Source organism: Azolla caroliniana, unplaced genomic scaffold (assembly GCF_043228905.1).
Source record: "Azolla caroliniana isolate FFs.n. ecotype wild unplaced genomic scaffold, voAzoCaro1.0.p SCAF_15, whole genome shotgun sequence".
Taxonomy (NCBI): domain Eukaryota; kingdom Viridiplantae; phylum Streptophyta; class Polypodiopsida; order Salviniales; family Salviniaceae; genus Azolla; species Azolla caroliniana.
In genome coordinates, this window is record NW_028230450.1 from 16,082,601 (window position 1) to 16,154,689 (window position 72,089).

The 72,089-nt window shown below is 39.4% G+C and overlaps 3 protein-coding genes across 4 annotated transcripts; all 3 read right to left on the bottom strand.

The window, feature by feature from the left end:
• Nucleotides 1-5,917: 5,917 nt before the first annotated feature.
• On the bottom strand, nt 5,918-10,941 carry LOC147854819 (cytochrome c oxidase assembly factor HCC1-like). Its single transcript, XM_087331491.1, has 6 exons — nt 10,740-10,941; nt 8,469-8,550; nt 8,185-8,388; nt 8,006-8,095; nt 7,777-7,909; nt 5,918-6,260 (listed from the first exon to the last, which is right to left on the bottom strand). The coding sequence occupies exons 2-6, from the start codon at nt 8,545-8,547 to the stop codon at nt 6,164-6,166; spliced, it is 603 nt and encodes a 200-aa protein (XP_087187617.1). The 5' UTR covers nt 8,548-8,550; nt 10,740-10,941; the 3' UTR covers nt 5,918-6,163.
• Nucleotides 10,942-16,743: 5,802 nt separating this feature from the next.
• On the bottom strand, nt 16,744-33,060 carry LOC147854820 (uncharacterized). 2 transcript variants are annotated; one of them, XM_087331225.1, is made up of 9 exons: nt 26,834-33,060; nt 26,639-26,718; nt 25,713-25,876; nt 25,255-25,620; nt 24,308-24,487; nt 22,506-22,766; nt 18,993-20,176; nt 17,818-17,943; nt 16,744-17,003 (listed from the first exon to the last, which is right to left on the bottom strand). In XM_087331225.1, exons 1-7 carry the CDS (start codon nt 32,974-32,976, stop codon nt 19,712-19,714), a joined length of 7,659 nt encoding a protein of 2,552 aa, XP_087187351.1. In that variant the 5' UTR covers nt 32,977-33,060; the 3' UTR covers nt 16,744-17,003; nt 17,818-17,943; nt 18,993-19,711. The 2 variants fall into 2 exon arrangements, with proteins under 2 accessions (XP_087187351.1, XP_087187352.1); XM_087331226.1 differs by lacking the exons at nt 16,744-17,003; nt 17,818-17,943; nt 18,993-20,176; nt 22,506-22,766 and having other exon boundaries at nt 24,361-24,487; nt 25,521-25,620.
• Nucleotides 33,061-38,250: 5,190 nt separating this feature from the next.
• On the bottom strand, nt 38,251-54,009 carry LOC147854821 (protein ESMERALDA 1-like). The gene is made up of 10 exons (XM_087330935.1): nt 53,509-54,009; nt 49,655-49,730; nt 48,296-48,363; nt 48,128-48,216; nt 47,839-48,036; nt 45,532-45,739; nt 45,290-45,457; nt 45,042-45,209; nt 38,627-38,817; nt 38,251-38,554 (listed from the first exon to the last, which is right to left on the bottom strand). Exons 1-10 carry the CDS (start codon nt 53,938-53,940, stop codon nt 38,365-38,367), a joined length of 1,788 nt encoding a protein of 595 aa, XP_087187061.1. The 5' UTR covers nt 53,941-54,009; the 3' UTR covers nt 38,251-38,364.
• Nucleotides 54,010-72,089: the final 18,080 nt, after the last annotated feature.

A 72,089-nucleotide genomic window follows, 5' to 3' on the forward strand; every position in this document is an offset into this window, starting at 1 on the left:
TATAGAGAGTATGGTTAATTGTAAATTTAAATTTAGTGAGAGTAGGTTCAATTGTAGCAAGTAATTCGCCAAAATTCCAAAAAATAGCATGATGTGTGAAATTTAACACTATAGGGGCAGCCCTATGAGTCATGGGTTGTTCGGCCCCTCTTTACTTTAACAAGAGTTGAGGACATTTTCATGTCATGTGATTGTGGGCCGTGGCCATTCATTTTCCAAATTCTTTTAGTTTAATTTCCAAATTTTTACATAGTCAGACAAAATGCATAATTTCATGAAACTACTTTTTTTATTCGAAGTCATACAATCATTTGTGCAAATTGAAAGGAATAATGCAATCTTATGTGTTTGGTAATACACAATTGTCTATACTCTATTGTACTTTTGTCACAATTTCCATGTACTTATTGTACTCTAGTTACAGCCCTTAGGCTATCAAGATGAGGTCATGGGACACCATATATTACTTCTCCTAGATTGCATGGCACATTAGTGTGTTGAACTAACGAATTCACAGCTTGTATACAATTAAAACAACTATCTAAACTACAACTCGAGTGATACCATGTCTTTGTCACTCTCTTCAAACACAAAGAGTGCACCCTACTTGGTCACGTCATCTCCCGTTCAAGCTCACAAAGGACCAACTCATGCTTCTTATCGATCTCGCTTGAAAGGGACCAAACCATGAATTGCAAAAGAAGGCACCCCCTAGTCAACTCAAATGTAAAAAGGTTACAAATTCAAGAAAAAAGCACCAAGATGCTAAAAGAATGCAAATGGCTAGTTTTGCATAGAGGATATGTATCACCTATGGTTATTTGAGAGTTCCATCTACTTACATTTAGAGCAATGCTAAATGATAAATGAGGGTTGTTTAATATTATTGTATTTAGTTGATATAGGAATTAGGCTTTAAAACAAGAATAGCTCCATGTAGACTTTACAAAATCACACAACATTTATTTAAACATGTGTGCAAAAGATAGATGCAAAAGCAAGAAATTATAAGAAAAAATCCAATCTTTTTTGTTTGAATCAATTTTGTTTTATGTTGAAAATACATTGAAATCTCGCTTTATTGTATTCGATCAATTGTACGTTTTTGAGCCTGATGGATGACTTATTTCAACAATCATAATTTATTGTAGATTAGGAATTTGCTAAATTTTATGATTTCTTGTAAGAAATGTGCAAAGACAATGAAAATTGATTAATTTATTATCAACTATGTTTTGATTTATCTCCAATATAATGGATTTGATAGATATCTTTGATGATGAACCAATGAAGTAGATATAATTTTCTCATTTTGTTTGGATTGTGCTTAGAATCCAAGAAAGAGATGATTTTTTAGTCACTCGACGACTTAATCATCGAAAATTGGGTTCTCAAGGTATGCTCGGAAAGTGATGGACCAACTCATTTTTACTAGGAGTTGGCATGGGGGTTTACAAGTTTATATTGGCACGGTGTAATCTACAAGTTTGGGCCCAAGAAAACTCTTTAAATATATGTGTGCCCCTCTTGCATATGCTTTTTAGGAGTGCTAAGAAGATTCCATATACAACCAATAGATGAAACATTAAATGCTTAAGCAAGTATGCCAACACTATAACATACATGATGGGTGTTGGCCTAACATGTATATGGAATGTATTGGTTCCAACAAGATGATCACATAAATATATAAAACACATATTAACATACATTCACCTTGTCCACATACATCTCCTTTTCTACTTATTTGTATGTATGTATGCATGTATGCATGTATATGTATACAATGGAGATCTACCCTACTTGTACATGCGCACATATGGGCACCACCTCAGAAAATTACATCTATTGTACAGTCATTTGAACACAATGCAAATCTATATTGGGAATCTTGTGAACGGGATGCAAATCCCAATCGTGAAGTAAATCTTGTACAAGAGGTAATGTGGGGAAAGGACGATAATTGATGGAGAAACTATGTAAATGCTACAAGTATAAATTAGGTTGCCTGGGGCCAAACTATAGGGTGAAAATGATAAATTCCATACCATTTTTTCTGATTTACTATTTACTTATATATTATTATTATTTTAAATTCAATGAATGTAAATATTTGGTCATCATTTGAACATGTTTGCCCCTTGGATTCTGATTTGCCTAGGATTGTCATTCCTATTTACCCATTACAATTAGAATTTCTAATCCCATGACACTTTTTGTGTTGTCGAGATTGCAACAAGGACCTCAACATCATTCCCTCTCAAATAAAGGATTAAATATCTGATCAGATTTTTTTAATATGATCTCAATTGATAAGCCTAATTTTCTCGATGAATTGCAAGAGCAACTCACTTGTCCATTTTTTGGACGATTTGTGAAGTAAGTCACGTGTATCATGATGGTTATGTGGAAACAACTAAGCATAAGGGATTAATCGACTAATTGGGTTGTCATTGTCAAGGGTCACACTCAAATGTAGAAAGAGAAAGATTTCGTTGGCATCTTCTCACTATTCTTAAAAAAAAAACCCATCAAGAATATGCCGTGATATTGTTGTTCTATTATAATAAAAAGGTGGTCCAAAGTATATTGATGGCTACAAAATCAAATTGTTAAAGTCCTTTCCGTGTCCTAATTTTTCGTACGTCAACGTCAACATCTCTTGGGGAGAGAATGTGCTACTTGGATTAACAAATATGAAAAACTTTTCTCAAGCCTCTTTTCGAATGGTGGTCCATGTGTTTATAGAAGGTAGCTGAAGGTGACCATCTTTTAAACAAAAGTTAGACCCTTTTTCTAAAGCTTGAATGGCATTTACTATTTGATAATAAAAAGGATCATATTGTCTCATGTATGAAGAAACACCTCTGGTCGTTTTACCAATATTTTTTAAGTAACGATGTGATAATAATATATTGTGTGCCGGTAATGGGTGACTTTACAGGAGGATTTTTATGTTGCATTTGGAAGTTTTTCATGATAGTTTAAATTTGTATGTGTACGTGCAGACCTTTATGCGTACTAAAAAAATATTTGTTGTGGTATTTCGCATGCATACTAATTGCAAATTACTTTTAACCCCACTCATTCAAAATATCTATTCTTTACAATTATGAGTATAGGTTCGGCTTTAGTAACCATTCTTGAATGACATATGTGATTGCGTGTCATGAGAGTTCACGAAACATTGACACAAGTTGACATGCTCGGTGTTTCATTTCGTAGATTGCCTAAGAAGATGTTAAATAAATTTGCTTTATTTGGCATATCCCGAGTATCCAAGAAGGTTCTGTATTATCAAACCTAACTTTTTTCCACTACAAAACTACAAACTGATTATGGACTACCTCTACGATAGTCAAACTGATTATGATTTCTTTTCAAAGACCTCATGTATGCAATGCCTAAATCTTAAACCCTTACACTTTGCCGCCAAGAGAAAGTTCTTCATTTTTTAATTGTGAAAAATTAAACTCATTCTTGATTGGTTGGGTGTATATATGTTAAAGCATCTATGTCTACATATATGCAACATCTATTACTTTTCATTTTCTTTCAACTAGGTCCTCTTTTATTCCCCCCCCCCCCCTACTTGGTAGGTATCATAGGATAGTCTTGGTAGTCATGCACATCTACGTCTATATACATACAAGAGTCTTTGGCATTTTTCATAATTTCCTCTCCCCAAATTGGTACAATAAGTTGGCCTTCAAAATAGAGAGGAGAATGAAATGAACAACCTTGTATATTGGTACATTATTTTAACTCTATTGCCATTAAAATGGCAATTCTTGTGTATAAGGGTTTAGGGTTGATTGCTACATATAATAGAACTTGCAAAGATCAAATATGGATTGACATTCTCTCCTTTTTGTAAATCTTCACATGATAGGTCAATGCATGAGATAAGGTTGTCCTTCCTCCCAATCAACATTATTTATGAATACCGAGGATAAGTCTTAAACGAAGCGAACATAAATTTTTGATTATTATGGGATTTTTTCCAAGAATTCTACACATATTTGTTGTGTGCCCTAAAAAAATTACTAGAAAAAACACTTACATCTTTACTATCATGGTTTCATCTTCTTTCCTTGGAGATTCATAGTCTTGCACAGTAAATGAAACTCTAATTATAAACCTTCTCAAAGCTAGATCCAACACTATTTCTCCTCATCAAATCTTGATAGACATTACAAGTGAACCCCAAAAGAGTTACCACTTGTACATGTGATTTCAATTTATAAAATTGTGGATAACAACGATAAGCAAAAAATATTAGGAAGAAATACAAACAAGTACTACCAAACTTCAGGTTCCAACATATGGGTGAAGAGAGCAATTCTCCCATTTTTCAACAAAGCCTTAGATTGAATTCTATTTTGAAGGTTATACCTGTGGTTCCATTATTTGTCTTGAATCAATGAAGTTTTGAAAATGTAGTCATAGTGTAGTCATGATCCATTTGTTATTATTACATGAATGTCCTCAAAGATATAATCATACAAGATAAACTTCGTACACATTACTAACCTTCAAAAACATACTCTCCTCATCACAAAAAAGGCATAATCCAAGAATGTTATCAAAGCACTATAAAATGATCCATAATTTGAAACATCTTACTGAGATGACACCAAGAAGTGGCTCAAATTGGAGTTATGGTTTTACATTTATAACCTTTCCATTGATATGCAACTAGAAACACTCCCCAATTGAAGCCTCTTTATAAATGGTTGAGCACCACTTTATAGTAATGATAAATGCTAAAAAGACCAAAATTAAGTCCAAATTGGTCTATTCTAATGTAAAAAAAGTGATTCTCTATGACATAAAAGTAAATCTTGGGCATCACAAAGCTTAGTTACACCTAAGACCCTGAACGGTATTTCACACTTGGCTTCACTAGCCAAAATGATGGTCTTGGAGGTTTTGTTTACGATCACAAAAAAAACATGGTGATGGAAAGGACCATTCGAGAATTGTAATCTTACATCATTAACACCAAAAGTATCATGTGCCCGATCACATTGGATGATATATCTTATGTGATGTAACATCAAACAATGTATATGAATTAAGAAACCAATAGTGACCATACATGTCATCATTTGCAATGACAATGTTATTAACAGAGATCAATAACATCATATTTATTGATCATCATTGAGGTTCCTACACTGAAAATTTGACTTCTTAACATGGATTTCCCTGCCTCTTTCTCATCACCATATTTGCCTTACTGCCATAATCAGGCAAGAGAAAATAATATTAAGAAACTTACAACTGAATTGCTGTGATGAAACTCGCGAAGTTAATTACAAGCCTAAACTTCCAATTGCTCGATTACATTGGCTTGTGGGTGTGACTGGCTCACATTAACACACTCTTAAAGGTTTCATCATTTTCAAAAAGTGTCACTTTGCAGAACTCTATATAAACCAAGAACATTCACACCCTTCCAAGAACCACCAAAACAACTCTATAAAATGAGCACATGCTCTCTTTACTGTGTTTGACACAGATCGCAACACTTCACCACAACATTTTGCTTATGTTGCATGCTATCTTACTAGTTGAAGATGCATTAGAAACGGGGAGAATCTAGGAAATAGTTACAATGAAATATATGGAGAAAATTTGTACACTTTGTTTAAGTTATAGAATTCATGTTTAACATACATTCTCACTTCTTTCAGCAATCCTCTCAATTATATTAGAGCATCGCTCTTCAAGCCAGAACACTTTAACCATGTCAAATATGTCCATAATTAGCAACATTAACTTGGGCTAGCCCACTTGCAAGTAAACATACCTTCAGCTAAATCACAAAAAGCAATGACAGTGCACACTGGACAAAAGTTGGCATTTCTAATCATACAAGTAAACAGTTATATCTGTCATAGTGACATATCAATGAAGCGAAATAATCACGTAATTGAACAAAATCGCTCTTCTAATCGGACAAGGTATGTGAGAAAAGATTCCCAGCACAAGTACATGGGCCGACACCCTCAGATTCATATGCCAAGAGCTACTATAAACATTGGGTTTAGACTTCTTCTTTTTTGTCGATCCTTAAATCAAGTGTATGTGTGCAATGATCAGACAACAGACATTTAACAGGTCAAAAGGATTCTCTCAATGCAAAACAGTTCCCCTCTTACCTAATTTCTTTAAGTATGCCAGCATATAAATTGTTGACATCATATTCTCTTCCAAAAAATTTGACAAACTTCATACTTGGATCCATTAGATACCTGTATCAATAACAAAGGAAATATTAAGATAGGAACAATGTTCAAGGCACCTCAGAAACCATGAACAGTAATTGTCAATAGAGAGATTACAAAACTGATCCACTTTTATCATATTTTAAAAGCTAATAGATTTGACATTTGTTCTTCAAAATCAAATATCAGTGATGAGAAAAAAAATTGTGAACAGAGAAAAAAGAAAACAGTGATGTGTCAACAGATGCAAGGAAGATCAGTTTGGCACTGAATCAGGCTGCTGTATGGGAAATTTTTGTTACAGAAATTAATTATCCCAAGGTTCAACCATTAGAGATTTTGAGAGAGAGTGTCCATATGGTTGTAGCTCAGTTGGTAAGGTTGTTCCACAGACATCAGAAGGCAACAAATTCAACCCTATACATTCCGCAGAGGCATCTAGTAAATAGTGCATATAGTGAGATTTGAAGTTAGGTGCATAGGTTGGCAAAAACTTGGGTTAACACTAGGGTACAGCCCTAATACAAAAAGAAAATGGGAGAGAAAGATACATTAATGTCTTTAAAGAGGTTAAAATGGCCTAAAAGGCCAAACAATAGATTACATCTCAAAATGTCATCTTGTGTTTGCGAATAAACCAAAATAAATATAATTAAACCATAGGTTATTAAAGAATCTAGTTATCTGAGCCCTCAAGATTCCGAACCTAGATAGACTGAAACTTCTGCCTTCAAAAATCTCCAAAATGGGCTGCTCCAATATGGAGAAAGAAAGAAAGGAAGAAAGATATATTAACGTTGTTTAAGAGGCCAAAATGGCCTATAAGACAAACAAGAAATTACATCTTAAGTGTTGTCTCGTCTTTGAGAACAACAAATCAAAATAAAATAAGTATTACTCAATAAATATAAAAGTAAATAAGATAAAAAGAGACTAAAGAATCTGGTTTTCGGCACATGTGAGATTCTCAAGTTAGATATATTATAACTTTTATCTTCGAAAGATCTCTAGCATAGGTTGATCCAGAATGGAGAGAGAGAGAGAGAGAGAGAGAGAGGCCTTTCAATAAGTCTGATGATATAAAGGAAAAAAATGTATATGTTGCAACAAAATGGTAAAAGCAATATTGGCCCATCCATGATGACATAATATATTTTATGATTAATGCGGTTGTACGGATAAAGATTATGGCCAGAAGACGATAGTGCCTTCTAGCATGTCGGATTCCAACCTTTGATTCTTTCCGATCCATTCAATATTATTGTAATCCCTGAATTTCAATATTCAAAATCTGCGGGAGTTGCAAGTAGGATAGTCCAAATCTGGAGGAAAACCTACATTCTTAACTATATTAAGTAAAATCTTGTCTGTGTTATAGAAGCTATACCAGTGGCTTATTTCATTCATGGTGCCTTCAAAACGGAAAGAAAGGCATATTGAAGAAATACATTACTGCTAAGGTCAGACAATCTATGAAGATTTTGGATGCAATTTTGGATAATTTCACAATGATGTATGACTATAATACAGTGATTAAACTTACACAAGATTTGAGTGATCCACAAGGTAATCCGAGCCTTCCTCTTCGACCTTCTTATAGAATATCCTATATTCCCGAGCTACTTGCCGGATATCATCAACAGGACCCGTCAACCCTATTATCTTTGGATGGAACTCTGGATAAGATTGAGACAGTATAATTCAGTTTAAACTTCCTATTAGTCTTTAAGATGAAAGTTTCCAAAAACAGTATTATACTTTGATAACACAACCTGATAGATATGCTTGAAGCTGCAAAGTAGAATCACGCTTAGGATCTATGGTGATAAAAACTGGTTGGATACTGAAATCGGTATGTGCATCTACAAAGACAACATATTTTTGAGAACTTATTTCGAAATATTTTTTGGATAGGAGTTCAGACAAAATAAATTATAAAATCTAAAACTACCTATCATCTCAATAACCTTTGCAATCTTTTCCAACTCTTCTGGACAGTCCTCAGGACATGAAGTGTAGCCAAAGTAGATGAGTGTCCAGTTTCCTATAAATGTTTGATCTGTAACCACCTCTCCTGTATGGCTAATTAATGTGAATGGTCCTCCCAGTATTGTTTTTTTGTCAGTTGATAATTTTTTCACATCTGGCTTTCGAGCTGTGTATCAAAAAGTAAAAAAATTCCAGTACAGCAAAGAATTCTTACACAGAAGAGGACAAAAATCCAGATATTATTACCTTGGATGGGGCTCTGCCTTTCATTGCTGTGATAGATGAAATATCCCCCAATAGACACCAGCACAGCACCAAATCCCATCAACTATAATAAGACTCATATGCAGTAAATCAAGCCTGTCAACTGAGGATTGAGCTAAATTTTAAAACACTATATTGGTGAAAACAAAAGAAGACGAAGGACAATCGCATTTAGATAGGGGAAATCAACTAGAATGCTGAAAAATAATGTAATGTATTGTGCATCTCTACGTAAGCTCAGACTATTCAATTATTCTTACATTCATTGAGAAGAAGAGAAAAAGGAAAAAAGTAATACATAAATTCAAATAGAGAAAATATAAATATACTAACATAAGCGTCCTGCAAATGTAAACAAACCACAACTACAATCCTTGTTTCTAAAGTTTCAAGTAACCATCTCAAAAGGTAAATCATCAGCAAAGCCATTGTTAATAGCATGGCTAAATTTCAAAAGCTATGACATGCCTATCAACTTTGTGGGGCCAAATAGTATGTGCTTAGTCTAGGCTCTAGCATCCAGAGACATTGATGATGATTGGAACAGTGGACAATAATGCCCTTGTAAGAAAAGAGTATAACCTGGCTAAGAAACTGCGGTAAGAGTTTAATCTAGATGTCCTTAGTTTTCTCATTTCATCAATCGTTTTCTCTTTTGTCAACATACCCTCCCCCAATTCTAGCCCAACAAGATGCCATTCATTGACAGAAATATGTTAATACTTCAGAAAGTTAACTCATTTCGATTACACATAGTGTTTATATAGGTGAGGGATGATGGAAGAGAGATCATCTGTCCACCTTTCCTGTACCTTCATTGCCTATTTACTTTGTAAGGTAAGCTCACTAATGAGCCTCACACAATTATATATTCTAATATTGGTCCCTGATGTATCAATCAGATGCTAATTTTGCTAATAATGAAAATGCCCTTTCCATTTTACATTGATGACTCTTCCACTGATGCATTCTACAGACAAATATGATCATTGAATATTAATAGATCAGATTTGATACTCTTATGTACACAAGTAAGGAGTACCTTCCTCAATTGTCTACTTCATAATCAACTCTCCTCCACACTCATAGGAGCATAGTTGGCCAGTGTAGACACCCTCATTCCTGACAGCATCCATTACAACCCAAGAAAACACTTGACAGCCATGATGAATTGTTCTTACTGTAGTGGAAAAACGTAATGAATGTCGTGAAAAAGGTGGGATACTACACTCACAATGGGCGTTGTACACGCTTGTATACACAACGCTCTTTTGCCCATAAACCTCAAGCACTATGACCTACAACATGCCCATCCTCCCTCAAATGTGTGGTTTGTTGAGTGTGCAACCACAAAGTGGGTTGATACATGTGCCACATTCTGTAAAACCACGTCAGTGTACAACTAGGATGACCACCACCTAATTTTATAGCCTACAATGCTGATTGATGGCCCTTACATGACACCTACCCACGCCCAAATGTGTGACTACTAAGAACATGGCCATGAGAACAATTACGAGGGGAACTATGAGGAGAGTTGACCCCACTGCATGCACAATGAGGACAATCACACAGGACTGTAGGCCCCACTACATGTGCAACGTGTGTGACTATTATCCAGGCAACAATGACTGCTCATGCAATCAACATAAAAAACACAAAATCACAGCAGCCCTAGCCATGGCCCATGCTTCAGAATGATCTTACCTCTACCAGCATCAAGTGAAAGTTCCCAAGAGCAACCCCATGGTAGGGACAGTGCACAGGAGGTGGCTAAGAAGGACGCCAACAATAAAACATCATCATCACCCACCCTAGATTGAGCCAACAAGGCTTGCAACACTAAGTTGTGTGAATTAAAAGACAAGATTCTCACTAGAAAACACATTCCAAGACAGCAATTCCCGCTAGAAATAAATCATTTTATAGCCTATCCATCACTTTCCACTAGAAATAATAGTCAAGTACCTAATTTTGAAGGACAATTTCTTCTGAAGCTCTTTATCTAATTCTGATGAGGAATGGAAAGTAAAATACAAGAAGTGGTAGGGTATAAACTAGGTCAATTCTTATCTAAATAAAATTACAAACTAATCATAATTCTTTTGTTTCATGTTCTGTCAAAGATAAAGAATATATTCTTCATTTTTGTTTAACAGGAAATCATTCTTCTTCTCCGGCTAATAATATGAAGTAAAACTTCCTATGAAGGCGTTTGTTTTGATATCAATGAGAAGGATGAAGGATACATACAATAAGTGGTACTCCAAGACTTGAATGTTCATGATACTCTCCTCCAGTAATTTGCTCCTGTTCAAATCTAGCTTTAGACTTATGATAATCTCCATGATGGTGACCATCATATCGAGAGGAGGTGGAATAATATCGCAAATCGAAGCTTCGATGAGATCTCGGTTCGCCGATACACCGAAACTTCGAAAGAAGAAGACCAGAGAAACAGGAGATACATTACCATGGGTGTAATCTATGAAGGAAGAGCGGATACGAAGGTTGGAAGAAACATTGTGTTTCTTCTCTTGGTGTGACACTCTGGGAAGGAGACGTACCTGGGGGTTAGAGATGCATCCATGGAGACGCTTGCAGGCGTGAGTGAGAGCGTTCTGTGCCATCAGGGATCGCCACACATGGTCACATGGTCTCTCTCTCTGTCTCTCTCTGTCTCTGTGTCTCCTCTTTGTCTCTGTCTCTGTTCCTCTGTTCTTCTCTGTTCTTCTCTGTTCCTCTGTTTCTGTGTGTGTGTGTGTGTGTGTGTGAAAGCCCACAATTATGTATGTATATGTACATACATGAATGTAGGGGTTGAACCCATGACCACCTGGTCTCCATTGGGCAACTTTACCAACTGAGCTACATCCATTTGGGATCTCTCTCTCTCTCTCTCTCTCTCTCTCTCTCTCTCTCTCTCTTCTTCAAATGCATTACTATCAAATGTTGTGCTGAAAAGATCGCCTTGCCAAACAACCCATTGACTATTGAGCTTTCTCTCTTTCTATCAAAACTTTCTCTCTATGAAGGTAAATTCAGCTTTCTCTCTTTCTCTCTTTCTCTCTCTCTCTCTCTCTCTCTCAAGTGCGCGTTCTTGTTGCCGCCTTCGCTTGCTACTATTGTTGTCGTTGTCGTACTACTGTTATTCGATGTCGTTGTCGCCTGCTGTTGTCGCTGCTTCTCTAACTTTGTGTTTTTGTTGTGTTGGCGTTTTCTATTGCCCGACCTGTTGTCGTTGTGCTAGTGTGTCATCGTCGTTTGCTATTGTCCGATCACTGCTTGTTGTCGTGCTGGTGTGTGCGTTTCACTTTGAGTGTATGCCTTCTTTGGTAGGTTCTTTTGGCGTGCTCGTCGTGTGCTACATGCGAACCGACGAAATGCCAATGTGAATATAACGTCCATACAGGCTTGGCTAAGTCTTCCACCCATTACTTTTATCTTTTTTTAATATTAAAATGACGTCTAAACGAAAAGAACATAAGGAGACACAAGATGAGGCTATAAGTAAGAAAACTTTTTAGATATGTTTAATCGCTTAACAAAAATAGAGAATGATATACGAAAATAGGCGAAAGAAGCTGAAACCCAAAAGAAAAAAGATAGAGAAGAAAAAGAAACACTTAAGGCCAAAATAGAGAAACTTAAAAGTAGAAAACACCAACCTTAAGAAACAACTTAATGACCTTGAGGTACCTAGAGAAGACAGTGAAATATCATCCATAGAGGATATAAAGGAAGAGATTAAAAAGGTTAAAGAAGAAGTTTAAAATGACATGGAATTAGCTAAAACGGGTTGGGTAGATGTAGTAAAATGAAACATTAAGAAAGAAATAAACGATGAAAATATTGTTAACGCTACCCTTGAAGAAGAGAAAATGTGTTAGTCCTGACGCTTAAATGTACGTGTCATTGAACTCAAGGAAGGTGCATCCCCCGAAGAAGATGCACAAACACTTGGGAAAATGTTAGGGTACACAAAGGCCCTACCAATCACCCAAACTTGGAGGGTCGGACGTGACACAACTAGGATAGTCCTTAAGTTTAAAAATTTGGAATCTAGAATCACATTTTTTAAGAAGAGACCAATTCTTCGAGGATTAAGTGGGGACCCTATCTATCTAGATGAAGACCTCACTAAGATGTAAATTGAGCACCGCAAAAGTTGCATGCCACGAGTCATGCACGCTTGTAAAGAAGGGCATCGCGCATTTTATCGTGACTGACGAGTGATAATAAATGATCGCACTACTAATTGACGACGTGTGACCCATGTGACAGAAAATACACTTAGGATGACCTTATGGAATTGTAACGACACACTCTAGACACACCCTGGCTGCCTAGAGGAGATATTAAAGGTATCATATATACTTTTCTTGGTAGAAACACACCAAAACCCAAATAGAAGACTCCCACGAGTCGAAGGATTCCATTGGGGGTTCGTATTTAGACAAACCTCGCGTCGATGCACTACTAGAGGATCTGGACGTGTTGCAATATTATTTCGGAGAGAGCTACATAATATGATAGAAATACTAAGGACAGACCCAGATGCTCGTTTTATGTCAGTGAAAGTCCTCACTAGCAAGGACCACACAATATTTTTTGCCATTTGTTACTTTCCCCCGAAAGGATCCAAAGTCCTCACTAGCAAGGACCACGCAATATTTTTTGCCATTTGTTTGTAATATGGCTGGAGAGGTGAGATTAGTTAATGAAGGAGTGCCACATGGGCCTTCTCCATACGAACCTTTATCGGATGACATAATTTGATATTCTTCCCAAGGAGAAGTCTTCTGTGTAGGAGATTTCAATGCGAGAACCCAATCTTGACAATGCACAATATTTCAGATGGATAGAAACCTAGAAATGACAAATGTTGATCCTTTAGACATAGGCACCACACGTAGCAAGGAGCGAACACCATGAGCTTTGGTCATCAACTACTTGAACTTGGCAGTCGGCACTGGAATCATATATAATGGTTTAGCCAAGTGGCCAGGCTCAGAAGAGCTCACATGTTTCCCACATGGAGGAGGGGAACACACGATTGACTATCTAATAGGACGCCCTGAAGCTATCCACATGATTAACTCCTTCCGGGTGGCCCCATGTCCTATTGGCACATATATACAAAGAAACTTTACCAAGTCCCAAACCAACTACCCATTCCAATGCCTTCTACACCCCGACCTACCATGGGGACACTTTTCACGACCTCTAGGGTCACGAAGGTCATAAAGAAATTATAACATAGGAAGTCAATGGACCACACAGGATTGCGCACAGAACACATCATATATGCACGAGAGTGCTTAGCTCCCTTTCCAACTCTAATATTCAATCATGCCCTCGCCAAGGGTTTTCCACCACAATGGATTATGAACTCATTTTATTGCTCGTAAGGGAGGCAACAGAGTAGTCCTTGGGGGTACACAAGTTCGTATCTTGCTCTATGCAGACAACATAGTTTTGCTCTCTGAGTCTGAACATGACCTACAAAGGCACCTTAATGCCTTAGATGACTTTTGCACACGAGGATTGGTAATGAACCTAGGAAAAACTAAAGTCCTTATCTTCCACACATTGGCTCAAGTTAGAACTAAGTGTCACCTAACCATCTCCCATAGCCTAGTTGAGGTAGTTAGATCGTATGTATATCTCGGAGTCACTTTCAGTGTCTGCTCAGGTAAATTTTCTATGACACTAGCAACGAAGGATAGACTTACGAGAGGACATGCATCCCTCTCACTCTTAGAGAGACAATGCCACCAGACATACTTTCAAGAGCCACTAACTAAGGGGTGACTCTTTGACTCATTAGTGACCCCCTCCCTCATGTATGCATCAGTGGTTTGGGCTCTAGGGCTACCATCTTTCATATGGACGCAATTAGAGCGTCGTGATAAGGCATCAACTTTACCTTGTTGTATTCCTGGTCAATATGTTATCACGAAGTTGAATCGTGTTAGAAATTATGCCCACCGAGCTTATCGTTGATTTAGAACTCAAGCATTTTGAAAGTATGTGAGTTTCTTATGATCATTGTTGTTAATAATTAGGTAATTAAACATGGGTTAAGTAGTACCTAATTATGTGATTAAGTTAAGCGGAAGATTAAGTGATATGTGTGTGAGAGGAAGAGAGAGAGAGAGAGAGAGATACACTTATGAACAACACAAGATGGGGGATGAGTAACTATATTAAATTAGCATTATCATCATCAAATACAAAAATACCCACAATGAGGTATATATACATCTCATGTGCAAAGGTGCACATGTGTGAGTAGAATATAGGTACTAAGGTGAAGTCCTATATTAAATGTACTTAGGAATGGAGGATCTAGAATATCCCACTTAAGTACAAGGTCTTATTTAAGGCGTTATAGTCAACATATCTAACTAGATTCTATCTAGGTAACTATGAAGTTACATGGTTGACTAACTAACTAAACTAAGTTGAGCTTGATCTCTCAACAATTGTAAACAATAATTTGGTTAGGGAAACCTTACAAGAAGTGATGCCATTGCTCAAAAGAATCAACAATTGCCAATAACTCTTTCTCATGGATTTCATAAATGATTTCTCTAGGTTCTAGCTTTCTTGAATGCAATGCAATTGGTTGCAATTTCTCATCATGTGCTAATTGTGATAAAACACTTTCTAGTGCAAAATCGGATGCATTTTCTTCTGTGGTAAACGACTTTTCTAGGTCAACATGAACAAAACATGGAGCAAATGTAAATGTTTGCTTCAAGTTATCAAATGCCTTAGCTACACTTGATGTCCATACAAATGATCAATTCTTCTTTTGTTAGTTCTATGAGGGGTAAGACAACCTGTGAGTAACTCTTGATGAATTTGCGGTAAAAATTTACAAATCCTTAGAAAAATTGTGCATCGCGAACTGAACATGGTGTCTTCCAATCTAGAACCATTTGTACTTTCTTTGGGCCGATAGAAATACCCTTAAACGACATCTCATACAACTGCATATGAACTTTGAGTCGTACCTAATAGTGGAGTGCCCTCATCACGCCAAGTATATTCACCCCAAGGTTATAGGCTCAACGTAGTTAATTGTCTCCTATGAGGTTATCTGGCTAGCCTTGCTATTTATAGTCAGACCCAAGACCCAACAAGTTCAGACATGGCCTTTAAGGGTTGTCCCAACCCATGTGATTAAAAGTAATCCTCCCTTTACCTCAATCAACCCTCACATTCATATCCTCGTATGTACAAAACTACGGTAAAAACTACCATGGGATAAGTTATGGTTATGTCTGTAACGTACAAGTACAATCAAATAATGTGGCCCATCATCAGATAAAGACAAGTGAAATGTGGGACTTACCAAAACAAGAATTGATTCTTAAAGAAGGATTCAGATTCCTCATTTTCCTACATTGACTACAAACAACATGACTGAGAAACAATTTAAAAATCCTCTTAGCAATAAGATCTTACTCAAATTTGAGAGCCTTTAGACGGAGTTCCATCCTGATCATGAAGCCCCCATAATATCCTACTTCACCTAATATTATTATTTACAACATAATAACCTATATACAACTACTTGTGGCTTTCACCAATTGGCATTTGGACCATCTTTCTCATCATCTTTACAAAACAATTATAAATCTATATGAATGAAGATAACAAATTATACGATGGAAAAATAGTCAGTCTTACCATTGGCAATATCCATTTTGGTTTTGGCAAATCAAGTTATTCACTTGTCTTTGTCTTAGCAATGACCTCTCGTAGTGTTCGAAGAGGGCAATAATAATATCACTATTCTTCCCCTTGGGGTAATTAGATTGTTTTGTTCAAATTATGGACGGAACAACATCTCAAGAAATTCCTAATGGTTCAGCCTTGAGTCATGAACCTTTCATTAGATCATTTCACCTATGGGTCTACGTTGTTTAGTGAGGAAAGTGCCTTCATTTTGGAACTCATGCCGAACAATCCAAATGGGCAATAACCCATGAGGTTGGATTCAAAAGACTTGAACGAAGGAGAAAAGGTTTGTCAAGGACATGCTCGTTGAGATTCTTGGTATTTGTAGAGGATGAGGTAATTTAGGTTTTCCACACAACTTTGGTGTGGCCAATGTTAAGGTAGTAAGATGAGGTATACAATGTGCATTTGATGTTCCCTATCTACACTGGAAATGGCATGAAGCTGGTGTTGCTCTTGTAGGTGATTCAGTAATACACTTATATTGATTCAAGCATCTTGCTCTAGTCTTTTTGGCATTGTTTCTTGAAGTCTAGTTATTAATCGACACCGCAAAGCCATTAGCTAGATAATTTATTCTATCAAAAAGACCAGAAAACAAATTTGTGGGGTAACACAGTTAAAAGATTTTTGCATTAATGTGTTGTATTCTTCTTTTAAACAATGATGAGAACACTCGTTCACATAGAATTCCTTTTGCTTCTAGATGCGATCCTCTTTGTAGTAATGGATTACATAGGACTTTGTGTTATTAGTGACCAATCCCTAGAAACAAAGAACAAACAAGTGTCATTCTTGATTGGTAATAAACGATGTCAAATATGAAAACGTAGTCCGTATATTTAGAACAAGAGACATCTCTTAAAGGAATTAGGCAAAAACAAAAGAAAAAACATGACTGTGTGCATCAATTTTATTACTACCACTCCATAGACCGACATATTTGCATTTGTGGGGTTTCCCATTCAAATGCAAACGAATACGTATACGAATGCATAGTCAAGTATTCGTTTAAAAAAAAAAGAGAGAGTACATGAACTCCCTCCTTTTTAGTTTCCTCAATATAAAAAAGGGACTATTAATAAATTTTTATAATAAATGTAAAAGTATTCGTTTCATTTTTAATAAACAAATAAAATAAAATAGAGGTTCAGTAATTCCTTACTTTTTATTCTCCCAAAAATTATGGATATTTTTATCTGACATTAAGAATGCGACTTCACACTAATCATATTTCCATAATAAATATATAAATATTCATTTTTTTCAAATAAATAAATAAAATAAAATAAAGGTTCAAAACTCTCCCCTTTTTTATTTAATACTATAAAGGAGAGTTAATACTAATCATATTTTTATAATCTATTAATGAATGACTGTTCTTTTTTTACTGATTTTTAAATTAATATTTTTTGTATATTTATTTTGTAAAACGAATGATTTTATAATATTCTTGGGACAATTTCGTATCCTCGAATATTGCGAATAACACGCATGGAGAATATCGTGAATATCAAGCATGTGTCAATCTATATAACTCTAGTTTACGATGACGTTACAAAACCCACACTTTGCTTACCTTCTTTAGGCTTATACGATCCGTTGAAGAATAATTTCCTTTCAGCATTGTGTACTTCCTTGATTTGAACCCGCATAAAGCTCTACATCTTTGTAGACTTTAATGCTCATCATATATATTCATGATCTGCAAAAATATACACCAAAATGGCCATTATGGTATCCTCTTGGAAAGAAAAACATCAAATTTTTACATAGACTGCATCAATGTTCATGTGGAAAATGTGGCAAGAGAGCAAGATTGCAAAGCACTACATGTTTTTTTCAACAAATACAATCTCCACTATTTGGGGAGCATGCACAAAAAGCCATAATAATGTCCTGTGGAAAATGCAAGAAAAGCATGGTTGCTCCTAACGGTATTGTCTCAACATTCACTGCCAAACAAAATCTATGTCTCAACATAGGAGTAGAAACTAGGACTGTAGTCTTTTCGACTATTTGTGTACATTTTGGTTCTTTTTTTTTTTTTACTAAGAGTTCCATCCCTGGCTGTTAGGACTTCTAACGTACACATGGAAAAAGACTCTCTCAAAGATAACCATAATGCAGTATTGATGATCAAATGTGGCAGTTTTTTAAGAGTAAATCTCCATCATGGGCGTAATTTGTATTCAGACTTTATATGCCTGAAGTTGCACCAGTTTATATATTTTTTGGACACTGGTGCTGGAGAAGTCGTTAATAAGATCCTCGGTGTGGTTAAAACAGGGCATACACTCTCTTATGAGCTTCTATGCTGTCTATTTTAGGATGCTTAAGCAGACTTAGTGTCTTAAACTCATTGAGTTATTTGTGAAGTGAAAATGAAAATAAGATACTGAGTGTTGATCGGATTTCTCACCTATGAAATGAGGGACAGCCAATCCAATTAAATGATTTCCATATTTTGAATGATGTTTCTCGATGGGTTGATGATGTCCACAATAACAGTTTATGCTCTGTTTGTGCACATAACTAATGTTATTTGCAAAGATGATGGGATTCTCTCACTAATTAACTTAACCTTTTGTGATGATATCGAAATACTACAGTGGCACATAATAAAGGTACTTTAGACTAAGGTATCCCAGTGAATGGTATGGGAAAAACACTTCTATACTTTGGAAGAAAAAATTAAAAGATCGACTACACATGAAAACCAGAAATGATCAGAAACCAAACATGACTTCTTACCTCCATTTAAATCAAAATTGTGTAAATTGATCCCATTTTAGATGTATGTGGATATGACCTCTGGATCATTAGAATCTGCACCTTTGAACACACAGCAACATGGCATGACAAATTTCCTGTTTCCAGAAAGAAAATCTTGCTCAACTCTTAGACTTTCTTAGTGTTTTTTTTCTTCTTATTACGCCAATTGATAAACAAAATCCTTCCTCTTTCTGGTTCTTCAAATGTGACCATTATAGACATCGTCTAAGTGAATGCCATATGCCTGAATGTTTTCTATTCTTGCCGGTTCTTCTTTTCTTGAGGAGTCAGTTTTGCAATCATGCCCTTGTTTTGACAGTTAAGGTGTTCGTCCTCATTATTTAAATTGATTTCCAATTTATCGTAATTGGCATTCTTTCTATGTGGAAATGCACTTTCCAGTATTCCCAGTAAATGGGGTGTTTTGTCATTAACTGTATAGATATCCTCTTTTTAGAATCTAATTTGAGATATCTGCATTTCAAGGTACCTCAAAGCACATTTTTAGCATATAAACTCTTATGTAGCCTCCTACTTCGGCATGTAACGTGTTTAAAATCACAATATTTCTTTCAACTATCTTCAAATTTTTCTTGCTGGCACATCCTGAAAGAGTGTGTAGTAGTTCCCTTGCAGTTTAATTCCTCGCAATTCAAATATGTAGAACCTTTCAGTTCTCATTATATGTTCATCATATCTCAGCCACCATAAATAAGCTTCGTGATGTAAGTTCTCCACGAGGGTGATGGATGAGGCAGTATACTGTGAGGACCTATTTTTGAGTTGCACAAGCACATTTCATTCTTTTTTGTATTGTCAATGTGTTGTTCGGACGTCATCAAATCAGTAAAAACTCTCTGAGATATATTGGCAGCAGCATGCATCTCCATTTGATTCTTTCCATCAGGCACTTCTGTATGTAGCTTCGTATGTTTCATTTCCAGATTCAAATCTGGCATTCCTTTACAATCTTCAACATTATTAAGTAAGTTACTGTAGCCAATTCCATCTTTTCTTAATACCATTTGTAGCTGCTCCAGTTTCTGAATAACTGCATCCAAGGTTGGCCTTCGATGTGGATCTCTTACCAATACAAAATTAAGAAACTCCATGATTGGTTTGAAGTTATTCAGCTTTGCAGCCTTCTCATCAGTAATAAGCTCCTGCCAAAAAGAAGAACAGATCTAGATAAAAAAACTAATGGAAATGATCTTATGTCTCAAACGTTAAGAGTGCTCTTTTCTTTGAATATTTCTGGTTCAAACAAAAATGAAGTGACCATCTCATTCTAGGCATTTTTTACACGTTTTCACCCCCCATTGAGGTAATATGTATTAAAAAAAAAGACAGAATGTGTTTAGACAAGAAATTCCCATTGATGGAATGGTTTTGGAAAATAATAAATCCCCATATAGCACATGAAGGTGTAATTTGTGAGACAAACCATTCATCCTATGGTTTGACAATGTGGAAAAGAAAAGAGTTTTTCTCTCTGAAAGAGAACTAAGGGAAAGAAAGAAAGAAAAATTAACATCCTTTAAGAGGACCAAATGGGCTATAAGACCAAACAATAAATTACATCTTAAAATGTTGTCTCATCTTTGAGAACAGCAAACCAAATAAGCGTAAATAAGTAAATAAGTAAATAGAAATAGAACAAAGATGTGACTAAAGAATCTTATCATTTATACATGTAAGATTCTCGTCATCTATTCATGTATTGTGTTTCTTTGAAAGATCCCTAGAATAGGTTGATTAAAAAATAGAGAGGTTTTTGAAGCAAGGGAAGCACCTGCGGTGGCAGAAGATAACGGCTTTTATTTGTCCATGACAAGGGTGGCGAGATAATGGTCCATGAGGCCGGGGCCTATGTGCATGACAATTGCTATTGCCCATATCTATTGTACCGTATGTCCTGGTTGGGAGCCCATTTGTACAGCCCCTACTGACTTGCAGCCTAAGTAGGAGTGATGGACCAAGAGAAAACTGTGATTTTCCTTTGTTGATGAGCTTGTGTGGCTGTGTTATTGTCCTTCAATTTCTCCTTGTACCTCTTTAGTTCTAGCAAGAGAAGACCAAGCACCATTGTCCTCATATTCCATTACCTTGAGTAATGGGCCAAAGCCTTACTTAAAGAGGCAATTGTATCTCCCTCTGATTTCATAAAAAACAGTCCAATGACAAACATACTGTTCTTCAGATTCCACTCACTGGTGACACAATTGGCAAAATAGATATTCTAGAGGTATTCATTCATATCTTCCTATCTCAACTGATGTGAAGAAGTTTGCAGCTGCCCTATCACGTTTCACAGCATAAAGGATAGATGTATATCCATATTAGAGGGGCTGATAATGAATCGATCCTCTAGTGTGTGTAAAAGGTGTCTTATAGTGGCCATCTTCCTACCAAGAGATGTTCTGGGGTCGATCCATGTTATTTCATTTTCCAACATGATAATATCAGTTCGGATCACTCTATTCTTTTCTACTTTGAACATATTTAGACGGGGACACCCAAGCTATGTAGGAGTGGGGGTAGTGTGTTTATGTTTATGCCATGTGACTCGAACCATTTGTGGATTTCATCATAGCAACAATGAATATCTCCATGTTCAGCAATTTGTTTTGATGGCATAAGTGCCATCCTTGAGTACCTTCATTTAGGGAGCTCCCAAAGTCGTTGGTTACTGCCACTGGTCACTGATCCAAATAATGTCTTGATGATTATTGGGGCACCAACCCTTTGCTCCTTATCATACGGGCGATCATTGAGGCAAAAGATCTCTCTGAATCTTTCCAATTATTTGCCTTGTTAAGACTCCCTCCCAGGTTTCTACTCCATAGAATAGAGTTGGTGTGACAAGTGTATCAAATACCCACAGCTTAGTTTGTGGGGCCTGGAACTTCAAATGTGCACATTGTCTTTCAAGAGCACCACGGGCTGCATATCCATGAGAGAGTTGAATACGACCAGCCTCTCATAAAAAGAACTGAGGTCCTTTGAATGTTACTCCTAGGTACGTGTAGGATCATGTATATGCCACCTTTTCCTCTCCCAAGAAGACTTCTGGCTCTGATCTTTTCAACTATGCTTGTGTGGTGTTAAACAGCATCATTTTAGTTTTATATATCTTTACCAACAAACCTTTATCTGTACAAAATACTTGTAAGGCATGTAGATGTCTTTTGTAGACCTTTTCGAGCGTTGGAGATCAGCACAATATCATCAGACAGAAAAACTATTTGCATGAGGATCTTAAAGATTCCACATCATCCCTTGTACAGAGCATATGAAACATACTCAGAAGTCAAGAGAAAAAAGGAACATTCTATAGAGGTACCACAAGGATAAAAAAAGAGAAAAGGGTCTCATGACAATGCATGGGATACCAGGCCTCATCATTTACTTTGTGTTACTACAATGGGCTAAGTGCAAGATGCCTGATGCATTACCTTTTTATCATGTTACTATGCTCAAGAATCTACTTACCTCCGAAGGCAATGTTACACGAATGAAAAACCGGGTCCAATCTTCATCATACAAAAGGTACTCTCCTGTTAAAAGTTCATACAAGAGGCATCCTAAGCCCCAAACATCAACGGCCCTACCCACACTCTCATCTTTTTCAGCAAAATTCATGAGGTTATCATCCTGTTTATTAGTAGATAGCAGCATCAACATTTCTGGGCTTTTGACATATTCAGTCCCTCGATTACGGACAGTGCATTCCCCACCTTGAAGAATGGATGCCTACAAAATAAAACATAAAACAGGGAAAGTAAATTAAATCTTACAACGTTACACTGTTATAGACAAAAAATATGATATTTTACTACTGAGGAAAGTCCTATGGTGCTGTATTATTGTACAAAAAACACCATATAATGAAACTCATCACAGCATTAAAATGTGCTTGACACAATGGGCTTGTATTAAAGCTGGTATTAAGCTAGCAACTAGAATAAAAACTAGGTGATGGATGCAAAAAGAAGAGTGGCCCAAAAAATAAAATCTCGAAGAAAAGCCCTGAGAAAAAACACAAGTTTCTACCCCTGGTTGGTACAAATACCGATTGTACAGGGCAAACATGGAATTTTGTCTGACTCAAATTCTGTGCTTTACTTGGAAGTTTTAGGAATCACGGTATCTTGACTCTCACTCTTAACATGTCCCCAGGAATTTCAGGTAGGTGCAAGTTCTCACAGTTTGTGACCTACCTTGCGATCAGTTACATAGATCGGTTGGTGCTCCTGGTGTCATGGTGCTTTTGTGCCATGATATTGAAACAAATTTAATCACATTAAAAATAAATTGAGGAGACAATTTTCAAACCCGGCACCTCAACATGATAAAGAAATTGGAACTATCAACGAGGTAGTAGTTATAAGCCTTAAATATTCCTAGATATGACTTAGATGGAGGGACAAAACACATGCATGTGTCTACACTAGGCCAAAGGGTAACTTAGATGAAGCAAAAAGAGCATGCGTGAGCAACCACCTGTGAGCTTTCTATTATTCATATTTAATTACCATGAAAAAGGCAGCTTTTCCTGGTTTTATCTTTTTTCTATGATTTTTATGTCTCTCCAAAGATTCAAACTTTTAACCTCTTTTATCTAAGCACAGACGAGTTTCATTATGCTATAGATTTCTTTCATGTTGTAATGCCTTAAATCTCATTATATCATCCTTTTTCTACCTTTCCTTCTATTATTTCCATCACAATACCAGCCATTGTGAATGTCAGAGTGCCTTAGCATTTAACCTCTTTTATCTAAGCATAGACGAGTTTCATTATGCTATAGATTTCTTTCGTGTTGTAATGCCTTAAATCTCATTATATCATCCTGTTTCTACCTTTCCTTCCATTATTTCCATCACAATACCAGCCATTGTGAATGTCAAAGTGCCTTAGCATTTATTCATGCCAAGTCTGAGGTTGAGTTAGTTGTGTCATAGGTTGCCTCTCACTAAGTATTTTCCATTCTCTTTTTACTTGCTTGTCCTAGGAGCAACTCGTACACCGCTGCTTCAATATTATCTCTTCTCCCTCGCAAGTCATTTTTCATTGCAAAATTTAAGAATGTAAGTCAATTGGCTTTGTTTGGAAATCACGTGATAGATTTTCTAGCCTTGCAATTGGTTGCAAATCACTCAGTTATGATGGCATATGCAAGTTGATCTTTTAGATAAGCATGTCATTTCATAGAATTCTTGGCAGTCATGTTGATTTGAACATTAAGACCTTAAAGGTATTTTATGTAGTTCTTGTATTTATGCTTTGCATACCTTGCTTTGCCCAAAATCTGCAATACAGACTCGAAAAGGAAGGCAGAAGCTCTCCATTATCTTTGACAAAACTGGATTCCAAAATTCTTCTTCAGATTGGATGGTTTCCAATGGCTCCAAAAGAATGTTGTCACATTTAAGATCGTAATGCACAACATTATGCAGCTCAAGAACCTTAACCTGGTATCCCCAGACCAAGCATTAGAAATACAATTGGTTTTTATGTTTCATTTTCATATTAATCATTTAAATTGGCTTCCTTATTTAGCACACAGCTGATGTCAAATGAATGTTAAAAGAAAAATTTGACAAATCTCAAAAGGAGTCTTACTACTAGATATCAACCTTTCAAACAAACACGATTTTGATAAAATATGTGTGAATTAAACTCTTTCTAGGCACAATCTCTTGGGTGCCTTTGAGCAAGAAAAAGGAGATAAACCAAACTATGGATAATTCAGATGTGAACATAAAAGGAGATCCTAATGGATTCCCAAAAAACAACAATATGTCTTCTTCCCTCATATCCAATCTTCGTCAATTGTAGCTTTGAGATTGAAAATGTGATCAAGAATCGCATATCTTCTTATTATGCATATTTCCTTACCTAAATGGCCTACTGACTTTGCCCAGTAATGAGGATGCAATACAGAGTAATCTGGATTCAGAATAGTCTAGAGAACTCAATTGTGTTACCTTCTTTTTCATAAGATTTTGAACCGATCATGAATTTTAGTGACTCATTTCTCACCCTAAGAAATGATCAGCCCAAAATCATTGACTACAATCTATAGTTTTTCCAAATATCCTTGGATCGTCACCAGCATGAGGACCTGCTCTATTTAGAATTACGAATCTGTTGTAAAATTTTGTGATCCCCCACTTGAAGCAAAATGAAATGAGTTTACACAAGGAAATTTAAAACATTGTTTGGGAATGGTTCTTACTGCTTGAAGCACAGCTTTGTAAATCTCTAAGTACAGTGGTAACTTCTCATAAAAAGCTTGGCTAAGCTTTTCAGAAGAATCTTTTTCTCTTTTATTAAATTGAATATCATGACGTTGACGCCAATGACGAAGGCTACACTTATAATGTTTGAGAACAAGTATAAATGACTCGATATCAACACCATAATCTAATAACTGGCAAACCCTGTGATCCCCAATAAACTTCTCAAGAATCTCTACTTCAGAATAAATGTCAAAAAATCTACAAGGATCATATGGTCCTTTGGGTAAATCAACTGTCTTCAATACCACTGACTCGCAAATTTTTCTGTCTCCATCCATCTTCGTGAATGTTGCTGCATACACCTACATTGGGAAGTAATCCACGAGTTATCTCAAACACCACAAAAACTAAATATATTTCAATCATGTCAGTTCTACCATACATCTGTGCTCACCTGAGAAGAGGCACCATGAGCAATACGATGCCTATTTGTATACAAAGAAGAGTCAAAGTGATCTCGCCATACTAGCTTGAAAATCCTACAAACCGATGGGGAAAAGCTCCTCATCCTCTGGCGAAGAAAAGGCAACAATATGGCATTGGCTGTATGATTAATATCTGGTTCAATCATAGTAAGGAGCACTTTGTTTCGTATCAATTTTTCATACCTAAACTGATTGTTATAAATTAAGAGATAACTTTTCAAAAAGGTTGAAGCATGCTTAGACGTACACACTAATAGACACTCCCATATTTTCCAATAAAACTGTAAATTTAATAAATCTGGCATTCTTCCTGTGATATTATGTTCTGCAACAAAGACACTCTATGAAATCTCACAGATATTCACCGCCATTATTTATATTAGCTTCTACATTAGGGGACACAGTTTTTCATACCCTCTCATGACTGGAAAGTCTGTGTCCTCATGTAGGATCTAATAGGCATGGTCATGAGCCTTTGATCCTAGTAACCTTAGGATAAAGTTTGCAGAACACGAGGATTTAACTAAGAGTTAAAAGGCCTAAAAATTATTAGAATGAATGATACACTGCATTTTGTAGATCCGAAAAATGCAAGAAAAAATGACACGTGTCCTCAAACAAGGCAAGCACACCCCCTTTAGGACGTCAATGCCATGAAATAGAACTATAAACCAATTATGCAAATGCCGTTTGAAGATGACCATCAGTATGATGTATATCACTACTGCTTAGAGAATAGCAGTTCTTTAATTTTTGAGCTATTTAAACTCTTAACACGGAGAGCTTATCAAAGGCGTCATTCATCATTTGCATAAAAGAGAAAAAAATTGCTGTTTTTGCAAAGTTGTTTCCTCACTAGAAAAATAACACCATGAGAGTTCTTGCCAAAGGATACGATAAAGAAGGTAGAATGGAGCATTAATCCTTTGGCCATCCATGGGAAATCTATCAGTGTAAGAGGTATCCAAGGTACCCCTGCAGCAGGTAAAGGACATGTTATGCTAGTGAAAAGAGAGACCTTCGCATAGAATTAATTTTAATCAGTATTTCATCATTAAACATTATACAAAAAATTATGAAAGTTCCTTACTGGGGAGTAATCATCAACGACACAAAAAGCTCAAGAAGAAGCACATGAAGTCTGGAGTCACGATATATGCGTCTTTTTATTCGTTCACTCTCATAGGATAAATAGACTGTTCTATTGATATCCACAGAATATATAGCTCCTGAATTGAATTCGTTGTTTCTTGAGTTTTCATCATCTGGTTGAATGTGAGTTTGGGACATTTTCTTCTTAAGAAATAAATCTTCTTCTACAGATTCTCTTAATGAGCTAAGATCTTCCTCCCCTTTTCTTGCAGACTTGGGTAAGTTCAATTTAGGCACCATAGGTCTTCTTGTACTAGGTGTCATCTTCTTTGATTGCTGATTTGTGGTGATAATCGGAGATATTTCTGAAAGCTTTCTATTAATTTTTTGATTGGACATTCCTGATTTTCTCTGCAATGATGCCCTTTTTTCATCTTTCTGACAATCAATTTTCGATGCATCTTCCTTGGCAAGCTCCTTTTCTACTTCTTCATTTAAATCACAAAATCTACCACAGTAAACAAACTTATTATTGCTTTTGGACACATTTGAATTATTATCTTGCCTCTCTCCTTTTCTTTCAACTATCGACACAGCATTACAAGAAATATTCTCATGATCAAAGATGAGTGATGATCTCTCAATAAGTCTTGGATCAAGATATCCATAATCCTTGCAAGCCCTTGAAGATACAGGGCTTTCCTTTAGTTTCTTCCTTCTTATGGTCCGACATCTATCAGAAAATGCCTTAAGAGAATGAGGAAAAACTGTGAGAAGTGTAGAGTGCTTCTCATGTTTCAACGATCTTCTGCAATGATCTTGAATGGCAAGTCGATAACTTAGACCACGAGAAGAAACAGGAAAGGAATATTTTTTGCTACTTTCTGTTCTACATGAAGAATATCCAGACTGATGAGTTGAGTTTTTTATATCATCTTTACAGTGTATTGACTGCTGCTTTAACCTGACACGATTGCAATTTAGTGCTGGCAAGTAAATTTTCGTTTTTTCATTTTCCACATTGGTGTTTGAAGCATTTCCATAATGTTGGCTCAAGCTACTTCCATCATGATTGGCTGTATGATGTTTTCCCCATTCAATGCTTTCTACTGCATTGGACACTGATGTATTTTCAGCCAAGATTCTCTTGCTGTGAAAAAAGACATTATCTGCCAACAGATTTTGTGAGTCAAAATCATTTGATGTTCTGGGTTGGGGTGGCAAGACTGCATGTAAAAGATTTTCTGAAGAGGATTCCCTCGGTGTAACAACATTCGATAGTTCATATTCCAAAGCCATTTGATGTACAAGAAAATCCATTACTTTGAGCTGCTTGAAACGTCTGCTAACATTTCCATTTTTATTCTGTGAGAGTGCCAGAAGAACTTCTCCATGCTTCCTGCATGCAATGCTTATCGTCTCATCCTCTGAAAACATGGTTGTGCATAGATCTGCTAAAGAAGAGGATTCCTGGATAGAAAGGGTTTCTTCGTTCTGAACATATGATGACTGATTTCCTTCTGATACATCAATATTGTTAGCAGCTGCGTGATTCATTGATCTTTTCTTCTGTTGACCTTCTACCTTCCAGTTATAAAGCTGCAAGAAGCAAAGAAAATGATAATCCAAGAAGGCATCAACGTAGCTTTGTTTCAGAAAAGGGCTTTCAGATGCAGTTTCTGGCTTCACAGTACACTCTGGGAATTTGAGACTAAACACTTTTACCAGAAGATTAAGACACTCCTCTTCAATAAGCATAGAAATACGTGAAGCAAGACCTTGAACTATTATCCTAGCTGTACAACTCTTGCAGAGGCAGCGACCAGAATCGCAATGAGAGTGCACTGAATGGCAAGATGATTCGATGATTGGGAATGTTTGGCTGCAAGTTAGATCAGATGTTAGATGCTTGAGAAGCTTAAACAGATACGGTGTCTGCCAGCTCCAGCTTCTGATGGGTGATGTTCCATGTCTACAATGAGGAGATGTCTTGATCGACCTATCATCTTCTGTAAGAACTTGACTACTTCCATTGAGCTCACATACCCTTGCTGCAGACTGTCTTGCTGAGCTCAATTTCAAGGATGGAGAGACATCATGATCTCGTCTTCCTCGAAGTAATGAGATCTGATCTTCACATGTTATTGTGCAACCTGCCGTCTCTCTCTCTATTTCCCTCTCTGTACGAATCATTCTCCCCTGGAAAAATGGACCCTTCAGTATGTTCATCAGTAATCCATCAACTGGATTCATGAGGAAATCAAGAAGGAAATCCATGTCTTCTGAAGAAAAGAAAGAGAAGTTATCATTGAACTTGGACGCCTTTGATTGCATCCTTCTGTAGAAAAGGATAACAAGTGAGTCGAGACACTGAAATGCATCCCTTAAAAATCCAAGACCAGGGGATTCTAAACAGAAATCTCGTTTACTAAACAGTAGTATTGTCAATGCCTCAGGCATATCAGTGTAAAACCTAGAAAAATTCAAGATATTCTTGTAGCATCCATGACAGGATTCCAGTAAAAGCCAGCTCAGATAGCTCTTCACACATGCCCAATGCTTCTTTTTACTCACAATAATTTGCCAGAGTCTCTCCTCAATATCAGTCCAACACGAGCTTGAGTATGACTTATCATCTTTTATGATTTGAAAAATAGCTTTCAAGAGATTTAAAAAGCTTTGCATAGCAAGTATTTGAGGCAAAGACCAACTAGCAGGCTGCTCCAATCCAGAAAAAACACTCAAGGCTCCATCAAAATATCCACATATGTCTGGAAGAATGGAGCATACTAATCCTTCTGTTGAAAGGAAGATACTGAAGTCTGCTACAATGTTCATGAGCATGCTAATTCTTTGCCAAAAGCTTAAAGTTGATAGCCGTCCCACGTCAATGTTCTTGTGAGATGCAAGTTTGTGGTTACACTTTTCTATTAGACCTGATAGTGCATTGCATTCCAAAGAAAGAATGTCTGAAGACAGCGCCACTCTAAGATTCCTCAATGCCTCTTGAAGAAAAAGTTCATGAAAACTGATGTTAACATCAGCTTGAAGGGATTTCCTAGCTTTTGTTACATGTTCCAGCCCTTGATTTTTATCAACGTGCCCATGTTTGTCTGTATTCATTTGAGTCAACACCCTATCTAACTGGTATATTACTTGAAAGATCAATTCTTGCAATCTTCTTTCATCGGGTTGAGATAAACTATCAATGAAATTGCACATATCCATAATGAAGGAAGAGATGACTGCATCATGGTTTACATGAATTTTCCTTGTGACTTCCCTCTGCGCTGAAACTGCAGCAGCACTGTGATGTACAAGCAAAGTATGGAATACCTCTAGCAAGCATATATTTGTTTCCAGAACCATTATATGGAATCCATCATTTGTTCTTCGTAATCTTCTGCTTTTCTCCACAGTCAAACATGGCTTCAAGATAAGTTTTGGAACTTTGGGCCTTTCGGAGGAATGATGCATTACATTTTGACCAACATTGTCCAAATTTAAATTGTCTGGCTGTAGCACTTTTTGAACAGTGGTGCATTCTTCAGAATGATCATTTTCTATAAGACTCCTCACAGAAAGATGCCTTTTCTGTTTTCTTTGATTAAAGATGAACTTGGATGAACTTTTCCCCCTGCATAAGAAAGCCACTTTTGTTACAAGATCTACCAATCTGGCAAAACTTCCCTCTAGCATCTGGTACCCTCTTTCTTTCAGGGTCTCATGTTTCGAGCTATGTATAGAAATATTGCAGACACTTTCAGAAGTTAAATGTCCTGCACCATATCTGTGTTTAATGGACAATGGAGAAACTATGAGGTTTTCCTTTCCTTGTTCCATCACTTCACCAGGAAGTGTCACGCATATATCATTGTTGATTGAACATTCAAATTGGTTGGATGTCCTTATCCTAACAAGTGAGACATACAGCTCAAGTATTGGCCACAATCCTCCACATTTTGCAACACCAGATGCGATGAAGATAGACCCATTAACTAACAGAACTAGCAATTTGGTTAGACACCATAATTTCTCTAGTTCACTCTCGAGATTCTGATCACTGCTATCCACTTGAGGTGTTCGCAGCTTGATTTCTCCACTGGAAGGAAAGTTCAATAAACCATTATTAGTTGTATAATCCTTCAGCCGACCCATCAAGAAATCAACTATGTGATTGGTAGCATCTGCAGGAAGAACATGTGTAGTATTCAAACAAATTTCTGCAGTCTCATATATACTTAAGCCTGCTGTTTCTCCTCTCGAAATGTGTTTTCCAGATGATTCAATTGCCTCTTCAATCAACGATTCTAAGAAACCATTGTGCACCCACTCCAGCAATCTCATCTGTATTGATTCTATCTTACAAGTGTTGTCCTCAAAAGGCACACCAGATTTTGAGGAAGTCGGGCAAAGGGAATCAAAAAACTTTAGGATACCAATATTTTCAGATTCATTGCCACTTCCTTTATTGGGTAGGAGATGAACCTTTAGGATCTCACAATCTAATTGAGAATCTTGAAACTCATGTTTTATTTCCTTGTTTTGCTTTGAAAAGCTCCGACAAGGTGAAGCCGCATGCTGATATGCATTCTGCGGCATCAAACTGCCTTTGACATGTTGCCTCGTTGAATCTCTCCCGGCCCTGCAGCTCTCATTGCTTGATAAGTTTCCACTTGTTGATGTGGATCCATTCCCCTCTATGCTATAGGTGGAACAGAGTGATTTGATAGACAATGGGGTTACAATACCTCCTTTTCTATTAGAAAGATCCATCCTTGAATCACTCCTGCTCGACGGAAACATTTCTTTAGCATCTTGCATCAAAATGTCAAGCAAAATGTGAATGCCCCTTTGCCTGACTGACCTGCTACTGCTGCCCAAGTTTGAAAGGGCACATCGCTCCTTGGATGACAATCCAGGGTTTTTACCACTCAAAGAACAAAACTTCAGCTCCTGAATCGTTGGAGCTAACGATATGCTCTCCATTTTGAAAGCTCCTAAGAAACTGAAATCCCGTTTAAAAGAAGCAACCACTTCTTGTTCCGAAAAACCACCTTTATCATACATTACATTGAGAAGGGTGGCACAGTCTGAATTTTCTGTTCTTTCAGAGAGCTGGCATACTTTCCATTTACTCACCTGTGGACAGTGATTTTTGTGTTTACTGTACTCGTGTGATAGATCATAACTGCTTCCAGAATCATCTGTTATGTTTTTTAGTAAATTTTCTAAACATTTATCTCCGGTTATCCACAAGGCATTATCTGAAAAATCAAACTTTACCATGGTCCATTGCAAGGTGCTTAAACAGACCAGAAACCTCGAACCTTCCAATGCTGCGGCATAACTATGATGTTTGAGCCATCTACCAAAATCTATGAGCTCAAACCTCATATCAATGAATAAAGAATTATATACAACTTTTTGTACAAGCTGTTGGAAATGCCAAAGAACTCCCCCTGGAGAGATCATATCTACAAGTTTCTCATAGAACATCAAAGGGAGCGCAAGGAGCCATTTCTGAATCCACTTACAACTAATTGACGATCCATTACCATGTTTCCTACCTAAAAAATCATTACCCAGATGATTTACTCCAACAGATTTGGGAAACTTGTCCTTCGCTTTTTGCCTGAGGCTATGCCATTTCTCACACACCTTTGGATTTTCAACATTTTCCACCCTTAAAGAAGAAGAAGAAGAAGGAGAGCCATCTAGGGTTTCCACTTCCGGAGAAACCACAACAAAGAGGCCAGGAAAGATAGGTTGAATCAAAGGCATGAAAGACCTTAGTCTGCATGCAAACCAAAGTTGTGATTTCAAGATCCTGCGTGATGTTATATCTGAACTATGAAATTCCATACATTCTTCTGGAACTTCGGCCCATAAAGTGAAAGAACCAGGGCCTGAAGCTTTAACCCACTCATCTAATGCCCTTCTACTCCCGACCAGAACTCGGATAAAGTGAGGGAAGTGTACCTCTTCGCTGCTGCTAAGGCGGTGGTGCTTTTGCTTCTTGCTCTTGAGAAGCAGAGTGCCTAGTATGCTTTTCTGAGGGAAGATTAGGCCGTCTGCTAGAGGGGAGAAGTGGTGGTGATGGATGAAGGAGGCGGAGGAGGTGCTGTTCGTCTCTGACATTCTGTATCTCCGAGCATGGTCAAGATGGTTCAGGGAGCGCCGCCTCTGTTGCAGATGGAGATGGAGATGGAGATGGAGATGGAGATGGAGATATGGAGATGGAGGAAAGGAAAAGGAAACAGAGAGGAGGAAGTCCTTCCATTTCAGCTGAAAACGCCTTTCTCTGCAGGTAGTTGCTTTGTCGTTGCTTCCTCCTCCTCCTCCTTCTTCTTCTTCTTCTTCTTCTTCCTTCCTTCCTTCTTAGCGGTTTGGTTTGGTTTGGTTTGGTTTGGTTTCGGTTTGGTTTGGGTTTGGTCAAGTTTGGTTTCGGTTTGGTTTGGGCTGGTTTGGTTTGGGTTTTCTTTCGTTTCGGTTTCATTTCGCCATACTTCCATTTCGTTTCCGTTTCATTTGGCTTGGTTCTGGTTCTAATGGTGGCCCTCTCATACCTGCATGGAGAGGACAAACAGAATGTTCCTCGCTCCACTTGCTTCTCTCTGTCTTGTTTGCTTCTTTGTTTCGCAAAAGCTTCGCAGTGTTCTCACACTCTCTCTTGAGGAAGCCGAAACGCAAAGAACAACCAAACGCCCTTCGATGTTGGGCTTCAAAACAAGTCGACACAGAGTAGAAAGGATTAAGACGATAAGGGAACGTGAGCTACGTCAACTAGAAGCTATGGTTGGGGTACCTTTTATATTGGGGCCACGGGCCACATCCACATCGAAACCCTTTGACCTCCCGCTTCTCTTCGAGAGACTTGGATGGAAATGAAATTAGGCCTAGTCATAGTTCTAGCCATACGTCCCATTCGTGTCATACTCAAACGCCAATATTCATATCATACTCATACGTGAAAAGGCTCCAAGTATGATTGAAATCCATATGCGGTACATAGATATATATACATATGGTGTACATAGTGTGTGTGCGGTGAGGGGGAGAGAGAGAGATAGAGAGAGAGCGTGTGTGGTCTAGAGAGAGAAACCCTGTTTTGGATGTGTGAGGAGAAAGTGGTTGAGTGTATATCTAGACTCTAGAGAGAGAGAGGAGCTATGGGTTTTGTTTATGTGAGGGAGTGTGTAATATGTATATTAGATATCTAGGTTTTGTAGAGAGAGAAGATCTGTCAGTTCTTGTGTGTGAGAGAGAGAGAGTGTGTGTGTGTCAAACGTCACTTCTGTTCACAAAGAATTATGAATATCAAAAATTAAAAAAACCCAAACGAATATCCCGCATCATATGCGTATGTTTGCAAACGTTCACGTACGTCCAGTAAATTGGACGTACGCGAATATTAGGAACTATGGGCCTAATATAACATCATTTTCATTGTAGAACATGTTTGTTATTTTATTTTACTAAAACTATTTAGCTTAAAACTCTATTTTTATTTTTATTTTTTACTTTCGATGAATGGGTAAATATCCCATTTTTTGTTGTAAACCATTTGTCTCATGGGCCAATTTTGGCCTTAGAAGACGTTAATTATCTTTCTTTCACACCTCTTCTTCATTTCTCAAATCTATTTTCTCTCTTTTGTGTATTCAGTTTTGTTTTCTAATACATTGTTTTTCTCTCTCTCTTAGTATTCTATGTGATGTTTTTTTGTGTCTACACTTCTTTTTTTATCAGCCTTGTAGAGTAACGTCTCTTTTTGTCCCTATATACACACTCACTCACACAAAAGACACACAAAAAAAAGGACATACAAAAGAAAGACATATATTTATTTATTTATAAACAATTATAACTTTTTCCCTTTTTAGCCCTAAGCCGATTCGGCCAGTCGATTTGACACTCAATCAATAGTCGGTTGTCAGCCGGCTCCATGTCATGGCTCCACTTGAGTGAATAGACCCAACAACAAAACTAGTGCTCAATCTATTGAGTTTAAATTTTAGCTAGAGCCACCATCCTTGCACCTCAAAATGAAATGTACCCCTATCATCGAACCCCCAAGTATACAGTGGCATTCTTACAACGTGAAAATATCCCTATGAGAAGTGTATAGAGCTTTGGGAATCCTTGCAACTCTCAATTGTAGTTTTAACTTCATACTATCTAAAGAAGTTGAGCTTATGCTCTACGAAATGTTAAAACTAAACCCACAACCTCGGCACGATGTATTCAAATGAATAAAGAGAGATAGTGCCTCCCCACACTTCGAATACATAAAGCAAAAGTTGTGTTACCATGACATTAAATAACATGAGTTTCACTTCCCATCCATGAGTATCACTCTAGTTGCCTTTATTTTCTAACATATAATAACTTTTCCAACCATCTTGAAGTGTAAACTCAAAGCATACACTCCATTATTTGTGGCAAGTACATCAATACCAAGACTCTTGAAGTTTTGTACAAATTGTACATGTTGTCCCTTAAATATAATTATAGGGTATTGGTGAGGTTGAATGGTTCTCACTACCATCATTTTGCTTTTATCCACACTACAATTAGTCCACTACTTTGGAATAATGCATTTAATGCTCCAAGTAAATGTTGCATACCATCAACATCATATGATAACCACCTCATCCGCATATAAAAGCAATATGATAACCTGTTGCATGAGTTTTGGGGCATCTCAACTTTCTTCTCTTGCATTCATCACTTCTTCCAATTTATCAATGCATAAACCAAAGAGTGTAGGTGATAATGAACATCCTAAACCCCATGTAACTCAAAAAGTGTTCTGAGAAACCAAATCAATTTTTAGTTGGCATCATATAATCATGCAATAGAAATTCGACACTCTAATGGCATGCCAATTTCCACCATTCTATTCCAAAGCTCACTTCATGGGTACTATGTCAAATGCTTTTTTTTAATGAACAAAGCAACAATAGAGTATCTTTCCTTGTAGTCGACTTTCTTCCATAATTATTCTCAATGTAACAAGATGATCTACCATGGAGTGTTTTGGTCTAAAACTACTTGTCCAAGTGCTCATTTGTTTTAACTTTTAGCTCGTGCACTTACCTTTGCTCCATAATAGTGTTATACAATGTAGCAATAGTTGAGCTCACCATGATTGTACAATATTTTGATACTTTTTTTTTATCTCTTGTTTTAAATATTGGCTTAATCCAATTCATGAGCCAATAATTTGGCAAACCTTGTTTAACAACTTGATTTATGATGGTCATGATCCACGATGAGTACTTGGCATTGTCGGTTGCTTTCACATTAACTATCTTATTTGTTCCCTTGTTGACATCTTCAAGATCAATGTGTGTATTACAAGGTGTTTCAATGTTAGATCAACCATTAGAACCACTCCCTCATGCACATATAAGCTTTGTACATACTCTAGCATCTCTTCATTTGTAAATTCGCCTTTGATATCTTCCTTATTACCATTGAGTTGTTTCCATGCTAAGCTTGGTTGGAGGTTAAACAACCTTTTCTGTTTTCCTTTCTTGCATTTGGAAGTATTCTCTTCTCTTTCTTCTTAATACCTTTTTATATTGGTGCCATACCATGACCCGTTCACTCTCCCCTTTGCAAACTTATATATAGTTTGAGATATATCTTACATTCCTCATCCAACTAAGAATTAGATGGGAAACTAGATCTTTTATGTCCAACAACACACATTTAAAAGTATTGATATCCTACCTCAACAATGACAAGTTTCATGTGTTTCCAATTTTCTTTAACATCATTACCTAAAGAGAGTTTTGACAAATGGTTCTCAACTTCTTTTGTAACAAGGTCAAATGACGTATCTTCTTTCCTCTTTCACTTTACCACATTTGTTGATAAGGGTGTAAGAGTGTAAGGTTCAAGTACAAGGGCTTATGGTCTGAGTTTGGGGATAGAACACCAATCTTAAATGCATTCACCATGGATAGATCACATGCCTTCAAAAATACATAATCTACGACACTTCCTCCACTTGCAATTAGTAAACATGTGAGTACATTTATCAAAGGAAAAGCATTTATACTATTAAAGATAATCAACTTTGTGCAGTCAACATGTGCATAAGAATTCTTCCATAATCAATTATAATATCATCCTTTGAGTCACATAATAGACAATGATCCACTATATTTTCTTCTAATATGTCTATATTTTGGTACTCTCTTACTCTAGCATTAAAATCTACCAAGCTTCTCAAAAACAAGTATGCCTTGACATAAATCTATAAAAGGATCACACATTCCAACCCTAATCTACTACAATAGTTTTGACTCTTTATGAGGAAGGTAACATGTGGCTAAGTAGAGATTCTCTTTGCCTATATTAATATCTATCCAAAAGTATCGCTTATAATCATGATACTTACATAATCTTATATAATTATCTAACCTCTCATGGTAAATACATGATATCCTTGCATGCTCAATATTCCCTTTAGAGTGAAGCCATATCAACTTTACAAGTATAAGGTAGCCATCTATTTTAGCCATGTGTTCTGCATCATGCTCCTAAGTTTCAACCAAAAATATAACATTAATGCCTTGCGCAACATCAGTTAGTCCTAACCCCTTATCCCATGGATATCCTCTATAAAAACAAATCCCAAATTTGAGGTATACATAGTCGCATAGGTCATCACTTGCTATGCATTTTGCATTCCTTCCCTAGATGCATATGCTTGCCTCCTACATTCTTGTTCTTTTGGAGTTTGATCCTCCGTTACAAAAAAACTATCTAAGATTCTATCTGTTTTACGTTCATCTACGATTGTACAAACAATACCTCGACAATATGTTCCTTCTAACCTTTCTTACCAACCCTACGTGCAACATATACAATAACATCTCACATAGCAAAACAATCTTCAAAGAATTTTGTAATATTCTCTCCAAAAGAAAGTGCATTCTCCGACTCATCGTCTACCATGCTTTTCATTAGCACCAAATGCAATCCTATTCACAGTTTACTTTGATAATCAAGAGGACATCTAACATCATTCTTTACTACAACTGGATCAGATCAATGGCGTAAACCTTTCATTAGCACCAAATGCAGTCCTATTCGCAGTTTATTTTTATACTCAAGACATCTAACATCATTGAAGTATTAATAGATGGTTACTATCCTTACAACTGAATGAAGAGGTGAGAACCTTTCATTATGCAGAGGAACCTAGAAAAGTATGAATGATATGTATGAATGAATATATAGATTGTATGTATGAATGTTTTTCTCAGAACCCGCGGAATGATATAAATAACGCCTTAATAATGCTAGTACCAGAACATTCTTTTGAAAACTTCAAAATTTCTAATAAGTGAAACTTGGGAAGTACAATATACAGTAAAAATAAAAAAACTCCTCAAATGAAAGAATGAAACACCATACATTGACTAAAGTTTAAAAAGAATTAGAATACATGCGAGGAAGATATGAATACATAATTGGTGCTATTATGACATTGAACCAAGAATAAGATACCTAAAGTACAGGCAAAATTTCGCTACTGCTGTTGCTACTGCCATGAAATGACGCCTTTTCGTCTTGTTGAGGACACATGCAGTCTGGTGAAGGATATGTATAAATTGAAGCACTAGCTTTGCGAAGCTCATGTCCTTTCAAATCACTATGGCGGCGCATCCCTTGCATTTGTTTTGTGAAGCTTTCCCACCTAGAACCAGGAAACGTGATGTTAATCTAGAGCATAGTGCATCTCAACAAACTAAATTTGACAGCTCCTTACCCAATGTTGGGAGTGTCTAATAATACAGCCAACTTTCTTTTGTCAGGTTTAATGGTTTTCGAATGACCATTGTTCAGAAACCGCCGATGCCCAATCAGAAATTGGGGAAAATTACCACCTTGAGTGGTGACAAACACTTCACTATGAAGGCATACAGTATAATCCAACGCAGCTAAACGCGAGGAGTATTTCTGTGTCAAAAGACAGCCACATTAATAGCGAACCAACAAGTTTCTAACATGCATGTAATCGACCAATCTTTCAAGATATAAGAATTTCCACATGAGCTATTGAATCAATTGTTACTAATATATGTTTGCCATATGTGTCTATACAAACAGTTGTAGGCAGTTGCTAAGTATTATGCGTATAATATGCACCATAAAACATTATGAAATCTACAGAAAATTTGAAGACAGATAATGTTACATATAAATTTAAAAAATATGACCCACACTCTGATTCTCTGATTCCACATCCAACAGCACACAACACAATTGGTAGATCTGATCTTCCATAGATTTATATACATATTTGCCTGTCTCAATCTCTAAATGATGTGACTAGGTCCTGAAGTGTGTTATCACACTAAGGAGGGTATGAGATAGATGTGTATCAAAATATTGGAGAACCCAATGTCAACTCCATCCTCTGAAGTGTGTAAAAACAGGGCCATCATACTTAATTTAACGATATCAGCTCAGATTCCTCTATCCTTTTCCATTATGGTCATATCCAAGGGTAAACAAATCAAGCTATTATGGAATAGTGCATTTATATTTTTTTCATGTAATTAGAATCATCCTTGAGTTTCCGCAAACCAACTATAATTATATCCATGTTCTGCCAACTGTCTTGATAATATAAGTGCCAATCTTGAGTACCTTTGCCATGGGAGCTCCAAAATAAGTTGGATACCAGTTATTGACAGGAATAGTTCCTTGATCACTATAAGAACTACTCTCATCTCAGCCTAGATAATATCAAGCGGCACCAGTGGTTTTCTCCTTATAATGTGGACCATCATCGAGACTGAAAGTGACGCAAAACCTCTCCAGTGCGGTTCCCAATTTTCTACCCCAAGTATAGATGAGTTGATGTTACGAGTGCATCAAGCCACAATTTTGTTTGTGGTTCTTGGAATTATGTATGTGCACATTTTATTCCACAGAGGATTGTGGCTGCAAATCCACAGAAAAGTCAACCGGCCACAACATCCGACAAGGAGAATCACGCTTCTCCTTGAATGTTACTCCTAGGTATGTAGGGTAGTATACATACGCAGCCTTTGCTCTCCTGAGAGCCAGCTTTTATCTTGCAAACCATACTTTAACGGTTTTAAACACCTTTACTTTAATTTTATCAAGGTTTACCAATAAATCCTTATCTATGCAAAATGACTACAAATGTCTTTGAAGTCATTTCAGATAATAGGTATTAATACCATGCATACATTCCCTTATTGTTAGACAGTGGCAGCTCCAGACTTGCAGTCTCTTTCATCTTTATTATCTCTCCTCTAAATTCTCTCTTCCTAGATTCTTCTCTCTCTAGAATCTGCAACTCTTTAAATGCCTTCTCTCTTCCATTTTGCATGAGTCGCTAGTAGACAGTGGTGCTACTGCACACATGGCTTATGAAAAATCTATTTTGCATGATGTCAAACCCACCTCCTCCCAAATCTCCATAGGAGATGCCTAAAGGCTTGAGGTTTCAGGTGTGGATGATATGTTCTAAACACTTCTTCAAATGACAAACCTGCCATTCTTCAATATGTGCTACATGTGCTGAAACACAAATAGCAGGTCGTGGAGTTGTAGGTTGTTGGTGTCAATGACATCCGAAACTGAGCTATCAAAGTAGACACCCTAACCTTGCACTACTATTTCGTTCGTGAATTAGTGGAATCACAAGTCATCAACTTGGCCTATTGTCCTACTCAAGAAAATGCAGCTGGTTTGTTTACTAAGCCACTTCCAAGGCAAGACATTGATAAGCTCCTTGGTCAACTCAATGTTGGACCGTCGCTCGAGAGCTGAGAGGAGATGTCAGATTTCCAGACCTGCACTCTCCTTCATCTTTATTATCTCTCCTACTTTACTACTGCTTTCTAGCAGCCTTCTCACAGCTTGGTTGTGTCTATTTTGCTTCCAACTTTTCCGCTGCTACTATTAACAGCTTTTCTCATAATTATATACGTAATCCATATAATGACCAAAAAGAGTGGACAATACTGGGCATTCTTGTATTCTCCAATCTTGCTATCCACGAGCACTGATCACCCATTAAATAGATAGAATAGAGTATCTAATAAACTAGTATAAACAGCAGTTTGTGAAAAGAATTTGATAATTAAAATTATGCTGACTACCGCCATGCACATAAGGAACAAGATGCCTACAATTTCAATTTTACGAGATTACTCTTGAGAACGAGTTCTTGGATGAAAGTAGATATCTCATATATGGAAGTGTTTGGATACTTTCTGCTGCAATTCAAGAGAAGGTGGTTGGATAAAAACTAGATGGTCCATATAGAACATGTTGGATTAAATCATACAAGGTAAGAGTGTCGTTATTTTGGAACATAATGACAAAGATATTGAATAAACAAGAAAACATTTAATGGATGAGGATGGATCTTGGATTAAGGTGGTCTCTAAGGTAAATCATCCTAGGTACCAAAAAGACAAAGTTTATGCAAATCATGGGCAAGAGAGGGGTATTTCCTCTAGGGATCCTATGGGGTTATCACATGGACATAATTATGATCAATTGAAAGGAAGGTCAAAACCGTGGCAAGGGTCACAGTATAAACAATCTAATCAAGGGACAAAACCTTTCAACCTTAGGTTTGATAAGAATGATAAAATCCATTTACCATTAGAAAAACAAAATTGGAAAAGAAGTGAAAGTCCAATAGCCGGAAGTACGGCTAGCTCACGCTCCAACCCGAGTAGCATGGGGCAATATAGCCAGACACGTAATCTTTTATGACATGAAGAAATAATATGCATTAAGAGAGACTGAAGTACATGACATTCAAGAAATTAAAAACTTCAAGTCAGAAGCAAAGTTCTGCAGTTATATAGAATGCAACAAATTTCTCACGAATTCTTCCATGGTTATGCAGATTTGGTAAAGGCAAATAATATATAGACAGTTCTAAGTTGTTGGGGGGTAAAGGTCCCAAGGATTCTTCTTGTGTACACTATGAACTTTCCTCCTGATCCAAACTTTTCTAGGGGAATGTATTTGGGCCAAAATCAGATTGTGCAAGCCTGTGTACACTGCAAATATGGGCATATCTAACAATTTATTTTTGATACATTACCACTGGAATGTACAAAAATCAGTAGTAAAAAAATAAAAAATTGCAAAAAGATTTTCTCCAAATTATCAGATCTAAGAAGTTCCTTATCTTCATTGTCCCTATTTTCACAAGAACTTTGACTGAAATTAAGAATTTCTGAAATTTATTTGCAGAAATTGGTTTTCTGTTTTTATCTTTGGGGTTTTTTCTAAATTGACCAATGCTAGAGATCTTTTGCAGAGAAAAAGTACAATCCACCTAACTTGAGAATCTTACATGTATAGATAATCGGATTCTTCAGTCTCTTTTTATTTCTATTTACATCTTTCACTTAGTTGCATTTTTTTGTTGTTCTCAAACGCGAGACAACATTTTAAGATGTCATCTCTTGTTTGGTCTTTACCAGCATTAATATATCTTTCTTTCTTTCTTTGAGAGATAGATATTCAATGGCAAAGAATTTGATCTTTGAAAAGATATGTGCAATGACGTTACTTCTCAAAGCACTGGCAGTTATAAAACCGGATGCTATGATAGATTATACATGGCTCACCACCGAACAAGAAAACAATTACATACATTTAGATGGTTGTGTAAATGAGAACTTGGTAGATTCAAAAGTCTTACCGCTGCACATATCATTTGGGAGAAACTGAAAAGTAATTATAAGATTACCACATCTATTACTCAGGTGCATCTTATGAGGATGAGTCAAACATTGCTGCTAAATACATTAGTATATTTACAGGTACGATATCAAAGTTGCAATATTCAGGTCTATCTCCCTTCAAATACAAATTAAAGGTCATTTTCTTGCTTATGGCACTGGGAAACATTGGTGGATTCATTACCAACGAACCCCATTGGTGTTAATTGAATGACAAAATCAAGTTAAAAGCAAGTGGTGAAGGCAATTCTTCAGAACATATTGTCAGCAGAAGTTCAAAGAAGGAAAAGGTAGATCAAGAAACAGGAGCAAATGCAAAGGTAAATGCTCTGATATAATATGCTATCAATGTGGCAAGAAAGGCCACATGAAGGTAGACTGTCTGTATTACAAAAAGAAGTGAGAAAGAAAGAACAATGACAACAAGGAGAAAAAAGAGAACAAGGAAACCAAAAAAGACAAATAAGTGAACTCCAAAGGCAACGAGACGATGAAGTGATCTCTAGTGTCGTTATAGAGAAGTCCTCTTACACAAAAAACATACTTTGAGCTACTATATCTGATGATGCCTTTTGTGCACATGCAAATCACCAATGATGATCTCACTGACGTCTTGATTATTAAGCATGATGCTTTCTCACAGACTTGGATTGTCAATTCAAGAGGGGCATCCTTTCATGCTATGTGTTACGAGCATAACCGTAACCGTAGTTAGGGCTAATTTGAAAGGATGAAGGCTGAGGATTGAGTTATCTCAACCCGACAGTGGGAGATGACTTTAGAGTGTTTCATCACCTGGCTACTTTTTATAAAAAAAACAACCAAGTGGGAAACACACACAAGGGCCTAGGGTTTGAGCCTATATATGAAGGGGCATCTCTCTTTTTTTATGTTTTGAGATAGAGACTCTAATAGTGTGGCAAAGCTCTAGCTTCATACACGTGTGCCTCCTCCTCCTTCAAACCCAAGGTACAATCCATGTCCACACACAGTGGTACAGGACACCGACGGTGGACTTGGATCCGTCTCACTTTTGCTAGGGTGGTGGATTGGCACCCTTTCTTCCTTATTTTACTCTTTAATTTTGCTTAAAGTTGATTAAGATTCTAACACTATGCCTATAAGAAGTGTCATTTCGTGTAGACGACTATGGCAAAGTTTTTCTCAGCAATATCATACATGTTCTATTGACGGAATTGGCATTGTGCATTTGGCCTTGCAAGATATTAGATACGTATCTCGAAAAGAGAAGTATTTTATCTGTGGGTCAGCTAGATATCAATCTGGTTCTTGTTCATTCAGAATTCTGATGTATGTAGCATGCCTACCAAGTCTATGGGAGGCGCTTTATACTGTCTGATGGGATTTGATTAATTTAAAGATAAGGAGCAGTGTATACACCTGAACAATATAGAGTCTAGAGTGACGAGTTGCAAGCCACTACACAACGAGTCATATAATAAAGTCGTCTCATGGATATCACCTAGTATCCTGAGGTTGTAAGAGTGAACCATAAGCAATGAGAAGGAAGCATACTAGGAGAAGCAATCGCTGTATATGAAACTAGAGAATAACTTAAATGGCAACAACATAGCAAAATTAAGCGAGTAGAACATTATGGGGACTATTTGAAAGAATTCCTTGTATGTTTCTATCTCTCTTGTCATCGACAAGATAAAAGCCATTATCTCCCAACATCGTAGGTGCTTCCCTCACTTCGGAGACATTTCCATTCTGGATTGACCTATGCTAGAGATCTTTCAAAGACAAAAGCTACAATATACCTAACTTGAGAATCTCACATGTGCCAAAAACCAGATTCCCTCGTTTCTTTTCTTTTCATGTTATTTACTTTTATATATACTGTGTAATATTTATTTTATTTTGATTTGTTCTCAAAGACGAGACAACACTTAAGATGTAATCTCTTATTTGGTCTTATAGGCCATTTTGGCCTCTTAAAAGACGTTAATATTTCTTTCTTTCTTTCTTTCTTTCTCTTTTAAATCTTAATGTGCAGTCAAATTTCTTAATTAAACATGAATCCTCTAGAGCTCAAGTTAGTAACACTGATCCCTATTCTTTCAAGTAGTTTCCTGCGGATGCAGTTGGCCCACATGAAAAAACCTTTCTTGACATGGGGCCCAACACTACAAGATTCCACTACTAGAACAAATATCTCAGTATAAACTAGATAATCACAAATATATAGCCCCTTTTAGACCAGCTCCATGCATAGCAAGGCAACAGGTTTACCATCCCAAAACAGGGATCCCTAAATGGAAACTACCAGCAGGATTCCTGCCACTGAAAGCGAGCAACAGTCGTATTATTATTATCTTATCATGGTGCCTTGCTGGTTCCCAATTAGTGCATGAAATGCAGGTGTAAACATTGTTTACTATAGAAATCCTGAAAAAAAGAAAGAAAGCTCACCTTGAATGGTTCAAGCTCTTCCTTTGACAACAATGTCTCCTTTGTCTGAAGGAAAGGAAACATTTGGCGAAGAGGAATCATATATTTTTCTGCCTTGTAGATCTTTCCAGCAGCTAAAAATATAGGGGTATCATTTTGGAAGCCCATCCCTCTCAACATCATTCCAACCTGCCCAGCATATGTGATCACCCCATCTTTTTAATTATTCATTGTCAAGGTATTGATTATATATAAGTTTAATAACTCACTTCTAAAGGTGTTAATGGACATTTTCCATCCATCCGGTTAGCACCTGGCCTAATCACTCGACCTGTCTTGTTGAATTTTCCCCTCCATCCCCTCTCCCTTGCAGCATCCAATTCTCGCTTCTCTTCCTCCCCTCCATCATAAATACAGCAGGAAAATGCTACCATATCCTGTAGAAACAACAACTTTAGTTTCTCAATATTCAACATCAGAGATCCAAAGACTTCATAACATATCTGGGAACCTCTTCAAATCGTAGATGTACAGAAATGTATTTTCCACCAGTACTGCTGCTATGAAACCTCATTAGATCAACTAGTTTCTGTCCAACAACTGCAATTGGTTGTGCAAATCTTAGAGCCTGAAAATTTGCCAAGCATCTGAGTTGTTGTGTCTTTGGAGGAACTTTGTCATAGGATAACCGATTTGCAAATGGTGAAATGCGGATGACCCTGATCAAGAATAATACAAATTTTGATACAGAAAACTCTTCTTTTTCAAATTTTGAATTGTTTCACAAATATGGAGAAAACAAAAGTTGTTATGACAACTGTGATTCTCATATAAAGTATAATGTTACGACAAGCTTGTGTGAATTCAAGTTTGTTCGACTCCAATGAAAGAGCATTTGGACGATGTGGACTCATTCTTGCAGAGGTAGCAAAACAATTAAATGGGAGTCTCTTTGAAGTACAATAGACTCCAAAACAAGGATGACTAATACTCACAGAAATGTTTTTGGTCACGGATTATGTATTGTGATGGAGAGAAACCGCTATATTAAAGAGAAATGTCCAAGTGATGAAGGGGTGAGAGAAATTAAATCTGTTGAGTTGGATGTACAACCTTTCTTTTCAAGTCTTCTAATACCACAATGTATACATTTTCTTGACTTCATACAATGCATGTCCATTAGTGTTTTCATTTTAAATTTTATGAAAGCCTTTGACACTAAACCAAGAAATGAGCTTTAGAAAAGAATGATCGAGATCAGAAAGCCATTAGAGTATATAACAGCTGTAGCACAGTTCTATGAGCAAGTTAGATGTCAACTGAAAATGGATAATGGTATCATTAAGTACTTCATCTGAAACACGGGGGTCAAGCAAGGGTATCCACTGTCTCCCACACTCTTTGGTTTATGCATCGATAAACTAGAAGAAATAGGAACAGGTTGCAAAAGAAGAAGGATTTAACGGCCCAAAACTCATGCAAGAGCTAATTTTCATACTGCCTATATGACAATAATGTGTTATTCTCATATAATTTGGATGATATGTAACTACTTGATGTACTAGAAACATTCTGTCAAATCAGCAGGCTAATTGTTAACGTGGACAAAACAAAAATGATGGCAATACAACCAAGACATTACCCCACTTTTACTTCGAAGGGAAACCCCCTATACAAGTGGTACAAAGCTTCAAATAACTTGGTATCAATGACCTATTGACAAATAGGTGGAATATATGCTACGAGTCTAGACTTCAAAAGAGTTGGAACTGTTATTATATGTTTGAGAATCAATGTAACCGAAGTGATACTGAAGAATGGGAAATGAGATTGATGTTCAATGATATGGGCGTCTAAGTGTTGTCTTATGGGGTGGAAGTGCAGGGTGGCACTATCTCACTTGATGCATGGAATGAAATAGAAAAATTCAAAATTTGCTGTGATGTAGACAATTGGGAGTTAAATCCTCAACATCCTGTCCTGTCATGATATTAGAAGCAGGTGTTCGGTCCATAGAGGTGAGGTGCTAGCCATGCAACAAGGTTTAAAAAATGGGGGTAAAAGATCTAATTGAACTCTCAGGTGATGCTAAGAGTATGTGGTTATTGAGGATTGATTGCTAGCAGCACTGAGGATGAGGTAACAAGATGCTAAAATGTTGGAATTTAGAATATTAAGTTGTAAATGTTGGCCCCATTTACAAAGTAAAAATTCCAGAATGTATCCAAACCACATTGGCCCCACAAACCTTGGTTATCGAAGGGCCTTTACACTTATTCAAACTCACTTGCAAAAGTTAGATGTTGAGGTAGCATCATGGCATCACCAATCCAGTATGAAGATACGCAATGTATGCAATGAAAACCTAGTGGAGGATGAATATCACTTACTTGTGCCATGCTGAGCATATAAGGTAATTCGTGACAAGTATGATGACTTACCCAAACAGGGCATTCTTGTTTCAACAAAGCATGATAGTCCACAACGGGGGACCATTGCATTACATGCAAATCTCTATCAAGAACGGCGTGCGCATTATTTTCAGAGTTTTAACCAGAGTAGTAACCCCCTCTCTTAGGAAGAAGTTACATACAAGATGTTATGTTGATACAGTCCCATAGATCAAAATTGGCCTCCTCATGGGCAATAAAAATTCTACTCTATTCCATTAACCTTGGGACAACGTAAATATTAGCAGATCTACAGTTCATGAAGGTCCCATCAGAATCCACTTTGACATGTCTTCAACTGTATGTTTGTATCTTTGATATATATACACCTTAGTTACATAGCAATTAAAAGCCTGGTAGAATTTTACCCCAATTTTCTCAGCCGTGGAAGCACTGTTGCAAGATAGTAGCTCGCAGGTGCCCAAGCTTTTACCCTGAAATTATAAATAAGACTGATATTGTTTCCAATGGTCTCCATAATGTAGTCTGGTAGCTGACTAACTACGCGTACATGCTCTGCAAGGGTGCTTATGAAATAGCTTTCATCATAGATATCTCCAAATGAGCTGAAATATAGATAGGATCGTAGCTTAGGAATGAATGTCATTATTAAATAAGCGCTTCTAAGACATTCCCTTGAAACTACAAGACATTCACCTTGGATCTTGCCAAACACTATTTAAATGGAATTGTGGAATGACAAGAGTGGCATTTAGCAGTCCAGCAAGTGCAACAGCATTGCAAATCTGTAATGCAAACCTTCTATAAAAATAAAATAATTTATTGGAAAACCACACTAGCACTTTATAGTGAATTTGCACATACCGACGATCTTTGTTGATTCAAACCACCATTTGCTTCTATAACAATAAAACCATTAGATTCTTGTAGACCTACAAATGCAGAACCATTTTTTAAACCAATCCTCCATGACATAAAATAAAGGCATCCATGACATTGTCAAGAGAATACAAAAGCTTGGCATTGTAAGGTCACAACAAAAAATTATGTATTTTAACTGGAAAAGCATAAGTTTTTAATTTCAAAAAGAAAAAGCAATATAGAAATTAAAATCCCCAAAGAGCAAGCCTTCAAAGAAGAAAACCATGTCTGACAGTGTCCATTTCTTTAGGCTCCTGTCTCAACAATACCATTTCCATTAGAGTGCACATACTGAGCAGTAAATAGTTTGAATGTGATCTAACCAGAATTTGACAAATCCTTGTGACATCGACTCATCAAAAGTGACTTTAGGTTGGCTTGTATCATCCTCCATTTTAAATAGATGGCACAGTTTTCTGCTTTTATTAATAGAAATGTGCAATGTCTTCTGATCTTGCAATATTATGATTTAAACTCTACTATTTCCTATCAATAACCACCTTCCAGCCCAATGGGCAGGATTAAAAATTAAAATGTCAAAAAAGAAGGAATCAAAGGTATATAGAAGCGCTCCACAATGTGTATTATTCAGAATAATATACCAGAAAAACGACAGTCTGAATCTCACACTGTACAGATTACAAGGAATAGATGAAAGTTTCATTGTTAAACACACTTCAGCTGAAAAAGAAAGTAGGAAAAAAATATTAATACTGAGAAAACAGCGAGATTGCAGTTCAGGATGGTGAGTCTGCAATTATTAAGATCTTTCTTCATTTATAAATTTCTCGTGGTGAAATTAAGCTAAATTCGCAGTTCGATTGGGGTTTTATAACCTGCTACAAGTTCTTTGAGCTGGTCTCATGTGCACCTATAAGTTTACATACAAGTGAAGGATAGTGCAGGTGAGACACAGGCCCACAACCAAATAAAACCAGTGGCTGGTTGGCGAGTATTATGGGTAAAGAGCCCATGGGCGATCAGCTAGCACGAAAATATCCCACGTGGTGTGAAAAGCAAGCCATATAAGATGGCATGATGCATGAGACAAACTATAATACTCATATATCAAGCCTTGAACAACTCAAATTTGATAAAACAGCATGTGATGAGATAAGAAAAATATCAATAGCCCGCAGGTAGACAAAAAGAATCAACGGCCCACACAATGTATAACCAATTCACAATGTTGTAACAACATGCTCATACACGTTTTTAAGATTGTTGCTATATTGTCACACTAGGTGATCATTCTCTAAGTAGGGTGTGTCTCAAAGCAACATCTTTTTAAGCATGAATTACCTCGCAAAGTCCTTGCATGGTTTATGCAAGGCTTCCAAATTTCTCCATCATTCTGATGCTGCCATGCTACCATAACCTGTACAATATAACAACATGATAAGAATCTAGCAAATAAGTACGAATCCACTAATATAAATTTTGTACATAAAAACACTGCATGTAAATATGCAAAATGAACAAATTGAATTGTCAAATTCTTAAATATATATATATATATGTTATTAAAAAAACTAGAAGTGTAAATTTCTTCTAGCCAGTAGATGTTTTGTGTGAACAGAAACAATATTCTAACAAGCAAATGATAAGGTCAAGAACATGTACCAGACAAGAGTAAAGATAGAACAAGATTTCTTAACTTCCCAAAATATTGATGTCAAGGAAAGTAAAGACATTGCCGAATATACTTTCTCAAACTATTAAATATTAGGTTGTTGAATGCAAATTAGAGAGCATATGTCTGTGTCAAAATTATCTCCTAGAGCACATCTGTACTCCTCAAATGCAAAAATTGAATATTCATAAAAAACATCAAGATATCATGAAGGTAATGGAAACTCCAATCAAAATTAATACCACTTGGATCCATACATACAGATCTTGTGGAATACACTCTATTTATTCCATATAAAAGGAAGATTACTATAGCTTCAAACAAATTTCTCTATCAGACATTCTTTCTGTTGATGGAGGGAGGTGCTGAGAAAGGGACACAGTGGTAAATTGGAAAATTAAACGCACTTATTCTCCAAACTTTGGAGAGTTATCTCTCACACCGACATGAACAAGAACAAGAACAATATCACACAAGCAATTAAGATTACATTATAAGCACAACCATGTGATCTTCAGTTGGTATGCATAAGTTCCAAATTAGTAATCATTATTTGGCAAGACTGCGAGAACCTTTGATATCAACTCTTTATGATGCCACCATGTGATGGCAGGACTTGAACCCATGACCTATGTGTACATATGCCAAGGACTTAACCACCATTAAGCCATCTGATAGTCATAATTATTACATTGTCGCATTACATCATAATGAGTAGAACCCTAGAACATTCTAGAACTTCCTAGAGCACGGTTTGATCAGGCAATGCAACCTATTGTTTGAGTGTCTTACTTAACTAAAAAGCCAGTTTCCCCTCTGCAAACACCAGGAGAGAGTGGACTTCAGGAAATAAAAAATTGGATCCCCAAGGAGGAAAGGAGGAGGGAACTTGTGAGGAAGTTTTCACCCTCCTTTTGGCCTCTGGAGTTAAACAAGACCCAGATAAAGTCAAGTTAGAGAGCCATGCAATGGGCAACTATTCCGCATGGTTCAGAGAGCACAACTACGAACAACTCTCCTCAGCAGAAGTTCTAGAACTTCCTAGTGCTTTCTGGAACATTCTAGAAAACCCTAGAATGTTCCATGGCCCACTATATAATGAAGCCTTCTTCTCAAGACTCTCCCCCAATTATCCATTGTAGGTTTCCCTCTTCAGAGGTCAAAAACCCTTCTATGTTATAATCCCCACTATCTGTCTTCTTTACTTTTGTGTTTGCTTTCTTCCACTTATTTGGTCCGACCTACTTTTTGTTTTTAGCTCTTGCTTGTCTCCCACTATTCTCTGCTTTTGATTTGCATTCTTGCTTGGTTTCTACCTTTCCTTTCTTTCAGACACACAAGAGTGCATACACATTCAAGGCATGCACAGTAGCACAATTCTATATTCATCCACGTGAGTAGTGTACACAAACATGTGAATGTGAAAACAACAACACAATATAACTTAAAATTTTTGGGAAAGCCCCTATTCCGCATGGTTCAGAGAGCACAACTACGAACAACTCTCCTCAGCAGAAGTTCTAGAACTTCCTAGTGCTTTCTGGAACATTCTAGAAAACCCTAGAATGTTCCATGGCCCACTATATAATGAAGCCTTCTTCTCAAGACTCTCCCCCAATTATCCATTGTAGGTTTCCCTCTTCAGAGGTCAAAAACCCTTCTATGTTATAATCCCCACTATCTGTCTTCTTTACTTTTGTGTTTGCTTTCTTCCACTTATTTGGTCCGACCTACTTTTTGTTTTTAGCTCTTGCTTGTCTCCCACTATTCTCTGCTTTTGATTTGCATTCTTGCTTGGTTTCTACCTTTCCTTTCTTTCAGACACACAAGAGTGCATACACATTCAAGGCATGCACAGTAGCACAATTCTATATTCATCCACGTGAGTAGTGTACACAAACATGTGAATGTGAAAACAACAACACAATATAACTTAAAATTTTTGGGAAAGCCCCTAATAATCAGCACAAAAACAGGGGATCTAACCCTATCAGCACGTATCATATCTGTACACGAACTTCCACAGGACAGATTCTAGAACGCCACACAATTCCCCAATATCTAAGCAGTTTCTAGCTTCAAACCCATACTAAAGCTTAAATTTACAAGCCACAAATGCTTAACCCCATTTCAAACAAGACAGTTTTTGAAGTACGGAAGGTAGTCTTCCAACATCATCATGGTATTAGTCCAAAATGCTCATTAGCACAACCCTATAGTCGGCAGCTTGTAGTTGCAAATGAACCGAGAGGAAAAAATTTCAAGTGAATTCCATGAGGCTGGACAGCATTCCTCGGATTTCAACATTTCAAGGGCTTCTAGCTAAATTATGTCCATGAAAAGCAAATTTGCTATTAACATTCAATTCAAGATAAGATCAAAATGAATGGAAGCACATTAATACTCCCAGAAGCCAAGAAGAGAAGACATGTATTGGCCCTTGGGACATGCATCAGAGGCCTATATGGCAAGCCATCCAAAGACTTTTGTGCAGCTGTTTGTCGAAGAAGCTCATCTTGAGTATTGACATAATATCTCTAATCATGGCTGGCTACTTTTGACATTTTCTGTAAACTTCTAAACAGGTTTATGTGTGTGATCGACATGGAAAAATGTGTAAGAAACCTTGGTTTCATGGAAAATTTCCTGCATTGGCTCTCAACCACAAACTAAGAAAAATATGGAAGGGGTCATTGTTTCTTCCAGAAGAAGTGTTCCTACAAAGATGGCTAGATAACTGTTGCTATAATCTTGTATGATTAATTACCCTTGCCACACTTAGGAGATGCAGAAATACTAATGTAACTGCACCTCTCCATTATAACTGTCTCCTCTATATAAATTGAGTACCTTCCTTTAGGTTAATTAGCACCTGGGATCTTCAGCCATTGACAAAAAACTTGATGAGGCAGTTTTTCCACTTTATGAACAATGTGGAAACGTTGCAAACATCTGCATTATGTTCAACCAGTTTCCAATCTATAGCGGAGATCAGGACTTCACTCAGGCAATCTTTGAGCTTCTATATTTTAGAAGATATGCACAACAATGTACATGCTCTATTCTTTGACGGTTTCAGTCTTACAGAAGATAATGAATGAGCCATGGTCATTTTCTTGCCATCATTTTGTTTGTTGTTTCTCACATTAAAATAAGGCTTCCTTGAAAACAATGTGCATATCATCTATCCACCTTTACAAAATGGAATTATTCCGCTACCAATGCTGCTCTGCTTTGATCTACTGGCGTATGTGATTCTGAAACTGGCATGCCAACGAAGTGTTTCTTTCAGTTTTTTCATAGGAAGATAATGAATGTGACCCTGGATTTCCTTATGCAACTCACATCATGGTATGGCTCATAATGTGTGATTCATCACAGATATTAGAACAGCAAGACAAGTATTAGCAAGCAAATACTCATTCCAACCTGACCTCATAATTCAATTTCAGAAAATAAACTCCAATTACATAACACACATGCTTAGATGCTTCTTCTTTCAAATGAAATGGCTATGACTTGCCCCGTATGAGCCGTTGGCCTTCTCCATGGACGGCCAGAGCCGCGTGAAAAGCTTGGGGCTGCTGTAGACTGAACCAGCTGGCGGAGTCTCCACGGCTTTGACCACAGGTGGCGGCAGGTCGAACGGAAGGGTGCCCATGTAGATGAGCATGCCGGAGATGTAGATGAGGGGCGCGAGTAGGAAGAATCCATGGCGCCTCAGCAGGAGAGAGAGGAGGAGGCATGCGAGGCGCTGCCAGAGGGTGCGTGGTGGGATGGGAGCCGTGGCCATCGTGATGATGGCGGTGGGCGGCGATACGAGTGGCCGGCCTCCTCCGCTCTTGGTCCGTCCATACCGGAGCCGGGGCGAGGATATAAGATGAGACGGCGGGGATTCAGGCGGCGATGACGATTGGAGGTGTCCGGGTGATGGCAGCCGTGTGTATGCGTGCATAGGGCTCAGCCCGATGAAGGCGAGACTGCTGTAGCAGCATCAGTGGAGAATTAAGGGCTGGGAGGTGAGTAGCATTTGGCTCCAAAGAAACCAGACTCTCGATGAATTGCTAGGTCTTTTGGGGGGGGGTTGATTGATCCTCCTCACAGATCCAGGGGGGTGGGAACAAAAGAAACGCTTGTCCAGGAAGGGGCAGGCAGGAAGATTCCCTTGGCGGCGTGGGAGAAGGATCTGTAGGCACTGAATAGGATTGGAGGTGCAGAGGGTTGTTAAGATGGAGAGGGGGAAGAAACAGAGACAGACAGACAGACAGACAGACAGACAGCAAGAAAAGAACCCTAAAAATGGCAGGAGGTGCAGCAGGGGAGAGGCAGGGCTTGGATCCACAATTGAATCACTGCTTCTGCTTCTTCTTCTTCTTCTTCTTCTTCTTCTTATCTTTTGGGTTTCTTTGTTGTTTCTTCTGTACATACATACATACATACATATACATAACATATATCTTCTTCTTCTTCTTCTTCTTCTTCTTCTTCTTTTCTTCTTCTTTTCTTTTCTTCTTCTTCTTGCATTCATGCATTGCCTTCCTTCCCATACTCTCTCTCTCTCTCTCTCTCTCTCTTCTCGGCATCATCGTGCCCGAGAGACCGGACATTCGTATGCGTGTCCGCCCTCGTGATGGGCGCCACGCCCACCGACCCGCTCGCGGATCCGTGCACGCCCTGCAGAGGTTGTACATACATCGGGATATATGCATTGTTCCGCTCTCCCAACGGACTCGGCTTCCCTTCCCATCATTTGTATATGCATGCAATCAATTGATCCTGCACCGCACGCTCACCTACTATCCCCGCTATGTAGTAGTTAGTATCTTGCATCTTCGTTGGTGTTTGTACCCCTCTGCCCAACCATGTCTATGTTTGCATTCCCAAGTACCCCAACATGAACTTCATGGTGCCTCGTTTTTCCGATTCTAGTTATCCCCCCCTCCCCCCCCCCTTTATAATTGATCGAATGGAAAAATTCCTCACGTCAAGTACTTTCATTCTTTTGCCTGTGCGCTTTGCACTCTCATGTGTCTGTTAGTTCGAATGTCGTGCTCTTTGTGTTTTACGATGTAATGGCTCGAGAGAGAATGGGGCAAACTGTTAATTTACTCTTTCTTTAGGACCCATTGCCAACTGGGAAAAGGGAGGAACCAAGGGTCAATAGTAGGCCTTGTTGACTAGCATGGACCACTCGTTCCCTATGCCATGACATTTCATGCACACTTGTTAGCGACCTGTATTGTTGTCTCGCCTCTTTCACGTGTAGATGGTCTTTTGTATCAATTTAATGCGAACAATACAAAGCGATTCTTCCATTAAGGATATTTTCTTTTAGTGGCATTACATATGCACAATTTTGTGCACCATAAGTAGGAAACTTGTATGGTGTACTTGCATAAATAAGCTTAGAGCCTAGAAAAAAAACCATTGCTTAATGTTCTTGGCTCAACACTTTGCCAATTATCATGATGGCCCTCTAATGAAGTTTGTAATAGATTAACCCCAATATTTTTACATATCGATGTTTGGAATCATGAATTTGGTACAAAAGGGTAATCATTTGTCCAATTACTAATTTATATGCTACATTTGTAGCATATATGAGCATTGGCCTCCTATCCATTGCCTTTAGGGGCTCCAGGATGTGATACAAACTCAACTTCAATAGGGAATTGAGCATCTAATGTGCCTTTATTTAGGCTACTCATTGAGTCCCCAAGGAGAATACCTAGAATACAATTATGTGTTGATGGTTAGTTGTGTTATGTGTACAACCGTTATTTGTGAGTTTTTGTGTCATATATAATTTCTAACAGCTATTGTTGCTCACTCTATGAGCTACTAACATAGTACAATCTACAATCTATCCTCAAGCTTGCTAAACATCACTTCAATTAAGGCTACATCATTAGCTAAACAAATTGTGTAATTATTAGGATGGGCTTTCTACTACGAGCATAATTATGCATAGTTGTACAATTCCTTGAGAACTGGATTTGCCATTCACTGGGTCCAAGCACTTGATAATTCTACCTTACCTTGCTTGGATCATAAAATCACAATATTTGCACAGAGAAGGTTCGCATTAAAAAGAAGACTAGCATTACAAAGAGTATCAAAATGCTCATGTAAAACAAATCCATTATAATAAACGTAGTAGAACTATGCTAGTGTGGTTAACCTCACACTATATTCTCTTTTTTTCATGCCTTCCAAATACATGGTTCAAGCTAGTGGGTCCTCCCACCAACTTCATTATATTTCATGGCAAATTGCAGCCTCCTTAAGAATTACCTTTTGGTACTAATGCTTATTGCCCCTCCTAACTTATAAACATTTATTGTTGATGGCAGACTTCTTTACATTTCCCCGATTTGACAATTGACGCTATGGCTTGTCGGTAGGTGTGAGGCAAGGTCGTACATTGATGATTGTTTTACTATTTTCGTCCACGAGAAACCATATTTTTTAGGGTAAAAAATATATAATGAAAGATGTCACACTTGAAGTGCAAAATCTATGGTTAACTTTCATTTGAAGGTTGTAAATATTACATTACATGCATGTCAATATTATGCTATTTATTATGTCTATTAAATATCTATATATTAGGTATCTAGATGCATGTGGTGTTTGGGTTAAATGTCTTTATATCATCATCATCCTACATATAAATTCCTTGTATTTTTTTTAATTTTTTTAATTTTTTATCAATATAATAATATTCGTTAATATTATTATGGTATTAGTTTTAGGGGAGGTCTCTACTCAATGTTGTTTTTTCATAGTCACCCTTGCTCATCGATCAAAGATTCGATGATAGTTTTCGTTTGCAAGAAAATTAACCGATAAAGTATTTTATAACTTTTCAATATTATGCTTCGATGACCCTAGTTCAACATATATTTTCACGATGCATATATATAGAACTCCAAAAAATAGTTTTTCTCCATCTTTGTAAATTAATAACTAATTAGCCATTCAATGTTTTTTGTCTTTCCAATTTCAAACATGATCCCTTCGCATATCATGAATTTTTAGGTTTTTTTTTTCCAAAAAGATTTCCTTCATTAATATTAAGAAAAAACACCAGAAGGCTACAAAATGTACAATTAGAGAGTGTTATATACAAAAGGATGATTAGGGCAAGGGCCAGGGGTGATGATATTTCCAGATTGGTCCTTGAGAGGAGACCGTGAATAGAGGCAACTTCCTCCATAACTGCAGTAATTTTTTCCTTTTCTTAAGAACAACCTCTGAAGAGCCCGACATATTGTCATATTGCCCACACACTACCACCAATAAGCTCTCCCATAATTCCGGCAATATATATGAGAGAAGGGGAATTATGTAATCATATCGTCTTTTACAACGATACTTCCATAAGGTCCATAATGTAACTGTAGATATTGCTTTCCATACATGGGATGCATGCATTTGCTTTCGAGGTTGCTAAAAAGGGGAGATAGATATTAGATGCATGTTGATGATTGTCTTAACCTCTAGAGTATCATCTGCCTCATACAATAAGAGAGTGGAATGGAGAACCCCCTATATATCTGATCCCTAGGAGAAGAGGCAACCTGCATTAATTGTCAGGAATAAAGAAAGAACTTTATTCCATACCTGTTGGGCTAGTGAACATGACCAGAGAGCATCCTTGGTAGTTTCCTGCAAGTCACTGCAATAACTACATTGTCTAAGAATGGTTGCCACATTTCCTTTCAATGACTGACCTACTGGTAGTGTTGCATGTAGTAAAAGCCATATGAAGAGAATGTATTTTGTTGGTCCCCTAAAAGACCAAATCTATTTCCAATAAGCCTTCAAATGATTGCTTGAAACACCCCACATACTCCGGTGCTTTTGAGCCACAGGAGTTGGATATATTCGTAGACATGAGTAAGGTTCTACCAAATTTTACATTATACTGAAAGAACGGAACTTTCTACATCATATCCATCATGGGACTAGTCCATAACCATCCCCCTGGGTCCCACATCAACCTATTAATTGGTTGTCATGCATATAACCAAAGCATATCCCACAAATGAGCTATTGACAGTTGAGGATCCAAGAGCCATTTCTTACTAGTTTTGGCAATCATCCTAACTGGAACAACGAGTAGGTTTTGTAGTAAATTATCTGAGGGTGTATAAGGCTGCAATTTATTATCCTGTTGAATATGGAAATAAAAAATACACCCGTTTGTAGAAATTCCATTAACAAAGAGCATCATGACATTCGTAAGGCAACCAAACCACATATGCTCCTGCATTGGCTGAAGTCGCGTTGAGGCATGTGAGAAGGTCGCTGAAATATCCATTGTCATTGTCTTCGCCTCATATATCGAGTGTAATTGCTTAAGACGATCCACTTCGGGCATTTGTTGAAAATGAATCCAGGATCTTACTGATGTTGCTGGCCCATTGTCAAGTTTTCCCCATGAATTTCTAGGTTATTCATGATACTCGTGTAAGATAATCTAGATGTTTCTTCTTTATTCCTAAATGAAATATTGCTTAGAGAACCCCTCTCATAGAAACACATGGTATAGGTTGTTCAAGCATTTGCAACTCTTCGAACAATTCATTGTGGCTCATCATGTGGTTCAATACACCTGAATCCACGAACCATATGTTATTCAATATGCTCGTGCTAGACTTCGTGGAGTTGCCTTGGTAGTTCTTATGTTTAAAGTTAGAAGCATAATTAGTAAGTTCACGTCCATTGTTAGAGGCACTCTTCTTCTTCTGGCATCATGCATTGATATAGTTGGGTTTATCATAATACCATCATCCCGCTTCTTTCAAAGTTTCATCTTCCTCTTCCATTATCATGCCATGAGTAATTTTCCACCCCATGTGGTTGTCTACCTCTATTGTAATTTCTTCCACCCCTCTTCTTCCTCTTCCAAGTCCATGCCCGAATGTGAATCCACCCTTGTTATGTGAATGACATTTGGTTATCCACACTCAAACTTCTTGTACCATAGTTGAAGTTTTCTTCCACTAATAGTGTTGTGTTGAGCGGAAAAGCTCAACATAGGCCGGATCGGCTGTATAAGCCAAGAGCCAGATCAGATGAAGACCGATCGGCTAGGCCCGGATCGGTGTTCGGAATGGAGAGCCGGATTGGAGAGAACTAGATCGGGGTCCGGATCAGTGCAGACTGGTAGGCCGTTAGAGGCCTACGATCCTGGCCTAATAGATAGACCTATTTTTAGGAGTTAGTATCAAAGCTAAGTTATGAGCATTGAAGTACTTGTCAGTACTTTTGTCAGTCCTTTTAAGGACTTGTATAAAAGTGCTCTCTGAGCACATTCGATGTACAAAGTATTTAGTATTATTTTCGAAATGGACATGTTATGCTCTCTCTCTCTCTCTCTCTCTCTCTCTCTCTCTCTCTCTTCCACGTACTCTCTGTGTATTTCCAATCTTTCCATTATGCCTTTGTTCTATTTCAGTTGTTATTCGACTGAGCCAGTTGTGTCTAAGAGCTTCTGCACGTAACTCATTACATGGTATCAAAGCATGAGGGTTGAGAATCCTCTACTACCGACAAAAAGAGCTTAAACAGACCAAGACCTAGCTTCTGGTAAAGAACAAAAAGAAAGAAGGAAGCAATGGACAGAAGCATGGCAAGCTCGCTTCCTACAGAAAAGCTCGACCGGAGCAACTGTTGTTGGGGTGGGGGGTGAAGCCATTCTAGGTTGCACCCCCCTCCCAAGGGATTAAGTTAGAGAGAGAGTGAGATAGAAAGACAAATAGAAAATGACACCGAATGAGAGGGGAAAAATCTATCTCTCTTATGTACCCCATAAGGGGTTTTTATAGTACATAATGTAACAGTAAATAATGACGGTTATAAAAAGATAACCATTACATTATTGTCACATGCACATAATTGTGCATGTGCTCACACATACTCATCCTCACACACTCATATACATATTCCATATTACACACCTTAGACTTTACACACCATACACATTACACCTTATCCATCCTGTACACCTATACGGATAACACCTGGCACGCCTGTGGGACAGTGCATTGCACGTCGGACCCACAAGCCCTTGCCGAAAAAACTCTTGTTGAACGAAACTCCATCAGTCTTCTCTCACGGTCGGAATTTCCTCGACCAGATTACTACTCGACGATCGATAACTTCGATCGGAGTTGGCTTGACACGAACCTTCTCGTTCGGTCAGCATAATTGCATGATTGGATCGCACACCAATTGTCTTATCCATTGTGGTACCTTCATTTAGGTTTATCAATAATTGTGGGTGTGTATATATAGATATGTTTTCTTAGTATGTGTAGTGATGAGTTGTGTTTCCGAAATTTTATGTCCTACCCCTCTGGGTTTTTAAAAAATAAATAAATATTAAGTACCCTCCAGATTTCTAAAGTATAAGGGCATAGTATGGAATGGTCCTCAAGTACAAGGGCATAGTTATGGACGGTTTTAGAATGGTCCTCTTCAGCAAAATTTCTAAAGCACAAGGGCATAGTATGGAATTTTAAAAACTCGAGGGCACGCAAACAAATTTCGTCCATTCTGCTGAAGATGTTGTAATCGTCCTTACCATTGATGCTAGGAGTAGAGCTCTCGAGAATGGATGCAATTCTTGTTGGAGCTGGCTATGGTGGTGATGATGGAGTTGTTGCTAGCGTTCGTAACTATACCACAAACTAATCATTCCCTCCGATTGACTCATCAGTGGCTATAATAGAAGATTCATCATTTCCTACTATGCCAAATCTAGGAGCCATAGTGAATATACCATCATTCTCTGGAGAAGCTCGTTCACAATGAGAAGTATTATTAGACTTTGTTGGGGCCGATAGAGAGAATCTATTGTTGAGAGACAAGCTCAACATCGGCCGGATCAGCTGAAGAAGCCGAGGACCGGATCGGCTAGGACCGATCGGTTAGGTCGTTAGGAAAGATATTCCGTGAGGAATATATTTGGGAGTTAGTGTAGGAGCTCTTAATGAGCATTGAAGTACTGTCAGTACTCCAGTTAGTCCTTCTAGGGCTTGTACAAAGTGTTCATTGAACACATATATGTATTGTTTTTTTGTCTTTCATAATATACCATCCTTTTGGTGTCTTCTCTCTAACTCTCTCGGTCTCTCCCGCGTATACTGTGTAAGCTCAAGCTCTCCATTAAACCTGAGTGTTCTCCCTTCTGTTCTGTCTTTATACTTGCTTCTGCACGCTACTTTTTACATGGTATCAGAGCGCGAGGGTTGAGAACCTCTATGTAGCCGACACAGCTTGAGGAAGAAGAACAAGAAGAACGATGGACAGAGGCATGGCGAGCTCGCTTCCAACAGAGAAGCTCGACAGAACCAACTACGCGTCTTGGTCCTACAAGATGCACCAGTACCTGCTCGAGCACGGCTACTGGAGTTATGTCAAAGGAGCTAATGACGCGGCACCCGAATCGACACACAGAGACTTTCCGTCGTGGGAGCAATCGGCGAGCAGGGTATTATACTGCTTCGCGTCGTGTGTGGGCGAACAACTATTGAGCTATGTTCGGGATGCAAAGACGCCGAAGGGTGCGTGGGAAAATCTGAAGAAGATTTTCGCCGCGAGCACCACAGCCAGGAAGCTTTAGCTTCGACAGGAGTTGAGCAACCTACGACAACGTGACTTGTCGGTGGCGGACTATACCTCGAAGATCAAGGATATCTGCGACTCCCTCGCCTCCATAGAGGTGAACATCGAGGAGAGCGAGATGGTCCAGATCTGTCTCGGAGGTTTGGCGTCGAAGTTCGGAGTGTTCCGAACGGCTGTGTGTACTCGGGAGAATACGCCGTCCTTTTTCGACTTACAGTTGATGCTCCTGGTAGAGGAGAACCACGCGGGTGCGTCGACGAGCACGCACACCGACAATAAGATGTTGTACACTGAGGGAGAAAGGCCCCGTGGTCGTGGCGGACGAGGCGAGTCGGTACGCAATGGAAGCGGCCGACGAGATCAAGGAAGAAGGCACCAAAATGATGCCGACAACAACTCCGGACCCTCCGGAAATAGGGGGAGTCGAAGCGATGAGAACCGGCAAGGGAAGGCCATCGCGGAGTGCTGGTACTGTGGCAAGAAAGGCCACAGGGAAAGTGAGTGCTAGAAGAAGCGCGCCGATTCAGAGAGAACTAGTTCCGGAAACGGCTCCAAACATACCGACAAGGGAAATCGGCAGCGATCGCACTACGCCGAAGACTCCGGGAGAGCCGGAGAAGGGTCTGCCTTCGTGTCAAGACACGAAGCAAACTCAATGAAATAGAGCACCCCGAGATCGGACGAGGTGTGGTACGTAGACTCCGGCGTGTCAAACCACATGACGAGCCATAAGGAGTGGTTCTCGTACCTTGAAAAACCGATACAACCTGGAGTAGTCGCAACAGGAGACGACACTCCGCATCCAATCACGAATATCGGAGAAGTTCCCCTTAGCCATGTTGGGCAGAAAGGGAAAGTCATGAACGTGCTGCACGTTCCGACAATCACGAAAAACTTGGTCTCGGTCGAACAGATCGTCGACCAAGGGATGGAGGTTTGGTTTACACACCTCGGGTGCTTCATTGAGGAAGAAGGCCGTGTGATTGCGCAAGGGCGCAGAGACGGGAGGATGTTCATCCTCGACTCCACTGACGGCGGCACCGCAATGTTCGCGAAGGGACAAAAATCCGAGTCGGACATTGACTTGTGGCACAAGCGGATAGGCCACGTCAACCACCAGCGGCTTCAAGATCTGCAATCGAAACAGGTAGTGTTCGGATTGCCCAAATTTAGTGGCCGAAAGGCACAAATTTGTGAAGCCTGCCAGCTCGGGAAGCAACACCGACTTCCCTCCCCAACGAGCGAAACTGGAGCCGGAACAAGCTCGACCTTATACACTCCGATGTATGGGGGCCGACACAAAACGTTAGTCTTGGCGGGAGCCGATATTTCGTCTCCTTCATCGACGACCACATGCGGCACATGTGGATCTACCTCATTGAGAGGAAGAGCGTCTTCGACTGCTTTCGAGACCTCAAAGGGTTCGTGGAAACGGAGACGGGACGAAAGATCAAGTGCTTGCGGTCGGATGGCGGGAAAGAGTACTTCTCCGGTCAATTCAACGGTTATCTACAACAAATGGGAATTCGGCGCGAATTTAGTTGCAGATACACGCCGGAGCAGAACGACATGGCCGAGAGGAAGAATCGGTCAGTTGTGGAAGCGGCACGGGCAATGCTGGAGGAGAAGAGCTTGCCCAAGTTCTATTGGGCCGAGGCGGTAAGGACCGCGGTATACATCCAGAACCGGATCGGAGACAAAGTGTCGGCGCACGAGCAATATTTCGGAACGAAGCCGAACTTGCGACACTTGAGGGTGTTCGGTAGCATTGCGTATGTGCATATACCGAAGGAGAAAAGGAGGAAGTTGGACGCAAAGGCCGAGAATTGCATCTTGGTCGGTTACTCGGACAAGCAAAAGGGTTATAAGTGCTATAACCCTCGCACCAAACAAGTGCGTGTCAGCCGCGACGTTGTGTTTGACGAGTCCACGTCCTGGTACCTGCCCCCGACTACGAACCTCGACTCCAATCCGAGCTCTGACGATGAGGTCAGCGAGGCCGAGATGCCTCCGGATGAGCCCGAAATCGAGACCCGCGAAGAGAGTCCGATTTCACTCTGGTTAAGTGGACCGATTGGACAACTGAGTCGGTACGACCAGTCCGATGAAGAGCCGGCGAGTAGTGGAGACTCGACCGTGCATTCCTCGCGCAGGAAGCCGAGGAGATGGCTTACACGCAAAGAGAAAGGGAAGAGGAAGGTGTCGGATTCCGGCATGGAAAGGAACGAGTCAGACCGATGCGAGTCCGACTCTGAGGGAACCGGTGACGGGTCTTTAAAGATGAAGACCGCGTCGACCGAGAAGGCCTCGACATCGGCTAATGTGAGATTACGCCGATCTACCCGCCAGAAGAATCCTGTTTTGCGGTTCGGATACAACGAGTACATGGCGCATCATTATGCGTACATGACCCGTGTAGCGGAAGTGCGTGAACCAGAGAGCTACGCAGAAGCGGCTAAAGATGCGAATTGGCGTGCCGCGATGGAGGAAGAGATGCACGCATTGGCGGAGAACGAGACCTGGGACTTGGTTGACGCACCAAGAGGGGTAAAACCGATCGGGTGTAGGTGGGTGTACAAAGTCAAGTACAACACCGATGGCTCGGTCAACCGGTACAAGGCTCGGCTAGTGGCAAAGGGCTACGCGCAGAAACACGGCATCGGCTACGATGAGACATTTGTGTCGGTCGCGAAAATGACGACCGTCCGTGTTTTGCTCGCAGTAGCCTCGGCCAAGGGGTGGCACCTACATCAAATGGATGTAAAGAATGCGTTCCTGCAAGGTGACCTTGAGGAACAAGTGTACATGGTACAGCCCCCCGGATTTCACTCCGGAACGAACTCCTCGGCAGTATGCCGACTGAAGAAGTCCCTTTACGGACTGAAGCAAGCCCCGCATGCCTGGAACGCGAAGATCACGCAACAATTGCGTCGGATGGGCTTCGTCACGTCAAAATCGGACTCATCCCTGTTCATCCGGAAAGGTCGACTCAGACCGGTTAGTATTCTACTATATGTCGATGACTTGGTCATCACCGGCGCCGACCTAGGTGAAATCGACCGCGTGAAGCTCCAGCTTGCGGCATCGTTCGACATGAAGGATCTGGGGGACCTTCATTACTTCCTCGGGATTGAAGTGATCCGTACCCCCGAAGGCATATTGATCAGCCAACGTCATTACGTGCTGAGTATGCTCTTCAAATTCGGGATGGCCGACTGTAAGTCTATCTCGACTCCTCTGGACAGAACCGTCAAGCTTCATCCCGATACGGGAAAGGTATGCGACCCGACGAGGTTCCGACAAATTGTCGGAAGCCTCATATACTTGACCATCACCCGACCTGACCTCAGTTATCCGGTCGGAGTGATCAGTCAGTTCATGGCGCAACCTACCGAGGAGCACCTTCAGTGTGCGCAACGCGTACTGCGGTACGTAAGTGGCACTAAGGACCGCGGACTGCTATATCAGACCGGTGCAGCCGCGCAGTTAGTCGGCTACACCGATGTTGATTGGGCTGGCCACACCGCCGATCGCCGATCCACGTCCGGATACGCGTTCTCCCTCGGGAGTGCCACGATCACGTGGAGCAGTAAGAAGCAGCCGACAGTTGCACTGTCGAGCACCGAAGCTGAGTACCGAGGAGCGGCTGTCGCGACATGTGAAGCCATATGGTTGAAGCGGCTACTTAAGGACCTGCAGGTGGAGGTGTCAGATCCGACGACGATCTACTGCAACAACCTCAGTAGCATCCAGCTCGCGAAGAACCCCGTTTTCCACACACGGACCAAGCACATTGAGGTGCACTACCATTTCGTCCGTGAGCGTCTCCTTTCCGGCGAAGTCGAACTTCAGTACGTGCCGACGGATCGGCAGACTGCCAACATCTTCACAAAGCCTCTTGGTCTGGACAAGTTGCGGCAATTCTCGGGTGCGCTCGGGTTGCGTCACCTCGACGTGCCAAACTTGAGGGGGAGAATAGTCCCGAACGACCAAGCAAGGCAACAGGATAGGAGTGTAGACCGCGACACCGAGTCCGAGTCGGTTGACTCAGTTGTCGAGTTCGACTTCGGATCGGCTGAAGAAGCCGAGGGCGGACGCACGGAAAAGTCCGAAAGCGGACAGAAGGGGAGCAGCCGAAGGAGAGAGCCGAAGCCAACCACGCATGGGGGAGATGACGCAATCAAGTGCGAGAAGACCGAAGACGAGTTGGAGACAGCCAACTCAGACGAGAGCGAAAACCAATCGGAAGTAGCCGAGTCGGTTCAGATGTTTGATTCAGACAAGTTGGGTTTTAAGTTAGAGAGAGAGAAGGGGAGAGTGAAAATAAGAATGACACCAAAATGAGAGGGGAAAAATCTATCTCTCTTATGTGCCCCATAAGGGGTTTTTATAGTACATAATGTAACAGTAAATAATGACGGTTATAAAAAGATAACCATTACATTATTGTCACATGCACATAATTGTGCGTGTGCTCACACATACTCATCCTCACACATTCACATGCATATTCCATATTACACACCTTAGACTTTACACACCATACACATTACACCTTATCCATCTCGTACACCTATACGGATAACAACAACTACGCATCTTGGTCGTATAAGATGCACCAATACCTGTTGGGACATGGCTACTGGAGTTATGTAGAAGGAGCAAACGAGGTAGTGTCGGATTTGCCACACGACGACTTCCCGGTATGGGAACAAGCAGCGAGCAGAGTGTTGTACTGTCTTGCGTCCTGTGTGCACGATCAAATGCTCGGCTACATCAGAGACGTGAAAATGCCGAAGAAAGCCTGGGAAAATCTCAAAAATAATAATCGCCGCCAGTACCAGGGCCCGGAAGTTGTAGGTCCAACAAGAGCTCAACAACATATGGTAAAGGGACATGTTGGGAATCGACTAAAACACGAAGATAAAGGAGATTTGTGATGCACGAGGGTCCATCAACGTGATGGTGGATGAAGACGAGATGGTGCAGATATGCCTCGGTGGTCTAGCGTAGAGGTAGGGGCCAATCCAGACAACAATATGCACATGGTAGAAGCCACCATCCTTCTGCGACTTGCAATCGATGCTGATGGTCGAAGAAAACCATGTGAGTGGGTCAAGGACCACTCAATCGGACAAGCGAATGATGTACATGGTGGCGGATCGGCCCCATGGACCCGACGAATGAGGTGGATCGACACGCAATGATGGCGGCTGACAAGAGCAGGAAAGAAGGCACAGAGGTGATGCCGACAACAGTTCGGGACCCTCCACAACCAGGGGGAGTCAAGGCAATGCCGGAACCGGCAAGGGAAAGCCGAAACGAAATGTTGGCATTGTGGCTGGAAAGGTCACTGGGAGAGTGAGTGCTGGAAGAAGGAAATCGGTAGAGATCGCATTACGTTGAAGGATCAGAAGGCTCTGATACTGGAAAAACTGGAAAGGGGCCAACCTTTGTGATGAACCACAAGGCAAACTCGATGAAGAAGACCACCTCACAATCAGACGAGGTGTGGTACATTGACTCTGGAGTTAAATCATATGACGAGCCATGAAGCATGGTTCTCGTATCTAGAGAAACTGGAGCAACCGGGAGTGGTTGAACCCGGAGACGATACTCCGCACCCAATCGAACATGCTGATGAAGTCCCTCTCAGTCATGTCAGATAGAAGGGGAGACTCATGAACATGCTGCATATTCCAACAATTACAAAGAACTTGGTGTCGGTCGGACAGATCGTCGACTAAGGAATGTAGGTTTGATTCACCCACCTCGGGTGCTTCATCGAGGGAGAGGGCCAAATCATTGCGCAAGGGCGCCGAGAAGGGAGGATGTTCATCCTTGACACTAACGACGTTGGCACCTCACTCTTTGCGAAGGGACAAAAAGTCGAGTTGTATATCAACTTATGGCACAAGAGGATCGACCATGTCAACTATCAGAGGCTTCAAGATATGCAGTCAAAACAAGTAGTATTCGGCTTGCTGAAATTCAGTGGTTAGAAGGCCCAAATTTGTGAAGCCTGCTAGCTTGGGAAGCGACATCGACTTCCATTCCCCAACAAGCGAAATCGGAGCCAGAACAAGCTTGACTTTATACACTTAGATGTTTGGGAACCGACACTGAATGTGAGTCTTGGTGGGAGTTGATACTTCGTCTCCTTCATCGACGACTATAGCCGGCACACGTGGATCTACCTCATTGAGAAGAAAAGCGAAACCTTTGACTGTTTCCGGAACCTAAAAAGCCTTGTCGAAAGGAAAACGCAGAGGAAGATAAAGTGTTTGAGGTTGGATGACGGAAAATAATACTTTTCCGGCCAATTCAACTGTTATTTGCAACAGATGGGAATTCAGAGAGAATTCAGTTGCAGATATACGTCGGAGCAAAACAACATACCCGAGCGGAAGAACCAATCAATTGTGGAAGCAGCACTGGCAATGTTGGAGGAGAAGAGCATGCCCAAGTTCTACTAGGCCGAAGCGGTCTGAACTGCGATTTACATCCAAAATCGGATTGGGGAGAAGGTGTCAGTACACGAGTTGTATTTCGGGCGGATACCGAACTTATGACACCTGAGGGTATTCAGGAGTATTGCCTATGTGCATGTGCCCGACGAGAAACGAAGGAAGTTAAACCTGAAGTCGGAGAAATGCATATTAGTCGGCTACTCACATGAACAAAAGGGGTACAAGAGTTATAACCCATAAACAAAAGAAGTTCGAGTAAACTGAGATGTCAAATTTGACGAGTTGGCATCTTGGGATTCCGTATCGACTCTGACTATGACCCCCGACAACTCCGACCACCTGATCACTAAGGATGAGGCTAGTGAACCCGACATGATTTGGGAAGAAGAAGAAGAAGAATTCTATACTTTGGAAGAGATTCCGATCTCATTCTGGTTGAGTGGGCCGAATGAGAGACAGAGTCTGATCGACTAATCAGATGAGGAGCCGACAAGTGGAGAGAACTCGGATGTGGAACCGAGGAGACAGTTCACGCGCAAGGAAAAAGGGAAGAAGAAGATGTTGGAATACGACACCAACAAGGAAGAGTCGGATCAGAGTGAATCCGACTCCGGAAAGAATGAAGATAGACCTTCGGAAATGAAGTCCGAGTCGGCCAAGAGGGCGCTCAAATCAGTGACTTAGAAGTTATGTTGATCTACCCCCCATAAGAACCTCGTGATGCGGCATGGGTATAATGAATACATGGCACACCATTATGCATACATGACAAAGGTGGCGGAAGTGCGTGAGCCGGAGAGCTACGCAGAAGCAACAAAAGGATGCAAACTAGCGTGCCGCTATGGAGGAAGAAATGTGGACACTTGATGCCAATGACACATGGATCTGGTTGACCCTCCCTGGCACTCCAAACTGATTGACTGCAAATGGGTATACAAGGTAAAAGTATAATGCTGACGGTTTGGTCAACCGGTACAAGGACCGATTGGTGGCCAAAGTACACGCACAAACACACAGAATCGACTATGACGAGACCTTCACACCAATGGCGAAGATGACGACGGTTCGTGTGGTGCTGGTGATTGCAGTGGCAAGAGGGACGTGAAGAATGCGTTTCTTCAAGGAGATCTTGAAGAATAGGTGTACATGGTCTAGCCATCCAGATTTTAGTCGGAGATGAACAAGTCGGGAGTGTGCCGACTCAAGAAGTCCCTTTATGGCCTTAAGCAAGCCCCTTGTGCTTGGAACTCGAAGATCACGCACCGATTACGTAAGATGGGATTTGAGGCCTCCAATTCCGACTCATCATTGTTCATTCAGAAGGGTCCGGAAGGTCCGATGTGCATTTTGTTGTATGTCGACGACTTGGTCGTCACCGGACCCGACCTCGCTGAAATCGGCCTAGTCAAGTCCCAACTGTCGGATGCATTTGAGATGAAGGACCTGGGGGACCTTCACTACTTCCTCAGGATAGAAGTGATCCACACCCTCGAGGGCATATTGTTGTCTCAATGACATTATGTGTTGAATATGTTGTTCAAGTTCGGCATGACAAATTATCGACCCGTCTTGATTGGAATTTGAAGTTACGTCCCAACTCCGGAACGGCCTGCGACGAGAAACGGTTTCAACAAATTGTCGAAAACCTCATATACCTGACTATCACCCGACTCGACATTAGTTATCTGGCTGGAATGATCAACCAATTTATGCAGAAGCCGATCGTGAAACACCTTCAATGTGTGCATTGATTGCTACGATACATGAGTGACACTAAGGATCGCGGATTGTTGTTCCGACACGGAATAACTGAACAATTAGTCGGTTATATTGATGCTGACTGGGCTGGGGATGCGTCAAATCGTCGGTCAACATCTGGATTTATGTTTTCTCTCGGGAGCGCGACTATTGCATGGAGTAGCAAGAAGCAACCAACATTGGCTCTGTCAAGCATCTAGGATGAGTACAATGTAGTTACGGTCGCCACTTATGAAGCCATTTGGCTTCGGTGACTGGTGCAGGACCTCCAAATTGAAGTATCGACTCCGATCCTGATCTACTGCGACAACATCAGTAGCATGCAACTAGCCAAGAACCCTGTGTTCCATGATCGCACAAAGCACATCGAAGTGCATTATCACTTCGTGTGCGAGCGGGTCCTGAGCGATGAAGTTGAACTCCAATATGTTCGAACCGATTGGCATGTTGCCGACATCTTCACCAAGCCACTTGGATCGGACAAGTTGCAACACTTTTCGGAGATGCTTGGGTTACAACATCTCGGTGTGCCGCACTTGAGGGGGAGAACCGGAACAAGAACCGGGAGAACAGGTAAAGGCACAACCAGAGAGAAAGAGAATGAAACCGAAACAAGGGAAGACAAGGAGAAAAAGGGAGTTGCGTCGACTGAAGAAGTTGGCACATCCGATGAAGTCGAAACAAGCGGTAGAGTCAAGAAGAACAGAGCCGACCAAAAAATGAAGCCCAAGACCCGGACATGGTCTAATGTGGTGAAGGGCCTGAAGAATGAAGACAAATTGGAGACAACCAATTCGAATGAGAGCGGGAACAAATTGGAGGCAACTGATTCAGTTGAACAATTCAATTCGGAGGAGCCGAATCACTTGAAGGCCAAGTGGATAAGAAGGCAACGAAAGTTGACACTGACACGGAGGAGTCGACGGGTCAAGAAGCGCCGAAGTCATAGCAACGAAGGAGCTGAGATGGGCCTTATGAGCAGACAAGACGACGGAGAAGGTCATGGAAAGTGGGGCCAGATGGGTCGAGGAGCGCGAGCAAGGTGTGAAGATGTTAGGGAAAGCTGAAAACAAGGACCGGCAAAGACTAACACAACAATTCGACCTCAAGTTGAGCTTGAGGGGGAGTGTTGAGCGGACTAGCTCAACATTGCCTGGATCGGATGTATAAGCCGAGAGTCAGGTTGGATGAAGACCGATCGGCTAGGCTCGGATTGGAGAGCTGGATCGGTGTCCGGAATGGAGAGTCAGATCGGGGTTCGGATCAGTGCGAACCGGTAGGCTGTTAGAGGCCTACGATCCCAGCCTAGTAGATCGGCATATTTTTTGGAGTTAGTGTCAGAGCTAAGTTATGAGCATTGAAGTACTTGTCAGTACTTTTGTCGGTCCTTTTAAAGACTTGTATAAAATTGCTCTCTGAGCACATTCGATGTACAGAGTATTAAGTATTATTTTCGAAATAGATGTTGTGTTCTACTCTCTCTCTCTCCCCATACTCTCTGTGTATTTCCAAGTGTTCCATTAAACCTTTGTTCTATTTCTGTTGCTATTTGACATAGCTGGTTGTGTCTAAGAGCTTCCGCATGTAACTCGTTACACGTTGATTGAAGGTCAAAGAATGATGGTGGATTTTCTCTTCTGATGATGAGGGTTCGAAGAAAGTCCGATTAGGACAAGACTCAGTGGGCCACAAGAGCCCTTGAGTGACCAAAGCACATCTCAGCCTAGTCTGAAGATAGACAAAGGCAAGCCAAAAATGCATGAATATGAAGATGATCAATTGGACGGCAACGAATCGACTCACTCCCTCAACAGTGAGTTTGGTGGCTTCGATGTACCTATCATGAGGACACCTGGTGTAAAGAAAGCCCTTGCCACGGCAAACAAAAAACTCCATCGCTCCTCCCGTGAGAAGAATCTTGTTAGCCGATTCAGCTACAATGATTATATGGCATACCACTATGCCTTTATGATGAAGGTGGTGACAATTCGAGAACCATAAAGTTTTTCCGAAGCAGCCAAGGATCCACGATGGGTCGAAGCAATGAACGAAAAGATGCAAGCACTATGCAAGAACGAGACATGGGATCTCGTCCCCCACTCACCGCACAAGAAGACGATCGGCTGCAGATGGATTTACAAAGTGAAGTATAATGCCGACGGCTCCGTAAACCGCCACAAAGCTCAACTTGTAGCGAAAGGATACGCACAAACACATGGAGTCGACTATCAAGAGACAT

What these genes read in the sequence shown, in the direction of transcription:
- LOC147854820 (XM_087331225.1), bottom strand. Translation starts at nt 32,976, where the DNA reads ATGTCAGAGACGAACAGCACCTCCTCCGCCTCCTTCATCCATCACCAC. An exon ending in CTCATGGTGCCTCTTCTCAG is followed by an intron (nt 25,621 to 25,712) that starts GTGAGCACAGAT and finishes TTCCCAATGTAG; the next exon opens with GTGTATGCAGCAACATTCAC. An exon ending in GTGTAACATTGCCTTCGGAG is followed by an intron (nt 20,177 to 22,505) that starts GTAAGTAGATTC and finishes TCTTTTTGGCAG; the next exon opens with GAGCTTATTACTGATGAGAA.
- LOC147854819 (XM_087331491.1), bottom strand. Translation starts at nt 8,547, where the DNA reads ATGGGATTTGGTGCTGTGCTGGTGTCTATTGGGGGATATTTCATCTAT. An exon ending in AAAGGTTATTGAGATGATAG is followed by an intron (nt 8,096 to 8,184) that starts GTAGTTTTAGAT and finishes TTGTCTTTGTAG; the next exon opens with ATGCACATACCGATTTCAGT. An exon ending in GCTTCAAGCATATCTATCAG is followed by an intron (nt 7,910 to 8,005) that starts GTTGTGTTATCA and finishes AATCTTATCCAG; the next exon opens with AGTTCCATCCAAAGATAATA.
- LOC147854821 (XM_087330935.1), bottom strand. Translation starts at nt 53,940, where the DNA reads ATGCACGCATACACACGGCTGCCATCACCCGGACACCTCCAATCGTCA. An exon ending in GTCCATTAACACCTTTAGAA is followed by an intron (nt 45,210 to 45,289) that starts GTGAGTTATTAA and finishes TATGCTGGGCAG; the next exon opens with GTTGGAATGATGTTGAGAGG. An exon ending in AAGAGCTTGAACCATTCAAG is followed by an intron (nt 38,818 to 45,041) that starts GTGAGCTTTCTT and finishes CTTTTGACACAG; the next exon opens with AAATACTCCTCGCGTTTAGC.